Raw genomic sequence first — 72,089 nt, 5'->3', positions numbered from 1 at the left:
AAAGCATGGTGGATGCATTGGTTCCGTATAAGGCTGCTTTTCCTTTCAGACCCAGCCTGAAAAGAGCCACTTTCATTCTCTGCACTGATAACCAAAAGTCACACAGCTTGATCAAAAGTAGAGGTCTGACTCTATCATCTTAATAGTTATACCATTATTACGATACTATGTGTGTCTCTTTTATATATATTTATATATATATATATATATATATATATATATATATATATACACGTGTGTGTGTGTGTTTAATATGTAGTCATACACACACATATGTACATATTACATATTAAATACAGTATTAATACATATTAAATATGGATGTAAAGTACAGTTTTATATAGGTAACATGTCCTTCACAATAACAGCAACCTATTCTTTCTTGAACACTCAATACCATTATTTCCCCTATCTCGGATCACTATAGCTAGAGATGGAGGGATGGCATGATTGATACCATGTCTACTTTATCAGGAGTATCAGCCGATATCGATACACATCTGATCATTTTTCTTGAAATAGCTTATTTTGTTAACTGAAGCAGTTTAAACAATGCATAGCTAAAAAAAAATCTAATGCCACCCCTTAGCTTTTACACAAAACAAAACCACGTTGCATATACAATAAATCTAAAAAAGTATAAATATAATAAACATCCATTGCGATGTTTGTTTATACGTAAACATTTCCAGTTTTTTAAAATCAATCCCAAATCCTATTTTCTACATGTTATAGAATCAGATGATCCTTTCATTCTTTTTTCATCCCCCTGTTTTTTTGCAGTTATCGGCCCAGTATTGATATCGATCTCGGGAATCGGATCTCTAACTCTCTAACTACATTTTTGCCTTGTATTATATTCCTAAAAATATTACCAGATTTATCACAGATGATTTTTGTATTAATGTGTGAATCCATTTAACATTTCACGCTTGAGACATAATTTTCTATGAGTTCCACGTCATAGGCATTCACTCAACACGGTTAAACAAACACATTCACCTCTGTGAAATATCTGGAATGTTCCTTAACAGGAAGTTATGCATTATCTGAATTTCCTGAAGATGGTGAATTCTGTTATCATTCATTGGCATGTAATGTGATAGGGATCTAAATCTATATCTGGATTTTTGGTTTGTGGTTATCGATTTATCAAATGAATTGAATCCAACCCAACCGCATGCCATTAGATTAGATGATGCTAGTTAACCACATTTTGTGTATTTACTAATTAAGCGCTACAAACCCACCCTTGTTGCTTATTGTACAGCAGAATGCAGCCATTTTCTGAAAAGAATCCTTGTAAAAATTCTCATTGTAATTGAGATGGTTTAAGACATGGAGTCATAAGATTTTTAAAAGTCACAAGAGCTAAATGGATCCACAATCTTGGAAGATTACAGCATGAAGGGGGAAAAAAGCATTGCTTAAAAAGTCATCGTTAAAAAACTCACTTGACTTTATTTAAACAGAAAAATGTACTAATAAATGTCCTAGTAAAATCCGTAATCTTATATTATATTATAACTATATTCAGCTGTGATTAATTCAACAGATGCAAGTCCAGCAGTCGTAAAGAGATGACAAGATGATGCTCACTATGTTGATGATGCAGTATTACATATGAATTGATTAAAGAGTCGTAAATTAAGACGCAGTGTGTGGTCTTTCTACAGTGTTCTCAGAGCAGTGTTTGTTCCTCTCCTTCTGCTCCACCGACTTTGTCCCCATTTGAGGCTGATAAATTGGCCTTGGGAGTGAAGATTAATTTTAAGATCAAATGGAGTTTTTGATTGCAAGAGGCTTTAACAGCACATTTTTATCAGAACATTGTACCAATTCTTTGGTAAGCCTTTGAGCATCATTGTCATGTGTCACTGAATTCAATTAAATCAAAATAATCAATTATAAAGAGTGAGATGAAATCAACTTTAAAAATTGATGCAAAAAGTAAAAGGTGTGAAGGTAAAAAAAAAAACACATTATCTACGAACAAGAATATCTACAAAAAGCACGTCTTTCTTTTTTTTCCTTTTCTTTAAATGAGAAGGAAATAATAGAATATAGAAAATCTTGATTTTTTCTCTTTTTTTTTCTTTTTATTTACTTCTGCCTTTTTTAAGACATACCATGAGTGTTTTTCTTGATTATGCTTTAGAAAAAATGTATTTGCCCAACACTGTTACCCAAACACAATCACCACTGGGAGATATCTGGAATGTTCCATCATGGAAGTTGCGTCATCTGTATTTCATGAAGATTACGTGAAGAAGGAAAATAAATTCTTTTATTTATTTATTTATTTTGAGTGACATTGACTGATCAGTTTGAAATGACAATCCTACACAACTATTAAAAAAACTAAAAAATCTCTCTCTCTAAAAATGAATACTCGCATACTATGTCTACAGTATATAAATAATTCTAGTGTCTATGTCTACAGTGCGTGAATATAGTAAAAAGGTATAAATCCTTTATTATTCAACAACATAAAGGTTTTAGCAGATTTCCCCGGATTAGTGAAGTGTTTCACCAGCTACCTAAGTGCTAAGTGTTTTCATTAATGTTACTATATTACGATAGTAATGTTCTCATGTACTGTTTCAACAAGCCTTAAATCTGAATCTATATATTTGTATTATCACAGAGACTGAATTATTGTGTTCATTTAAACAAGAATTGCCTACAGAGTGGCAAAAGAACAAAAAAGACCAAACCCACCATTTAGGATCTCACAAGCAAAACAGTCACTAAGCACCTCCATTACACTTCCATTAAACTACTAAATGGTTCCTGCCACTGGAGTCCTGATAAAAAGTGAAGAGGAGTTCCTTGGACCAAAGTGCAGTCATTGCCCCTGATCTTCTTAAAAGCAATACACTGATACACCTATAGGGCTGGTACATGAGGAAGGAAAAAAAAGTCATTTTTCAATTGGGACATAAAGCGGCGGGGAAATTTTTTTTTTTTTTTTACCCCGAGGGCTCACCCAGGAACAGCACACAGCTTAGCAGCTGTTCCAGCTTGGCTGCATGGGGGAGCCTGAGCATGCAAATGGTTTTATTCTCAATGGGAACATAAGATAGAAAAGATCCCCAGTTTCTCTGTTATTCTGGGTGCCAGCTGCGTGGTTATAGACATAGATGAGGATTTAACAGGAAGTTAAACTGAGGCACTAAAAACAATGTGGAGGATTTCAGCAGAGGAAATGCTGTGTGCTAGTGCTCTAAATACTGACTGGACTCACAGGAAAAAGAGAGATCCTAAAAAAATGGTGAAAATGGTCGAACAAATAAATTCAGAAGAAAAAAAAAAGGTGATAATGACAGAGAATGAAAAGAGAATGTAAAAAGCAGGGTATCTGAAATGTGAGGCAAAATGTGGTAAATATATACATTATTCTTATCATTCCCAGAACCATGTAAGGGGAGTTTCCAAGAATAGATGAGTAAAACACATGGAAAAGTGGAAAAAAGGAAAACATGTGAAAGAGATAGACTGGTGATTATGTTGCATAGAAGAGAGAGCAGATTAGATGATGTGTTTGAGTGTGATACAGAAGTGGAGGCACTCATAGTGTACACACACACACACACACACACACACACGAAACATTTTTCCTGTTCTTTTTTCTTCTTTTGAATTCCCTTCCTCCTCTCCATCCTATTCACCTGCTTATCAGCAAGGATAAGTAATCAAACAGCTGACTCTTCACTGCCTCACTCAGGTCACAAGCAGAAGTGCACTACCTACACCCTCACTGCTAGTGCACTCGGACTTTAATTAGGATGGGGAAGTGGACAAAAGCCCTGATCCTCTGTTAGCCATTGGACATGCAGGTCTGGTGCACTTCGCCTTCCTACAAAGCAAAAAGAGAGCAGAGCCCTCACTGCCTGGTTTATTGTGCTTGGTGTGTATTCACTAAGGAAATATAACCTGAGATTGTATGTATAAAATTAAAAAAGAAGCAGGTAGAAAAAGCGATAAAGCGAGAGGAGCATGTGCGCCTGAATCCACCATGCACAATTGAATGAACATGACAGATTTAAATTTGATGACCACATCGGTAGTCTCTGTCTTTTCTCCCTGACCCCGCTGCCTTCTCCACCATCACTCTTTGACCCCTGAGGTCATGCAATCGAACAAGGTCGTCTGGCTCTCTGAATTTGACCTCTGGCTGAATTTGAACTCTGACCCTGACGCTTGATCAGGTCCTAAAGATACATACAGAGCACACAGACGCACACAACAGAAAAGACTGGGCCTTATGGTGCTTATTTTGATCCATCCGTCACCGGGCTGCAGCAAACGTCACAGATGACAATTGCAGCTGAGACGCTTCCACCTCACACACACATCGATCTATAAACGACAGGATTTCTTTCCGACAGACTCAATAATCAATAAAGGAGGAAATAGAAATACAATAGTATTGTAAATAAATTGCCCTCACGTTTCACTGCTGGCTTTAAAAATCATTTAAGTGCGTGCAAGAGAAGACGGGTGTGAAATAATCAACCTAAGCTTCATGACAAGCATTCGGCTGGATGTTACTTATCACTGCTTTAATTGTAATCTGATTGAATCCATTTTGTGAACATTCACTAAATAATCTGTCAATAATGCTGCAGAGGTCAACAAGAATCTTGTATAGTTCAATTTATGATACAAGACAGATAATCCATTCACTCCAATATATAAGGAACCTAAAGGAGAATATTATGGAGGGCTTGATGATGATGATGATGATGATGATGATGATGATGATTATTATCATTATTACTTTAAAATAATTGAATTTGTTTTTAGATGTTGTATTTAATATTATAGAAAATTACATTACAGTGGCATTTTACATAAACATTGCTTAAATACGAAAATATCAAATCTTTAGAAATAAACTATTTATCAAACACCTAAATGGAAGTACATTTTTAAATATATTTTTCAAGATGTGTAAAGATATCTTTAAGATGTCTAAATATTTAGGTCTGTTGAAATAGGTGGTCTGAGTCTTTGTTCCAAATTACCTTTTGACTCTCCACTACAACCCAAATCACACACTCGTGCACTAAATACCATGCCAAAATAGTACAAGTAGGACTTATGGTAGTGGAACAAGAGGCTAAAGACTATCTGAGATAAAAGTAATAGAAAAGCATACAGTGTGTCAGGGTGCTGCAGAGACCCATATTTTCACACATTTTCAACCCGATGCTCCTCTGTTTCAAGAATAAAAGCAGAATTAAGTTTCTATAAAATACAAATAAAAAATATAAATCCCCCCCCCTCATAAAATCTGCATATTAGTATAGAAAAAAGATAAATATCCTACAGTGCATATAGTGCATAAATTTTTCATTTGCGTTTGCATTTTTGGATTTAACATAGCTGGAAGATTTTACCCATGCACATCTCAAATATTCTGATATTCAGATTGAATTGAACTGAATCAAAAGAAAGAAACAGGTGAAGGCGTTTCCCATATAACACGATAAAACAAGAACCACGGGGCAAATGGGCAAATGGGATCATTTTAGAGGGACTTATTTGCTTAAACAAGATCGCAGTGGGTTGATTTGTTTTTTAGTTGGCAAACGATTACGCATGCGTAAATTACTGTCAAATAAATCCGGGTACAGTGTATTTTACTTGGACATATAAGTGCACTGCGGTAGTTTGCGGTACAGTGCGGTGGCCTGGACAAGCACACACACACACAGAGAGAGAGAGAGAGAGAGAGAGAGAGAGAGAGAGAGAGAGAGAGAGAGAGAGGTGTTAATGAGCGCTTTATGAACATGTAACGTTTGGAAAATAAAAACGCTTCTTATTTCCGGGAAACAGGAAATTTCCTGTGCCGGGAAATTTTCTTAGAAGTCATGCTTGAGTTTGAGTCGGTAATAACAGAAAGGTTTATTCTATGAGAGGAAGAGGCAGCCAAACACACACACACTCACACACACACACACACACACACACATACACACACAGTGAAACGGCAAAAAAACCAAAAAAAAACACAACCCTTACAGAACTTCAGGTCAAATCATATTCCTAATAAAATTATATAAATGACCATTACCATCAAAGCGCAGTTATAACACAAGAGCCCACACAGCAGGGATTTTACAAGTAGAGGAACTATAGCACGACTTCATTATTGTTTTGTAGTCTACTGTAATCCATATTAATATGGGTGTGAATATTTAAATAGTGAGGTGAATAGTGTGTATATCAATATATATAAACTTCTCCTAACATTACTGGCACTGTTGTCAGAAAACAAATATGCAAAATGGCTTAATCATGCTGTGCATAATGTATAAAATGCTTGGTTACACTGATTAGTCTAATGATCGATTAATTTCTCTCACAATATAGAGCCTATACAGTATTCGGGATTTTTTTTTTCTTATACGATGTAAATATCTCCATTTACATTTCTACACTACTGGGTGCAGTGTTCCACGGATGCATGCTTGGTACTTTGCATGAGATATAGGATAGAAACACACTGCACGTGCAAACGCTAATATATATTTGTTAATATATTAGATTAATATAATAACATTACGCATATGAAGTGTTCATTCCTTAAAACGCCTAATTTAGGTTAGAGTTGTTTCTTTAAAAGCATTTCCCTTAAATGTCGTTATGCAACAGTTTGTTTAATATTAATTACACATACATCATACATAACATGCAAAACATACATCAATATTCATCATAAAATAAGTCGTGGGGATTTTCGGATTTATTTACCCGAAAGACAAAGCATTAAATCGATTCATGTTTTTATTATTATTATTATTATTATTATTATTATTATTATTATTACCAGATATAACAGCCTGTTTTAAGATACGCAGATTAACGAGTATTTTGCATAATAAGCAAATCAGTATCAATAAATGTAATATTCAGATATGATGTTTTATAGCACATTTATAGAAGATTGCTTATATATGATTGCACAAAAGGCAAAGCATAGCTATAAAATGTAAAAAAAAAAAAATTGAACAAGCTGTAGTTTATACAAATATTTTTGTAATGCCTTTATTTTCGGTGAGGGGGTCATTTTTATTATTCAGTATTTATTTTATATTGAAATCCTGGCTGAATCTGCCAGGAAATCTTTCCAGGTCCCCTTTCAAGTGTAAAGGTGAGACTCTGGCACTAATCACGTGCTAAATGAATATCTTCATTTCATCTTCATTTCATTCATATCTTCGTATGAATACAACACTATGTACACTGCCATCGTTAGGCAACTAGGTCACTAAGCTTACTGTTGTGACAGTATAAGGAAGCTCTAGTTGGTTTGGGACGCAGCCCGAGACTGAGCGTCACCTGCACTGCGTCTTTAGTCTCCATTAACAAGGGCCCTTTCCTCTTAGGCACGCTTGCTACTGCAATTTCTAATGTAAATAATGCGTTGGTTTTTATTAGACATGTATATTTGGCATTAATAGTTGCAATGCTCAAATTGTTCACATTCAGACTTACGGATTTGTACATGTTTGCGAAATTTTCCCGTAAAATAACTGATTCCACTACAATAATAATAATAATAATAATAATAATAATAATAATAATAATAATAATAATTATTATTATTATTATTATTATTATTATTATTATTATTATTATTATTGTTATTATTATTATTATGGCCTTTTCTCGGTTTTTTTATGAAACTTTCTCTGCACACTTAAGTAACTCACAAACTAACTCGGTCTGTCTCACAGGGATTTTTATCTTCACAGGATCACGGTTTGATATTTCTGCAGGTGTGTGTGTGTGTGTGTGTGTGAAGTATAAATGATTTGGTAAGTAAAATGGGCAGGTGTGAAGCAGCGATGAAACGTGAGGGCACATATAACGAAATCTGAACGCAGTTGGGTCGCGCAAATATTTGCGGACCCTAAAACTCTACAGATTGCCTTAACAATGAGTGAGCAACACACACACACACACACACCTAGTATTCTTGTGAGGAGCTTCCACTGACATATGCTATGATATACCTCAATCTAACCCAAAGCCTTAATCTCATAGGAGATCAGGAAAAGGAAACATTTTCGCTCTTTATAATAATAATTTTTTTCAGTCATAAGGCACATTTTCTTATCTCAAGAGCACTCCATGAAGTCATTAAAGGGAAAAGTCATTTATTCCTGTCCTTGTGAATGACAAACACGTTCCTTTGGAGCTTTTTAGGTCTCCTTAGTAAGCTATTTATAATACAGGTCTAAACAAGTTATATAGGTTCAAACATCTGGTTCACAGACCAGTAACACACCTCAGCTAAACCCAGTAGTCCAGCTGTACGTTAATGAACACTGTGTGTGTCCATCATGTGTCAGTATCGGGCATTTTGTTGTGTGTGTGTGTGTGTGTGTTAGATGTTTAGCTGCAATAATTAGCCAGTAAAAAGAATCAACTGTTTAATTAATGCATGCAATGTTGAAGCTTTTCGTACAGTGTCTTTTTAGTGTCCTGTGTGTCATATTATATCCTGTGGGCTTCACTGAACACTGAGGGGAAAAGAAAAGCCGAGGCTGGAGGAGCTGCATCTCTCCTCGTCTGCCTGCGTTACATCCCTGCTCTCTCTCTCTCTCTCTCTCTCTCTCTCTCCCTCACTCTCTCTCTCTGTTTAAAGCCCACCAAATCTCCTCCTCTTGATTGATTTTTTCCCATAATTAACTCGGTTTGTTGATCGATTTCCCTTCGGCAGAGCCTGCACTCCGGTGTTATTTTAGCGTCGTTATCGCAGATACCGCCGCCAAACACGTATCGACCATATTGATTAAAGAGACACGTACGAGGGACTAAACACGCTCCGGTTCCCACAGAGACAAAAGCGCTAAGGAAGGGGAAGAGGAAAGAAAAGGACAGACGTGGTGTTCTCGGCAATCAACTCACCATCTAAATGAGAACAACAGAAGCCGAACTAATAACCTCGACCAATAAAGCACGCGCGCTGTTTCACCACCAAATACAGACGTCACTTTAAAAGGCTAAAAATTTGTTTTGTGTCAGCATTTGAACATTGTCATGGACAAAAATCATGCGCGTGCTTGACCTCATCAGTACTCTGATGACGAATGCACAAAGCACAGTGTTCGTGTATGTGTTTCCACCGAATGAAAAAGATCAGACTGGGAGAAAGCCCGCCACGCCCTTTCCCTCCCAAAACAATCGCGTTTGACCAATGCATAACCTGATTTAAAAAGAAAGAACGAAAGAAAGAAAATGAAAAGAATCAAAGCCACAACAAAGACAAAGCAACAACAAAGACTTCCAAATCGTTTGGAATCTGGAAAAGGCGCAGAGGCCAAACAGCAGCACAAAACCTCTGCTCACGCGCGCAGCGCAAATTCAGACTATTCAAATGTTCCCGCGATGCGGAATATTCCACAGAGCGCGCGCGTATGCACGCACACACACACACACACACAGTCACTGATTCGCGGTCACATGCAAAGCTACGTGCAAAGGGAGGGGTAGAGAGAGAGAGAGAGAGACACAGAGAGAGAGAGAGAGAGAGAGAGAGAGAGACTCGGGTTGTCCACGGAATTAGTTTCTCGACTAATCAATAAGAAACTAAAGTCCCGGCCTTTAGTTCCTCCACTCTTTTCTCCCTCTCTTGCGCGCTCTCGTTCTCTCTCTGTCTCTCTCTCTCTCGCTCGCTATATCTCTGTCTTTATCCCCCTGCCTAGCAGGACATAAAGTTATTATACACAATCATTTAAGCTACTCTTAATTTAGACAACAAGTTTAAGCAGAGCAAAAAGGGAGAAAGAAATAAGAGCAAATGAAACGTCAACAAAGCAAGAAAAAAGTTGTCTAGTTAAAGATGAAAGCTTTTTAACATTTGTCCCAAATATATTACCAGCTTTTCCATCGACGCACGGCCGCAGTGTCCGCCATATATGTGCAGTCTGGCTGTATACGAGCTAGAGACGGATGGAGAAGGAATGGGGCAGATATGGAGAGATGGGGGCGGAGGGGGCAGAGAGGTGCGTGTCGGGGGCCGGTGTGGGGACAGAATGGGGGACTCGGGTTGAGGAGGCAGAATTTGAATCCGAGGTGAAAGGTGATGGGGGTCAGAGGCAATGGGGAGTGGGTCAGACTTGCACCTCTCATCACTCCCAACACCAAGACCATCACCCCACCTCACACACACACACACGCACATCTGTCCGTGACTGTTGGCGGTTTCCATGGCGACGTGTTCATTGCTCTTCACTGGGCGATAGGAGAATGAGCGCGTGCGAGTGTAAGAGCAAGAGAAAGACAGAAGAAAAAAGACAGGCAAAATTTACGTATGACTTTACAAGGTCAGATGGGGTACAACATGGCTTTTTATGAATCTCAAGCAATTAATAATGCTGCATACACAGAATAGATTCAGCAAAAAACTTGAGGGCAAAATAAGAAAGAAAGGCCTTGGATTTATGCTGACGTTATGGTTTCGGAGTGATTGCAAAAACAACAACAACAAAAAAAACATGTTAACGAGACACATCGTTTAAAATGCACCTTGACACAATGACACTATATCGATTGAGTCTGTGACATGCGATGAAGTCGCACATGTGCAACCTACCTGCGGATTCCCACTCATGCAATTTTTTTAGTATGAACAACTGACCATGTTGCAGGATTGTGTACTTATTAAAGTCAATCGGGATTGTTCAGTGTGTTTGTTATTTATGCAATCGTCACTAAAAATTTGAAACAATCATATCTACTGTATGGTTAACTGTAACGAAATCAATATAAAGTGTGAACAGTAATTGCATTTTAATTGCAGTAAAGCTTCAGAGTATATAATTCTAAAGGCACAATCATTCTTAAATGAACCAAATCGTACGCTTGAGGACACCATCCCCGGTGACAAAAAATGATACAGTACCCTTATTTCTGAGAGTGTACCCGTGGCACACACTATAGTTAATATATAGTGTCTTTGTACTATGTGTCCTGTCTTGCTTCCAGTATTGCAGTGTATATCGTCTAGCATTGCCTCTGCAGTGTCCCGTCTCATACTCTTCTACTGGGTGTGTGTGTGTGTGTGTGTGTGTGTGTGTAAAATGTATGTGGCACCAGAGAGAAATAGAGAGAAAGCTGTACTTTTCTATATGCTTTACTGTTATAATGACAATTAAGTTGAATTGAATTGAGCAGAGAAAAGGCTGAAACAGTGGCTCACCGGGACTGGAGTGAGACTGAGGAGTGAAGTGGGCGTCACAGCAGCATGGCGGTCGGTCGTAGGCTGGACTGACCACCAGCTTCAGCACCACGGACAGCGCAGACACACTCGCTCTCCTATTTAAAAAAAAAGCACTTGAAAAACTGCAGGGAGTCCAGTCAGGGTTACTCTTTCACTCCAGAAAGAAAGCACTACTTTTAACCAAAAGACTCATTTCCACATACATACAGACTGCACTATAGTTGAAAAAAAAAGTGGATGTCCAGCACTATGTTCAATCCTAAATAAATCAGCATGGCTTGTTTTAAAGCCTAGGCTAGGATGATGATGTCTCTACAGACGCTCGCGCTAGACCATAATCCTAGATAATGTTACACGGAAAACGTCAGCAGAAATAAGGTTATTAGTTATGTAGCAGCACCAAAATTAGGCAACTTAATGCTAACTCTACATCTAATTATACTGGAAGGCACATTCATGTCTTAACGTTTGCCTTAGCCAGCTTCAGTTATATTTCCCCTATTATCCAATATGTGACCTTGCATACTTTTTGATTAGCAAGCTAACGCTGCTTATCAAAAAAGCTATCCCAGGGATGATGTAGAATAATTTCAATATGAAATATGTAATAACAAAAATAATATGAAATAATTTAGATATGAACAAAAAAGTTGAAGCTGATTTCTTTTGCTTTAAAAACTTTTCCGCTGAAACAGACGCGGTGGAAGATTCCAGAAAAAAATGGTTTCTACGCAATGGGCTTGGTGTCATTACGTTCCGTTCTGAGTCACGTTCACCTAACAAGCTAAAATACCTAGCAAATGAGGTGTAACAATAACCCAGAGTTTGATCTGATAATACACTCTGAACACTTTTTAACTTTTAGCCCAGCCTATACGCATGGGTTATTTTTTCAGCCACACCTACCCTCTAGGTTACTGTGTTTTGTATAAAACTAATCATTTCCAGGGACCGCCAGTGGAACTAGATAGTGGAATCTTATATATCTTGAAAGCATAGCTGGGTTAAGAAACAGTCCGGCCACCTGTAGTCCTGTGTTCAGAAACCAAACACTGATGAAAGACAACATACACAGATCAGGCATAACATTATGAGCACTGGGAGGTGAAGTGAATAACACTGATTATCTCCTCATCATGGTACCTGTTAGTGGGTGGGATATATTAGGCAGCAATGCCTCGACAGGTCAAGGCTGTTTTGGCAGTAAATGGGGGACCAACACAATATTAGGCAGGCGGTCATAATGTTATGCATGACCATGATGCATCAAGAGCTTTGGTTATGGTTATTAGATTAAAAATCTCATTGAGTAAAATAAAGAAATGACTCGGCATGGGAGTAATACTAAACTGAACTAAGCGAGTAGTCTAGCTTGAGCCGCAGGCGAAAACTACTTTGGTATGAAGGACACTTTTGTGCAGGAATACATAGAGTTGGACACGCATTATATGAATGGCTGTAACAGTGGGGTCCTCAATAAGTGAGTGCACGGAAATAAAGGAAGTGCACAGAAAAGTGTTTGGCACAGGATCTGGGTTTAATTCCAGCCCTGTAAGAAAAAGGAGAACAGCGGCAGGCTATAAAGACTGATCCCACAAGTACACTGAGGGCATCTGCTGGTGGCTGGTCCAGAATCTCACAAAACTCCACTGAGGCATTTGTGAGACCAGAGTTTACCAATAGAATATACTATATATTATACTATAATTTTATTTTTGTTAAGGTTTCCTAATTCAACAAAGTGCTGATCAGTCAACTAAAAATAATAATAATAATAAAAAAACAAAAACACAATGGAAACAAGCGCTTGTGGTAATATTTTATTCAGAATTAAATTTTGAAATTGAAATATAAACGTCTATACATGCGTTCATTAAATTAAAATGTTAAACAAAAACAGAAGGAAAAAGTAGGACACAAAGAAACAAATCTGACACACCAGACAGACAAGAGTATAGACGAATCACTACCTAGGACTACTACTTTTTGTTTCTATTTTCTTCAAATGATACAGACATAAGTATTAACCCATATATTTTAAATTAAAAAAAAATCCTATAAAGGCTCACTGTGATTGCGACTTAAGGTCAAGAGGACAGCAGCTTCTCTGAATCATCTGATCGAGTGAAAGAGCTCTTTTAAGAATCCCTTTCATTAGAAATGGCTCGTCTCTTGTCTCCGAGCATCTGTTCAGATATTTTGGACCTGGGTCTTGGAATGCTGGTGTTTATTACACAGATGTTGCGTTACATCTGGTCCATAAATACCCATAATTACCAAGTAATCTAATACCACCGTTGCGTTTCTTCAGTGTCCTGCTGTAGTGAACACACACACACCAACTTGTAGGAAACAGACTCACTACCAGTGTATAGATATTTTTGTGTTTAAGGTGACAAATAGTGAGCATTTTAGGGGACCTTGGTAGTTTCAGAACAATATTTTTGGTTACAAACCAATTAATTCAGCTCATTTTCCTCCTCTTCTATGTAGAGGCCTAATCAACTCAATTCAAGCAAAACCATGGCAAATTCTTGTCTATTACCCAGCTACTTTTAACATAAAATGCAAAACCAGTTTCAGCTGGGTCTCCTTTATTTCACTATGTGGTGTAACCAAAGACATATTAACGCACAAAATTACCAGCAGTAAAGAAAGCTGCCTTCAGCTTGTGCGTAGTCTGAACCTGCGTGCCACTGATTAGCCTACATACACACGTCTACACAAGGGAACTTTGTCCCTTTTTGGTAAGGTGTCTCTTTCAGACATACTCGAATTCATATCTCTCTTTATTTACTCTCATTCCATACACAGCCCCTCCTGCATCGTCAAGATTAAATTAACTCAAGAGGACTTTTCTTCTCTCTTCTCTTTGGCAGTGTTTCTCATGGCCTGGAAACAAAGGAACAACAAAAAAATAGTGAAAAATTAAAGCGCATAACTATGAATGAATGCACATTAGAAAAGCCTTTCTGTGGAATTATAGCCAAGCATATAGGAGCATGTTTAACAGACAGAACAGACAGGGATGAGAAGAAAAAGAACGGCAAACAATACATGTAGGTGGGACAAGGAGGTACTAAGAGGCTGACAAAAATGGCACTGTGTTGATTAGGAAAATAAAAAAAATAACCAACCACACCTTTAGTAATTAAGAGCAGTCGCAGTATTAATAGTAATTCACTCGTAAAAGAAAATTTTGTATAATTACAGTTAACTGACCAGAAAGGTCAGCTGTACTGATGGCATCTACTGCCTCCTAGTGGCACAAATTAAAATGTTCCTTTAAAATGTGTCGGTGAATGTCATTATCAGGGTTTCACATTTAAAATAAATAAATAAATAAATAAATAAATAAATAAAAAGACTACGCAGAATTAACTAAAAACACTGCTGATAAGGAGGTTCATGCACTAAACCTTAATCTCATTCAGTTAAATGCTCTTACTGTAGAGTGCCTGGAAAAAGAAATTGCAGTTGGAACCACCATCCTTCTCACTAATCAGCACTTAACCAGTGTCTGACTGCGAGAACACTTTCTTACCTGTGCAATTGGTCACTTGCTGTGCTGTTTGTCTGACTGTTAAGTAGTAACTTCCTGCCTTCTTCATAGTCGTCCTGATCAACGCTGACCAGCAGCCTCACTCCTTCTTGCCCAGCGGCTCTCTTCAGAGAGTCTGTGATGAAGACGCCCTTGAGGGCCTCCAGCAGCGCGCCGCTCAGGTAGTCAGCCCAGAACGCGTCTAGGTTCTGCAGCTCAGAGAACTTGATGTCGCAGACAATGGAGCCGAGGTCACGAGCACGCAGCAGAAGGCTGGCACGGCTGAACAGTTCAAACTGGCGTTCCAGAGGTTGTTGCTTGTCCGAGGAGACCCTGGCACGCAGGGCAGATTCGTGCTCTGAGTACTCGGCTCGAACGCGCAGCCGGATATCTGCCATGAGGAAAGGAGGAAAGGAGGAGAATGGAGGAAAAGAAAAGAAAGGAGGGAGGGGAAGGACGATGAACAGAGATGGAAAAGTGGGCCAGGAATGTTGTTGTGAAAACAGAGTTGAAGGATGAAGAAGGCAAGAACAGAGAGGGATAAAAAGGTAGAGAAATAAGCAAGGAATTTTTGTCAACTAGCAAAACAGACTCAGCATATCAATACACAATAACTTGGCTTTTTAGGATGACTCAGATGATCTTTCACAATAAGTTTAACAAAGTGCAAGAGGATAGTATTTCCTGGCAGTGTACTTAATGGCCTTAAGATGAAACTTTTCTGCACAGGAGCATTGTGGCTGCAAGCAGCAGGGAGCTGCTTCTGAGCTCAACATCTTGACAGTAATGACTGAAACCTGAACTGAAATGATTGAAACATTCATCTGGACCACATGTGGCTACAGCTGAATGTTTAGAAATATAACGCATTCCGAAAAAAAAAGAATAAATGATTTCAGTTCTAGGAGCAGACAGTCGAGAAAGAGTTAACACTGTTCAGCCGAGCAAATTCTTTTGAGTGAGCAACGGATCTCGCAGAAGACCGTTCACTGTAGTCACACTTTAGAGATAGCCAGGCGTATTTAATTGAGCAAGCAGGACTCAAAATGGAGGGTTTCGGGTAACGTTCACTGATGGGAGACTTAACCCACAATACCAAATGATTTGCAGCACTTTGGGGAATACAGCATTGGATCTTACAGGCCATCTGCGTTATGTTGAATTTCCGACTGTCCCGTTTTCACACCCATTTTGGAGTCACAATTCATTCTGGGAAATTCAACTCTAAAAAGTCCACCAAGAGAGGGCTTTAATTTCAGGAAATTCAGCGTGAACTAAAACGCAGCTCCCCAGTCCTAAAATTTTCACTTATTTCAAGGTGGACTGTCATTGAGCAGAAGTGGTCTTTTGTTTAGCACTAAAAGGTTTCAGAGGCCAAGTAGTCAGAAGTAACACAGACTAATAAAGGATGGCGCTACCTTGTGGTCATTTCGAGAACAGGAGGAGGAACTGATATCATGCAACAGCACAGGGCACAGAGATGGCAAGATACGATTGAAAGATACATACTGAACCAGCGCTTCGTTGTGATGTCATTTCCTTTCATGTCATTTCATGTCAGAAGAGGAGAGGACCCATCGATCTTCAGAGCATTGCTGCAACAAAAATCCAACCCTTTCCACCCTCAACCCTTTCCGCACTCGTTTTTATTTTTCTTTTTTTTTCTTTTCAATTTTGGTCACTTTAAAGTAAAGGAGTGTCTCAGGAACTCCAAGGACACAGAGTGTAATCATGTGATTTTTCTTTTTAAAAAATTCAGGAAAATGTTAGGAGAAATTCCAAAAAAAATACATCTTTAACTTTGCAATTTATAGTTATTTAAAAAGTTAGGGATTGTCCAACAGCATTTGCTTCAATATGATTCTAATACAGTGAGTTTATGTATGAAGGAATAAGAGTAAGACTTTAATAAGAAGATAACTACAAGGAGGTTGAATTTGATTTGTAAGCATTAATTTAGCAAACTAAACCTCCCTGCATATCACTGTTCACTTATCATTACTGACTGCAACAATCAATTCTATAAGACATCAAATAAGGCATTAGCATATACTGTAATGGAAATTAACCAGTGACAAATCTAACTTAATAATAATAAAAGCACAAGGAAATTTCTTTGTTCTTTACAGACCTTCTTGAAAATAGAATAAAATCTCTGCAGGCTTTTAGAATTGGTATTTAAAAAAACAAAAAAACAAACAAACAAGCAAACAAACAAAACAAAAAAATCCCATCACTCTTATTTAGATTCCCCCCCCATAGATCTTGTTCAAAATATTCCCCACATATATTAATTCAGTGGTGGCTTGCACACAACAAACTGGAAACATAAACTGGTTAAAAGTTTAAAAAAAAAAAATTCTCCAAAAGAGATCCAATGAAAGCATACATTCGCATAGAACTTTCCATTTTTGTTCCATTGTAAAGCACCTCTCATGCTGTCATGCAGCGAGGACATAGTGGTTTTTGCATTGTTTAAAAAATTAAAATAAAGAAATAAATAAAGAAAAAAGAAAATCTCCATTGAGCTGCTACCTCCACTTACACCACTTTGTTTAGGCAGATGACTTAGCACAAAATACATGAACCAACAGTTTTTCCTCTAGTGATGAAATTTATGTGTGTATTTACAGAGAATCAGACAGGAGGTCATAGGAGCAAAATTACATGAATCCATGAAGGTAAAGTTAGGTGTCTAATTTCCAGGTTTTTGTTATTTACAGTATAAATATAAACAGGTCATTTCATTTTCCAGCAAAAACACAAGCTTTGGCACAATTTTACGAAGGAGCTGCTCCATGCGAAGAGCTTCCACACTATATCCATCCCTCTTTTGTGACGAACAACAAACCAAGACGGAGGGAGAGAGAACGAGAGCAGGAGGCTGAGGACCAACCGCTCGCTATTTTATCTCATTCATTAATTTCGCTCTCTCCCTCTCTTAGTATGTGAGGATGGCCAACTTGTTTTGTCCCTGACACTTGAGTCAGTCTGTTTTTGAACTGTGGACACAAAGGAGAGAGAAAGAGACAAGCAAAGTTTGGGATGAACGTTTTTCCAAAGGCTGTTCCTCTGTTGCGGTCAAAGCAGGCAATTTCATAAGCTTCAATTCTATATAGGTAGAAATAAATTGAATTTGTAGTCCCCCCCAATGATATTTACGTCTACATTTTTTCTTTTTTAAATTTGATTTTCAACAAGAGCTCTGTTGGGTCATTTTCCTCAGAACTGCTCACAAAATGAAAAACTGGACATTTCTCTAGGTTGAGCTATCACTCAAGGCAGATTCAGGTTTGATATTGTTATTGACTTCCTCAGTTTTGATCAGGTCAAAATGACACACATTCAGGAGAACGCTGATAGCTGTGAAAGAGCTATATTGTTTTAGAACAATTTTCCCATTATATGGAGTTTCCTTTCCCATTTAGCAGTGATGAAAATGAAAGAAGAAATTTTCTACTCTTGAGTCAGTTCTGTGGCCAACAACTTTCTCCAGAATTCTGTACTAGTTGTTTCCCCCAAAGTCTACTAAAAGTACACAAATAAAAACAGGGCTTTTCAGGAATCATGGTCTGAGGAAGTGGCTTGTTTATAATGGTAACATTCAGCACTTTCACCCCTCCTCTTAACCGAGTGAGGAAGGTAAACTTTTTACCTTAGACATGGACCAGGCCTCATGAAGGAGTGCACGAGAGAGAATGCACACACTTGGCTTGAGTGTGTATGATCGCACAGAGAGGACAGCACACGCCCTTTAGTGTGACGTGCACTCTCTCTTTCTCTATCCATTCTCCTGCTTTTCCTACCCATTCCTGAGTCAACCTGCTGGAATCAAATGTGGGGTCAATAGAGCAAAGAGCACTTTCAGCATGTTTCAGGAGCAAAAGGTCAATGGTCACAGGGCATTCAAGGTAAAGCAGGACTGTAGTATCTTAAATCGTAAGCTTCTTACCAACCAATAGGCTGTAGGCATCATGTAAAGCACAAAAAAACAGTAAAAGATCATTTTTCTTATGTTCCAGATTTCTTTTTTTAACAGAATAAGACAAAAACCTTTGGTTTCATCTCAAGGTATTTTGGCAAATGTTCAATTTATCCTTTTGGGATACTAGACTTTTCTTTTTGTTTTTAATGAGATCAAAGTAATAAAATAAACCTAGGGAACTGAAAATGTCATTCTGTAAAGCTAAGAATAAACAAAAAGGGTTATCATTCCAAAAAAAAAAAAAAAAAAGCAAAGAAAAGAAAAGCAACTGCCAAATGTTCACTGAAAAATGGCTTGCGGCAGACAACATTAACACTACTAGCACACTGACACATTATTTTCATCAGATACAAGGGGCTAAAGTAGTAGGCATGCTCTCTTTTGGGTTTCCGATGTTTAGAAGCTATTGCAGTAAGGAGGGGAAGGTGAATGAGCGCAATATTATAATCTCATTCATCAAGCTGCACACATACTGACAGCGCATCAGTGAGCTTCGCCAAGCTCAGATATAGAGGAGTAGAGTGTTATACTCTAGAAAGCCTTAAAGAGTTTGCTTTCATTCAGAGCAAGTGCATTTCATATAGCATCCCGGCATTATGTTATGTTGAGAGAGCTAGGGGGAGCGTGACAGAGAGAATGAATAAAGAGAAAAAGATAATGTGATCATGCAGAATGAAGATGTCTGGGAATGTGAAGCAAGACTCAAACAAAGACTGGAAGTGACATCTACTAGTTAGACAAATATTTCACGTGGGAAAGATGGAGATCATTCAGATATGAATTGGAGTAGAAGGCAATAATTAGTTAAAGGTCCACTAAGTAATACATTCTCACAATGAAGAGACCACTGTTTTTTTGCCTCACCAACAAAAAACTACCCCACAGCTTTATTAATCTACTCTGACAGATAATTGCTATTTGTTCACAGGGACAAGAACAGAGGCATATCTCAGTTCTAAACAATTTTACCCCAAACCCTGTGACTGTGTTTTGCTTTTCTTTAAATTTTTGCATATTGACCAGCATTAAGTCCGCCACTTCTGGGTGACAATTTATTATAACCACGGCATTTCACCCTAAAACAAATAATTAAGGGCAAAATTAAATCTATTATTTTGTTTCTTGCTCATACAGGACGTTGAAGGATATGCCTTATTTTGGGCAGATTTTAAAATCTGGTGGACTGACCCCCCCACCCCCACCCCAAAACATGGCCTTAGAAGTAATTAATGGGGGTAAAATTTATATTGTTAAATTAAGACACATTTTTGGTGAAATCTCCGCAGAGGAATATTCATCATCCTTGCTTACATTACATTTGGCTAATGCACCTTGTGATGCAGTTGCTGAAGATGACTGAATAAATAATAAATACTTAATAAATTAAGAAAGAAATGGTCTAATTAGTCTAAACTGTATTTTAAGCCCCTGATATTTGGGATTTTAAGACAAGTGCTCAGACACCTGAACAGTGCATGGCGGAAATTACAATATCTGAATGGATGTCTCCCTGTGTAAATACTGGCAGTTGAACTTAATCTATATTCACTGCATATGCGCCACATTCACAGTCTGTGCAAAACCAACCACTTTATTTAATTTCCTAGGAGCACAAATGTGCTTAATGGTTGATCTGTTACTTGACTCCATGATCCTTGATTTTCTGCCTGCACTGTTGAGTTCACAAGCCACTTCATTTGATCCAATATCATATGACCTTATTACTTTTCTAAGCATGTAGTAACATCTGTATAGTATATATAGAATTCTTATGATTCAAAACACAGAGCCCAAACCCTTCCTGGACATATTAACACTCAATCCCAGTATGAGAAGTTCAGTACAATTGCTCTGTTATTGCCATGTGTAATCCCCTGAAATGGTCAGTTTCTAGTGGTCTAGTTCAAAGTACTGAGTGAAACAGTGATGAGGCATGTGGTGATAATCAGAAACATAAAAACAAGAAAATTTTTTCATATAAAATAATTTTAGAAATAGTACATTAAAGCTCTCCAGCTGAAATGATTAGATTTATTGTTTCCATCTCTTAACATATCAGTAATGGGTTTTTTTATTTTTATTTTTATTTTATAATTGTATTTTCATTTTCCCAAGTTCCCTATGCCTCTCATGTTTTATTTACAATGCTTAGAAATACTGATTTTTTTTTTTTTTTTGCCAACTTAGTGGACCTTTATCACAGCACAGCCCATATTTCCTTTTATTTCCCAGTTACTAATGCAGTAGTTTGTTTACCTGGTGTGGCAGAGCAGCATTAAACATAGCAGCAATCTGATTCTGATTGTGAGGCACTTTTTCTTGCCCACTCCTTTACCCATTTATCACCCTTTCAAGCTGTTCGAACAGAAAATATGAATCACCAACCATTCTGACACATTCACATATATTGGAGCAAACAACACTAATACACTTTGGTAAACACCGTTTAGGGTGATGTGGTGTGTTTTTAATGATATATCTCAAGCATTTAGGGCAGGGGTGTCAGACACATTGTAGACTATATTGTATTTAGTCCATTGTCAAAATAAATCTGTTTAGTTACTATTAGTTATTTGTCAGCATTTAATAAAAAAAAAGTACATTCTGATTGCACAACAGATACAGTGGAGCCCAGTAATCTGAGAGCACTAGTGAAAAATGCTTCCGTTTTGCATCATTTTCTATTTTATACAACAACTTCCATTATAATTGGTTCATCTCCTTTTAGGTGTAATAACAGCATGTATAACAGTATCTTTTGTACAAAGCTGTTAACATGGTCAATATCACACATTTGCTTACATTTAAATAAGGACCTGGAAATATTGCAGAATTAGGAGTATTAAATATTTATTTTCATTTACTTTCTTTGTTTTAAATAATACTACGTTGCAGAGCCAAAATTTATTATTTTAAATAACGATAACAAAACAAAGTCGCAGACTACTTGACTCCACTGTACATTTGCTACAAAACAGATGAACAGAGTGTGGTTTATTACACAGTAATTAAAGGTCTTGCATGAGTTTTCAAGCACTTTGTGGTTTCAACTGAGATTACATATGTAGCTACTTGAATTTATTTTAAGGCGAAATGATTGAAATGTAAGGTATCTCACTTGATGTTTAAAATATGGATGGCACTGGAAGTGGCCATTTTTAGTTGGATCACATATTAAGAAGTCAGCTTTAACGATACTTGGACAGGAAGGCTAACTATTCAGTGTAGGTATCCTGCTTGTAAACACTCACAAAAACTCACAAAGTCTCCTGGGTAATTTGCCAAGCTGAGCCACAACCATACACCGATCAGGCACAACATTATGACCATCTGCCTGATATTGTGTTGGTCCTCCTTTTGCTGCCAAAACAGCCCTGACCCCGCACTGTGTATTCTGACACCTTTCTATCAGAACCAGCATTAACTTATTCAGGAATTTGAACAACAGTGGATCGGATCACACGGGCCAGCCTTTGCTCCCCACGTGCATCAATGAGCCTTGGACGCCCATGACCCTGTCTCCAGTTCACCACTGTTCCTTCCTTGGACCACTTTTAATAGATACTGACCACTGAAGACCGGGAACACCCCACAAGAGCTACAGTTTTGGAGATGCTCTGATCCAGCTGTCTAGCCATTACAATGTGGTCCTTGTCAAACTCGCTCAAATCCTTACGCTTGTCCATTTTTCCTGCTTCTAACACATCAACTTTGAGGACAAAATGTTCACTTGCTGCCTAATATATCCCACCCACTAACAGGTGCCATGATGAGGAGATAATCAGTGTTATACACTTCACCTGTCACTGTTCATAATGTTATGCCTGATCGGTGTACAGTGGCATTGTTGTTAGTGTTTAATGTTTTACATTAAATTCTTAATACACCAGAAGATGAGTAATGCAGCTAAGATGTACATGTGTAGCTCTAGCCATATTCCTTCTAGCGTTACTTTTTTTTATTCTTTATTAATATACGTTGTATATACATTGTTGCAGCAATATACACCCAGTCTCTCATGTTGTAACAATTTTAATAAATAGTTTCCCAACTTTTTTGGTTTGTTCACAGTTCACATCACTTACACAGCGGGTTGATATTAATAGATGGACAATGTGTTAATCTGTACACTGGCAAAGTCAACAGACTCAATGCAGCATGTCTGTGATTTAGACACTGAATCATCCTGCATCAGAACGGCACAAAATGGCCGCCCCCATCTCCGACAGCATGGTGCGCCTCTTAAAGATGTAGGGTATCAGGAGACAAAGAGCTTGCTTGTTAAGTGTATTTTGTGCAAAACACTGTACTTTCACTACAATTAGATTAACAAAGAATCATTAAAAAGAAAAAAGCAAATCATCTACAATGTAATCACTTAAACACATTTAGGTAAAGAAATTTGTGTCTGTGTGAGGGCAGTTTGATCCAAAGCAATTAGTTTAACAGTGAATGAATATACAAGATATTTTAAAAATCTGAATTGTGATTGACAAGCACATGGACTGCGTATGGTACATCTGCTAAGAGACTGGTCATCTGTGTATATATATATATATATATATATTAAAACCTGCCATAGAAGTGAAGGAGCACTTTCATTTTTGCTAAATGTTTGAGAGATAAGAAGCTGATGACGGTTTGCACTAAAGAAGAGTGCTCTTTCACAAGGAAGTCTGAGAGGGGAATAGGGACAGTTGTAACTGATTAGTTTTTCTTTTGTTTTGTTTTTATTACACATACAGAACAGAAATGGGAAATGATGAAAGGCTGTTTAAATCTGAACTGTGAAGAGTGCCAAAGAGATGAGTAACGGCACAAACAGAAAGGTTTAAAGGAATGTTTAAAAGAAAGCCGAAAAAAAGAGAGAGCGACAAAGAGAGAGCGAGAGATATGAAGGAAAAGTGATCTTACCACAGGTCATTTTGTTAGATGCTGGTTGAGGTAAGATTTCTGACGTATCCCTGCTTTTTCTTGTCCGGCCTCGCCCTCTTCCCCTTCTCCTTCGTGCTGGTGCAGATGTTGTGACAGCTGAGCCAACACCTAATTACCAGATACACACATACCTCATAACCATTTCACATATACCTCACAGGTGTGGACATATCACAAGTCCAGGCAACCAGGACAAGCAGACCCTTGGAGAATTTCACCATCCTGAAGTGGCAGGTTTGTGAAATTGTGATCAAAATAAAAATCATCTCAACTCACCTGCCCTCCACGGAGACGCTTGTGTGTTTGCCAGGTCCGAGTGTGAACTTCTGTGTGCATGTTCTCTCCTTTCCAGATAGCTTACAGGCTGTCTCTCTGGTGACACTGACAGGAGGAATGCAAGAATATAAGCATTTTTCTGTACAAAACAAGTGTAAACAACAAGTGACAAATTATATCCCTTGCTAATACTGCAAAAACTCCACCCTGACACACATTAAATGTGTTTACACTGCAATATTTGTTATATGCTCAGTGACTCTTGTGCTTAGAGTTTTTGTGATTCCTGTCATAAGCTTGACATTGTACACTGATCCGGCATAACATTATGACCATGTGCCTAATATTGTGGTGGTCCCCTTTTTGCTGCTAAAACAGCCCTGACCCGTCGAAGCATGGACTCCACTAGTTCCCTGAAGGTGTGCTGTGGTATCTGGCACCAAGATGTTAGCAGCAGATCCTTTAAGTCCTGTAAGTTGCGAGGTGGGGTCTCCATGGGCACCACCTTGCAACTTACAGAAGTTACAGGATAATTACAGGATACTTTTGATAAATACTGACCACTGCAGACTGGGAACACCCCACAAGAGCTGCAGTTTTGGAGATACTCTGATCCAGCTGTCTAGCCATCACAATTTGGCCCTTGTCAATCTCGCTCAAATCCTTACGCTTGTCCATTTTTCCTGCTTCTAACACATCAACTTTGAGGACAAAATGTTCACTTGCTGCCTAATATATCCCACCCACTAACAGGTGCCATGATGAGGAGATAATCAGTGTTACTCACTTCACCTCTCACTGCTCATAATGTTATGCCTGATCAGTGTATGCTGTGCTGATGTCACAGTTAGCCAACTTCAGTGGTGTTTAGAAGAAATCATTTCCGTGACCTCAAACAGATGGGATAATGGACGGGATTTGAAATTAGCTCTTAAAACAAAAGACTGATTGTTTCTCTCCTCACTTACCTGTCATAAAGCGGTGACAGTTAATGTTGGATGCAGTGCTGGTATATGAGTTACAAGATGACGGCGGGATTAGTATTAGCTTGGAACGCTCTGTGTTTGAACAGACTAGTGTAGTGTCAAAGTAGTAACAAACAGCACTGTGGGTAATGTAGGAAACCATTTGTCAATACGTTTCAGAATGATAAAACTGAAAACATAATAAATCTTATGTAGCAGTGAAGACAACATATTTTTAATGAATATTGATATGCAAAAAGTTTGGTGTGGATTATTTCTTTTTATACTTTTCCTAATCTCGTGTGTGTGTGGGTGTGTGTTTGGTGGGGGCGGGGTGTCATTAAAAGCAAAACTGCTTTAAATTTACAGTTGGTCCATTGCTCACCTGTTCTTCTTTTCTTGCTGGAGACAAATGGTAAGAGGTCGTGCCGTGTAAGAATTCGAAGTAACTGCAACAGAGGTTCCAGATTTGCTTCACTCAAGAAGCCACGTCTCTCAAGTTCCAGCAACAGCGCAACACCGCTCTTCGGCTTACTACGGGGAGCAAAGGGATTTGGCTCTCCCTTAGGGCGAATCCTGCGCCAAGCCTCCAAAAGGCGTGGGCAAGGGGAATTTGCAGGTGAATCAGAGTCCGGCGAAACGTCTTCAGTCCAGCTTTCTGGATCGAGAGGATGCCTGGTAGGATAGGCTTCATGCAGAAGGAATGACAGGACTTCAACGTCAGTCTCTGTCAGCTGGGAACCCACAATTTCAAAGACCTCATGAAGTGACAGCATGTCATAATAGCTCAAGCAGTCAGTCTCCTCCCAGTACAGAGAGTACCTCGAGCAGGATGCCATGGTTAACTGCTGTCAAGTCTTCCACCAAACGGCTCTGCAACAGAAAAGTGTCACAAATATAGGTGCTGGTTATTAAAAAAATGTTTTGTTGAGTTTGTTCAAATAAACCCCGAATTATTATGATAGAAACTGGAGAGGTGAAAAAACACGCCCTAAATATTACATCATGGCATCACGTCTGCATAACGTCTTGTTTGTGTGAAGAGTGATTTAATTATCTTGTTATATAGTTCTATGGGATTACAAAAAAAGGAGTCAAATTTGTATTTCAGAATAATATACTGACAAGACACAGAAAATGTTCGTCGCTTTTGTGTGGTTTGCTAATCTCCGCAGTCGCTAGCAAAACCAGTCACCCTGACTTTAACTAGCTAACACTACTGTCCTTCTGCCTCAGAGCCGTAACAACACACCACAAAGACGCGCTATGGCTGACCACTGTAATGTTTACACTCTGCTTGGTTAACTGGACAGCTGGTTAAATTTATGAACATGAATGCCAGTCGCTTTGCTAGGCTAGTTTACCTGACAGGAAGAAAAAGAAATGGTCAGTTGCTATGCTAGTTTATCTGACTAGCTGAAAAACAGCTGATATTCCAGGTATGACGTCAAGCTGCTGTATCGACTCAGCTTTCAAAACAAAGCTGTTCTTTTGTTTGTTTGTTGTTGTTTTTTTTTACTTTTACATACCCAACCACCTCAATCTACAACTCGTATTCGAAATATTTAGCCATAACTCACCAATTACTTGGGACAGAGTAAGAAGATGACCACAGTCAAATTTCTCGAAACATCTCTTTACAGCAGTGGGTAGTGGCCGTGCTGAAGAACAACACAGGCTGACCAATCATGTGAAGGGAATAACAAAAATACCAACCAATCACGCGTTACGCTCCCAGCGTGACGTCCAGCAAAAGCCGCCATGTTGGTAAGGGAAAGTAATTCATGATATATACTGTCATATCTTTTTGCTGATTTAAAACAAAATAGATGCAGGTCACGTCAGATGGTATCTTTAGGACCAGATAACGTGCAAAGGACATTTTGTAGAACCAAAAAATGTCCACAGTGTGCCTTTATGTAACACCACAAGAGGGCGAATGAGGGCAAGGCACAGAAACCTCACTGTACAGGAAGAGAAGAAACTGAAGCCGTTCCACATCAGCACATCCGCCTGTATCGACACAGCGAAAACATCGCAGATATACACAGTAAGAGGCTGACTTTGTAACAAATATCATTATTGTTATATATGATCGTCGTGTTATTTACTGTTTGTTGAGCAATCGATTGCTTATTTTGTGATTTTACTCTGTAGTTATACAGCAGCTTCCTTTGTTGTTAAACACTACACAGTAACTGATCATACATTACTAGGTAAACTTTCCTTCTATAACATAGCACTGTTTTACTTTTTATTTTAAGTAAAAAACTAAAAACTGGTAAAGCTGTTGGGCTGATGTGTGCATATATATACATATATATATATATATATATATATATATATATATATATATATATATATATATATATATGCACACATTAACCAGCAGATTTTGGAGGTCTGTAACACAAACTGAATCTCACACACCTTTCTAATCCCTGTAGACACACTAAATGTGTTATGGACCTAATGACGTTTTGCACATTATTTATGGAATTATATTATATACCTTTTATATAACTATTTGGCCAACAGCCCTAAACTGTTCTTAAAAATAGAATAAAAGTCCCACATCCGTTCAGACAGGCCACAGATTGTTTGTTTGGTTAAAAATGTTGACTTCAACGTCATACATGGCATAGGTCAATCTCTGTACACGCCCTTTTTGTGTGCATTTCTGTGTTCAGGTGTGTAGAAATGGAGGCAAAGGCAGGTGACCCTTTCAGCAGTGAGGCGGAGGAGCTTCCTGCGGCACGGATAATCAGTAGGTGAGTAGTTATATTTTTTTATTTTTGAGGAATTAAACATGATCGAACACGCTGTTCTAGGAAAACAGTCAGCCACCCAGTGTTGATTAGTTTCTAATAACAATACGTCCTGAGATGTTTTATTCATTTGTGAACAATTACAAATGGTAATCATTTTTAAAAAGATGCTTTTTATTGATGCAGCTACATACAAGTCCCTTGTTCACATGTTCTCTAAGTCCCTGTATTAGTTTTTACTGTACAGACAATGACATATTATTGTATTAGAACAAATAAACATTAATGTAAGCCTTACAGCTGGTAATCTTTAAAATAATTGATACTACTTTTAGAGTATGGCTCTGTTGCTGCACAAAACACTAGCCATGTTATCATAATGTATTTTTACACCTGGTTTATGGATCCTGTTATATTTACTATGAGCAGGAATTAGCCAGGATTATCCTCTCCCCCTTATCCTCTTTCCCTCTAACCCTCTATCCTTGTGTTCTCAGACTCTTTCCTAAAGGGATTTCTGGGAATGTAGCGAAGGAGTGGCTTGACCGTAGACGGAAGTCTATCAGGCCCTGGGCCAGCTTTGTGGACCAGCGCAAGTTTTCCAAACCGAAGAACTTCGGTGACCTGTGCCAGCGTGTTGTGCGCAACATGGACACCTACCACAGCAACTACACGTTCATCTTCCTGGGGCTCATCCTTTACTGCATGTAAGAAATCTCTGCAGATGAGATGAGAAGTGCTTCCTATTTAAAATTTTTTTGTTTTCTTTAAGATTTCATAAACCTAGATTTAGCAGATTCAGCTGAAGTCAGTGAAGGATTTGTCTCATCCTGAGATGCTATGCCCATGTGCTGCTGATCACTTTTGTACACTTTTCTGGGCTCAAGATTCAGGAACCTTTGATTTAAACAGAGGCTTCCTTTTGTGTTTCACACAGTATCAGCTCCCCCATGCTGTTGATTGCTTTGGCTGTATTTGCTGGCGCCTTTTATATCATCCACCTGAAGTCACTGGAGTCCAAGCTGGTTGTTTTTGGTGAGTGTGTGAGAGAGAGTGAGGGTGTAAGTGAGTGAGTGAGGGTGTGAGTGAGTGAGGGTGTGAGAGCAAATAAGGGGTGTGAGAGTGAGTTCATGTGAGGGTGTGAGTGAGTGTGTGTGAGAGTAAGTCTGTGAGTGTGTGTTCCCTTCTTCGGTGTATTGACTGACTAGTAAATGTCTGTAGTAAATGACAGGCTGTTGTAAGGTATCCGTTTGTCTCATTGTCTGCTCTCCTGTCTGTCAGGTCGGGAGTTGACCCATGGTCATCAGATGGGCCTGGCTGGAGCAGTGTCTTTACCCGTCTTCTGGCTTGCAGGAGCTGGAGCAGCTGTGTTCTGGGTACTGGGTGAGTATCTTTTCTCACTCCCTGCTATGTGACATTTAGGTATTGAAATGTAACACATTGTATTGATGATTTCAGTACAAGAAAAGTGTAATTCAAGTGTCTCCTGATTTGTTGTTTTGTATTCTGTACTCACTCAGGAGCGACGATGGCTGTGATTGGCTCTCACGCTGCTTTCCGTGAATTGGAGCAATCAGACATGGAGGAGCTCCTGATGGAGCCGGTCTAAATCTTCGGCTCTTCGGCTCTTGAGCTCTGCACACGTTATTTATCTGGATGTCTTGCTTGCACATTGTTACTGCTTTCTAATAGGTTGTGGCGAATGAACTAAATATTTAATCAATCTATGGATCGACTGTTATTGGGGAATTGATGCATTTTCTTCTGTTTCGGTTGCGGATCCGATTTCAGAGAAACGATGACCAGACGTGTTTTTAAAAGCAGCCTGACGTCGAGTTGCTGAGAGATTAAGCACAGTAGAACACTTACAGCTTCGTGGGTACACAGCGGATACTCGGCTCCATCTGTTACATGTGGAAGGACTGCATGTGAATCATGCTTCAAAAACAAAAATAGAAATCATGGCAGAAATCAAAGCTGTAGCACATCACATGGGGGGGGGGGGGGACAACATTTTTTAATCAATCTTTATCTTCTTTAAATGGCTTCTTCTTCTAAACTCTGCTTTATGAAGGAATTGAATGGAAATAAAATAAGGAGTGTTTTTGTAAAAAAAAAAAATATGCAGGAAGTTTTTGTGTACGAGGGAGAAAAGCAGTCCAGTGTGCCTGTCTACATTATCATTAAGGTGTTGTTTACTGATGTTATAGAGTATGTACGAAATGCGGTATCGAAGAGCTTCACAAAACGCACGTTGCCCAAAAGTGCTTTTTTTGCAATTCTTTGCGGTCTTTCTATTGCCTTTTTTTTAATCACACAATATTTTTCAAGTATTTTTAATTTCTTGTCTAAACTCGTCTTTTATCCTCATGTTGTATTTCCATCAAAAGGAAAGTGCAATAAAGTCCTGCTCCTGTAACGTATTGCATGCTGTGTTTGATGTCACTGCTTATAATTTGCCAGGATGTGTTGAAGGAGAATAAAAGCCTTTGTAATCTTCTAGGCCTTTCTATCAATAAGCGTTGAGTTACAAGCCTTCTGCATCCTGGGTGCTCATTTTTCTTTCTTACTCCCTTTTTTCTTTCTCTCCTGCCTGACCTCATTGACCTCTCTGCCCTTTTCCCCCTGCCTGCTGACAATCCAATTTTTTTAGGTTGCCATAGTGATGACCTTGGAGAATAGGCTCCCTCTCTGGCTTTAAATTATACTGCGGCAAAAGGAGCCGGCGATCGATACTCCATTACAGTGGTGCAGTAAGCCAGGGGAGGGAGGGGAACACACTGCAGTGCGCTCACACCGACCAGCTACAGGACTCTGTCTGTGTGTGTGTGTGTGTGTGTGTGTGTACTGATGCCGACTTTTGCAAGTCACGACATAGTGCTGATCTAGAAGTTTCTAGACCAAACCGCAGACATCAGCATATTAACAGAGAAACCCAACAAGTGACTGGCTTAAAAATAGTTTTTGGCTTATTACATACATTAGAGCTACAAATACACAAAACACACACAAGTATTCTCTGTCACTAAGAGTTTCATTTATGTAGACTGCAAATTCTACTCCTGCTTTTATTTGACCATTTAATAAATGATAAATCGTGATTTGTGCTCAGTGACCCATTAACACTCCGAGCTCATGAGGGAAATAAAGACACAGATTGTTCTCAGTTGTATTAAATGTTCTAGATGTTTTATTGGTGTCAGTTTCATTGCTTTCAAACACATTTTCTCTACAATTTGTTATATTTAATGTTCGTCTCTTTCTTTAGTCTCACCCCCCACACCTTTCTGAGATGGACGCAGCCTTTAAGCGGACTGCTACAGCGCACTGTCCCCAAGCATTCACACACCCATACACACAACCTCGCTCTCTCTCTCTCTCTCTCTCTCTCCCTCTATCACACACACACACACACATACAGACACACAGCACAAGACCCGGGGCGCTCCACACACCACACCACACATGCGTTTCCTAAAAACCAACAAATAAAGGCCCCAAACACAGCAGGTTCTCTGGAAATGACCTGGACCTGGACAAATTCCTAAACTACATGAAAGAAAACTGTTGTGTGACAAGGTTAATCTAGATATAATGCATTCAGTAGACTCAGGTATGACGTGATAGATAGATAGATACAGCCACTGTGTTCAGGGGGTGAAGGACAAGCCGAACCTGGTGTGTTTGGAAACATAATGGCAGTAGAACCAGAAACATACCAAAAACATTAAAAGTGCAAACTGATTCTGTACTTAATACCTGATAACGGGCGTGTCCCTGTATCGTTTGCATCAAGTTATAGACCATTACTACAGTCACACATGCAAGAGAACCATTCTTTCTTTAGTGTTTTTGGATTGGTTGTGTTTTATTTAATTGGATCGTAAGTAATATTGTATATATGGTTTGTTTCTAAAACACACAATCTGAAGTTGGAGTTTGAAACAGGATTAGCAGAGAACACAAAGACAGAGAAAACGAGAGAGCGCTTGTGAAAAAGATATGAAAAACCCATGTTTACGACAATTTCATGCAAAAAGAGCCAACATGGTTCTCTCCATCTTCAATTAATAGTAATAATAATAATAATAATAATAATAATAATAATAATAATAAAAACAGTCAGTGTATGACCCCGCCTTCCTCTCAAGGTAACATCACGGCAAACTACAGTGAGAAACCAAACAAGGACAGAAGAAGAAAAACGAAGGTGTGGACGTATCTTCTCCCAGACAACAGGAGTCAGCGGGAGTAGTTGACCAGAGTGTACCGGTGTCAGCAGGTGGCGTCCCGCCGCAAGTCATGTGACCCACATACCCGTGTGCAATTGGAGGACAGGCGAAAGATGGTGAGGGAGGGTTAGGTAGAGTACAGAGGAGCAGAAAGGCATGGAGAAGGAGGCAGAAGAGGAAGCAGGTGAATGTGAGGAAGAAGCAGAGGGTTGGGCCCTTTGTTAGCAGAGCATACGCACTCACACACACACACACACACACGCTCACACACGCTCCTGGTTAGCACTGAAAGCTCCTCTCAGATCTACATAACGATTATGCAGCTGCCATTGGTAAATATATAACGGACTTTATGTGCACACCCGTGAAAAGTCATGCAAAGAGTAATATTAGGGGTGATGGGAGCAGCGCAGGGACTTGGACGGTCAAGAGTTTTGGAAGGTGCTTTTGTAGTTTTCTCTTTAGGGCAGGCATGGTGTTGGCTTTTAAGCTGCTGTCTCTTTGAATGGGGTGGTGGTGGTGAGGACAGGGTGGGGGATGGTTGTGCGCCTTGAACAAGGTTAGAAGGATAAGGAGTTGAAGAAAAATGGAAGATGTAGGGGTGTGAGTAAAGAAGGAATTCATCAATCAATAGTATGTCTCTTTTTCCACCCAACCTGCAGGAGAGAGAGAGAGAGAGAAAGAGAGAGAGAGAGATGTAAGGAAACAAAATGGTTAGTGATTATTTTCTTTGCTTCTAGATATAGATATAAAATACTTTTTTGTACATTTGTGATAGTAATAATGTAGTTATAATAATGTAATTACTGATTACTGATAATTATGCTTAATGTTATAAATTTAAAAGAAAAATAATAAAAACCTCTGACGTCAATAAGACAATGTACTGCTCCCAAATACGTTATTATCGCACCTTAAAAATATTTAATCAGCATTATCATGCTTTTTTTTTTTATTTGATTCTTTGTCTGTAGTCTTTTCTAGGCTAGTCGTTTATATATATCACATGTTATGCTATGATTAAATGACAAAGTGAAACCTTTTAAATACTGGTAATATTAATTTTTTTAATGATTATATTAAGTACATTTTTATTAATTATAAATCACCTGTTAGCATTCTAGTTTAAATACATTGTTGTGTCTATTAGCATACCTCCAGGGTTTCGGCGCAGGAGAAGCTTTCGGATCTCATCATACACAAAGATTAGGAAACTGTACGGGAATGCACAGAACCACCAGGAAGGTCTAGGGGGAAAAAATGACAAGAGAGTTTAGGATTAATTACATTGTGATCTGATTATGTATATCTCTACACCCTATAAATTGAAATGTAGATTAAATTGTGTATTCTTTATAGTTCTCTGTTTATATCCATGTGTATTGTGTGTGACTCACTTTAGTGGATACATCCTGAGTGCTACGTCCATGCCTGGGCAATAAGACAGGAATGCCGCTAGAGCTGTCTCCTCAAACAGGCCGAAGATCAGAATCTTATTCCTGTAAAAAAAAAAAAAAAATAGATATAAAGTTATACTCCGGATACAAGAGTCATGCAGGCATACAGGCACATTATGACGAAATGCAAGTGGTCAAAGACACACAGTGTGTAAACTCACTTCATGCCCTGTTGGAACACTGAGTTACGCCTGGTCTTGCAGATGATTAGATCAGCCCACTGCACAACCACAATACTGACAAAGAAAGCTGTATGGCAAGTGAACTCCACAATCTTTCTTTGCTCATAGGTCTGCCAATAACAAGCACAAAGAGATTCATTAGCTTCAATTCAAACAACTGTCACAACACACACACTCTAACACATAGAGAGAAATACAAATAGGTGTAGACTTACCCACTGCTGTCCATAGCTGTCCTCTAGGTCGTTGACGCTGCGGTCATCCCAGGAGAGCCTGATGCCCACCAGATGAGAGGGAAGGAAACCGTTTTCAGCCAGAATTACAAAGTAGCTAAAGAAACCTCCCAAGGCTTGGATCATACCTGGCACACATTACACACACACAACATGTGTTTATACATTTGTGATGATACAAAACAGAGTGTGTGTATCTCTTTGGAGTGTTTGAGTTAAACTAACCGATCTGTCCATAAGCAATGCTAATGAGACGCTCGTTGACCAGTTTGTCCCTCAGTGGGTTCCTGGGCTGCCTCTTCATGATGTCACTCTCAGCTGCCTCATAGGCCAGAGAGATAGCTGGAACCTAAACGGAGAAAACAGTGTAAATGCTTGAGAAATTATCCTACATGTACTCATGAACATGTGTGTGTGTGTGTTTGTGCTGGGGAGAGCCAACTCACCATGTCTGTGCCCAAGTCAATGCAGAGAATCGTGATGGTACCCAGGGGCAATGGGATGTTGACGATAATGAACAAAAGGAAGGGGGTGATCTCTGGGATGTTGCTGGTCAGAGTGTAAGCAATGGATTTCTTCAAGTTGTCGAAAATCAGGCGACCTGCAGTGAGGGTAAAATATATAAATATACAGTAGATAAATAGATATAGCTGGATCGTTCACTGACTCAGTACAAGAATGTTTTAGTGCTCATCATGAAGGGCTTTGTTTTTATTCCTCTCCTTCACTCACCCTCTTCTACTCCAGTAACAATGGAGGCAAAATTGTCATCCAGCAGGATCATGTCAGCAGCCTGCTTGGACACATCGGAGCCAGCAATCCCCATGGCAACACCGATATCGGCCTTTTTCAGAGCAGGAGAGTCATTTACACCATCACCGGTTACAGCTACTATAGCACCCTGAGAGACAGGAAGAAAATGAGAGAAGGAGAGAATAAGGATATGCGATTGAAAAAGACTTGAGTTTACAAAGTGATTAGGATGCCAACGTCTGTGAACAAGGGCTAGAGACATTGTACCATGTGACCTCACCTGAAACATGAAACATGATTTAGGATATTTAAATGTAAATGTGGCCATAATTCATAAGTCACTCAGTCATGATAAAGTGACAGTAATGTTATGAATGTGCAATTTAAAGAATAAATAGACATAATGTTCTATACAAAAGTGGTCTTGTACGTCTTGTAAGCATGATGCATTATGATGCGTGTATGTGTGTGTGTGTGTGTGTGTGTCCACACCTGTCGCTGGCAGCCTTCCACAATAATGAGCTTTTGCTGGGGAGAGGTCCTGGCAAAGACGATTTCAGTATGGTTGCGCAGAATATCATCTATTTGGTCTTGAGACATGTCCTTTAGTTCTGACCCATGGATTACACAAGCTTTTGCATCCCTAAAACACACAGAATATATATCTGTATACACCATAAGGACGATGTACATTTTAAGGTAACAGTAAATGGTTTTATGAATGGACTGTGTAGGTGTAAGAGTGTGTTTTGAGAGTGTGATGTATGTATTTGTTACCTGGGATTGACCTGGCTAACTGGGATATTGAGACGAGCAGCAATGTCCTCCACAGTCTCGTTGCCCTCTGAGATGATACCCACTCCCTTGGCAATGGCTTTGGCTGTGATAGGGTGGTCTCCAGTCACCATGATGACTTTGATACCAGCTGAACGGCACTTGCCCACTGCGTCAGGCACAGCGGCACGGGGAGGGTCAATCATGGACATCAAGCCCACAAAGCATAGGTTGTCTGTTTGGAAGTTAACATCGTCTGTGTCGAAGGCAAAGCCTTTAGGATACTGATCCTCTGGCATTAACAGGTGGCAGAATCCTGTGATGGGGAACAGTAGTGGTAATGGTTAAATGCACACTAATATTTAAAGTCTCAAATCTTTCAGTCTATGTTCTTCTCTCCAAAGTTCTCTTTATGTCTTTTATTCACTCTCTCACCCAGCACTCTCTCTCCCAGTCCTCCCAGCTCCAGATAGGCGTTCTGGAAAGCCTCTTTCATCTCTTCATCCATGGGTTGCTCCTTGCCCTGTAGCATGATGGTAGAACAGCGGTCCAGGATGCGCTCTGGAGCTCCCTTCATCACCAGCAGATAGCGGTTATCATTGGGATCCTCAGTCTCATGGATGGACAGCTAAAGTACAAAGACAAATAATAAATGAACGCATTGTCATGTTTTGTTTGCCCAGAATAATAAAATGTATAATAAAATGTAAAAGGGAAACAAACAAGTATCTGAATTCCTGAGGTCTGTGGAGCTATCAGGAAACTATAGCCTAGTTACAACATATATTTAATTTATTTTGAAGCTCTGTAGTTAACAATACTGGCAATGCTATAGTATATCTGTTTGTTATTAACTGTTCCTTATTAACTATGCCACTAATATATTATTCACTAATATATTATTAAGCTATTTATAATTGCCCTGAGTGCTTGTAGCTGCTGATTTGACTTTTTAGGTTATCCTTTTTTATTGTTGCTGTTTTCTCAATACTGACCTGATATTTGTTGGTGGAGTTGAACGGGATCTCGGCTACTTTCTTGTTCTTTTCTCGCATCTGTCTGACAGACCCACAGGAGAGTTCGATGCACTTTAGCAGGGCAGACTCAGAGGCATCACCGGCTACGTCCCTCTTCAGGATCGGCAGAGAGTCTTGGCCCGCTTTAAACACTGCCCTGTTACACAGAGACGCGACACGAGCCAGAGCCACCCATGTCACGGAGGTCTTATCGAAGGATGCACCTGCAGAGGAAATGTCAGTGTTCTGATTAGGTGCACAGCATCTAGTATAAAATGATTTATGAAGACCTTTAGAAAACCTGCAAGTTTGGTCTACCTCGTAAAGCAGTTAAGAGAGCGTTTTTTTTATTTGTATTTCTGTTTCTCCTTATCATACTAAAGATCTCTTAAGGTAACCCCCTTAACAGCTGTCTCAGTGGAGGCTGAGTGATTACTATCTACAGGCAAATGACATTTGTAATAGACATTAAAAAATGAAAAGTAAAACTCAGTAATGTAGAAATCACTGCATTTGACATTTAAGATGACATTTGCTCATAAAAAAAACAGGTGTTCATTTTTTCTCATATAGTTTTAAAATGCCAAGAGAACACAAGAGAACATCATGACCTCACTAATACAGCTAGATCAATTTGAGTATTTACATACAAAAAAAAAAAATGCAATTTTACAATGTTTTAATGATATTTGTTATTAGATTATTCACCCCTCAGGAAGCTAAACTGCACAATCTCAGTGATTATGTGGTGGAGGTTACTAACCGGACTGGTCCTCAGTGGTGTCAGCCTCGTGGATCTGGTTGTCAAACCACATGTGGGCCACAGTCATGCGGTTCTGCGTCAGGGTTCCGGTCTTATCTGAGCAAATGGTGGATGTGGAGCCCAGAGTTTCTACAGCTTCCAGATTTTTCACCAAGCAATTCTTCCTTGCCATGCGCTTCGCCGTCAGGGTCAGACACACCTGTCAGACAAAAGTGGAATAGAATTGGTTTTGACTGGGTGATTTTATGTGAATGTCTCTAGTATGGGTACGTGTGACTAGGTCTATTTTATTTGAATGCTCACAGTGACAGTAGCCAGCAGTCCTTCAGGCACATTGGCCACAATGATACCAATGAGGAAGATGACAGCCTCCAGCCAGGAGTAGCCTAGGATGATGGACAGGATGAAGAAGCTGACTCCCAGGAAGACGGCCACGCCTGTGATGATGTGAATGAAGTGTTCAATCTCTTTGGCAATGGGGGTCTTTCCTGTTTCCAGCCCTGAGGTCAGAGTGGCGATGCGGCCCATCACTGTACGATCACCGGTGCATACGACAATCCCACGGGCAGTGCCTGAGAAAAACAGAGACTGTTTTTTCCCACTGTTTATAAAGTTCATAACATAACCAGGAATGCACTCTTACAGAGTAATTTATTTTTGGCTGTACTTCTGCTTTAAAAAAAGTTATTCCTGCATTTTTCAACTATACAGTCTGTGCTGTAACTACATACAAAGCTAATTATCAGAAAATGACAGAAATGTCATAGTTAAGAAGTTCACTCATCTTCACTCATGAGTAATTACATAGGCAAACCAAGAGAGTGGCTTATTGAAAGAGACTCTGTACCTTCTACGCAGTTAGTGGAGAAGAAGGCGATGTTGCGGGTTTCCAAAGGATTGTCGTGGGTGCAGTCGGGCGATCGAGTCTGTGGCTCTGATTCTCCAGTGAGTGAGGAGTTATCCACCTGCACAAATGAGATGCCTCAACTTCAGACAGTTCTCTCATTTTCTTATTGCACTGATGACTGCTTGTAGAACTGTGTGAGAATTGCAGTATGGACACACATCTGTATGTGATATGATAATGTGCACAAAATCTATGCCTGTGTACCTTGCAGCCATGGGAGGATATTATTCTGAGGTCAGCAGGAATTCTGTCACCCCCTTTCACCTCTACAAGATCACCAGCTACGACCTCCTCGGCATTAATCTGCATCTTCTCTCCTTCACGGATCACCAACGCTTGCTGTGTGCAGAGAGAATGTTACTCAGGACGGTTCTGTGTCTATCACCATGCATAAGTGTGCACTATCCATCCGACAGTAAGCGTATGTGAAGCTACCCTGTGTATGCAGAGCACAATGTGAGTGTACCTGGGGCACCATGTTCTTGAAAGACTCCATAATCTTAGAGCTCTTTGCCTCCTGGAAGTAGGAGAAGCAGCCGGTGATGATGACAACAGCCGACAGCACAATACCTAGATACAACTGAGGGAGAGAGGAAGCAGAGTTATTGACACTGAGGTGTTGGGTTCATATGTTTATAATGCAGTTATACATGAGTCCGCCTGATCTATGTCTTGTAAAATTGATAGTTATGTTTGTGTTTTGCGTACGTTGTCCCCAGCTGGATCGTCCTCGGTGGCAGCCTGGATGGCGTAGGCCAAGAAGCAGAGGATTGCGCCAATCCACAGCAGGATGGAGAAGCCTCCAAAGAGTTGCCTGCAAAACTTCACCCACTCGGGCGTGGTTGGGGGAGGTGTGAGAGCATTAGGACCGTCCCGTAACAGAAACTCAGCTGCCTTGGCATTAGTCAGACCCTGTTGCAGAGAGAGCGTATATGCATGATACTCAATATAACACTATTCACAGAAATTCATGAAATAAAATATTAATATGGGAACTAATCATATATTAGTGACATATTAATTAATCACGCTTAATTATAACATTGACAGCACCGTTATTGTCATGTATAATGTCTATAGTGTATATTTTTATATCACGTCCACGTTACCTGAAATGGACAGCATTAGTATTTACTTAGGTTATGATGCATATGTGTGCAGCAGTAAATTGGATTACACTGACACCTAGTGGACATTTTGGCACATGGCAGATGTTTGAACAGAGTGGAAAAGAGATGCTCACCTGAACTATGTCTGTCTGGAATTTCCGGCATACTTCTTCCACTGACATCTTGTGTTCTGTCTATAATAGAAAGTCACAAGTGACATTTAAAAAAGGGGGGAAAGTATCATACTATCCACTTATGGTGTATGATACACGTGTGTGTGTGTGTGAAAAATCCTTCAGAATCTTACCAGAGGCACTTCCTTCTTCAGATCATCCAGATCTTTCGTCCCTTTTTTCTTCTTGTCTGGAGAGCCCTTATCATCTTTGTCCTGCGTGGTGGCCACGCGGTAGCTGTCTGATCGCCCATACTGAAACACACATAACGTATGAGACACTTACACCTGTGGAAAAACTGCTGTTCTGTTAAATCATTTGTTGGGCCTAAACAGATGCTAACATTATTAACTGCATCCTGCATCACTGACACGACATCCGCTTTGTTTTTCTCCGCATAACCAAGACCTTTGATGATTCAATATCTTTTTCAAAGAGTCTATATTTAGACTTGCTGCTTTGTGACAGTCTCTGATCTTAACCAGATAAAACCACACACACACACACACCCACACACACACATACACAAAGGTTAGAGAAGTTGACTGAAACGTCTGTATACATCAAAAGTATGCTAATTCAAGTACGGTTGCTTTGAACTTCATCAGGATGAGAGTTTAAAGATTAAAGAATGAGCACTATTGCTCTATGTGTGTGGGTTGGGGTGGCTGGGGCCCAAAAGTGTTGTTCTTTCAGTTGCTCCCTGTTTAGCGTCGCCACAGCAGATCATCTGGTCCATGAATATGATTTGGCACAGGTTTTTACGTCGGATGCCCTTCCTGATGCAACCCTCCCATTGTATTCTGGCTTGGGACGAGCATTAAGAGTTAATCCCTCAGTGGCTGGGTTAGTTCTCTGCCCGGGAATCAAACCCTGTGGCAAAAAGAGTGCAGGATCCAGCCACTGGACTACCCAGGGATTTATTATAACCTGAATCATTATTAAAATATTTAAAATAGTTCTCCTTTTCACTTATTAGCATGATCCCTTTCTCTAAAAGCCACACTCATAAAAAATGTTTGTGTTATTGTAGAAATCAAGTATTTCTGCCCCTATTTTATTTGTTGCTCTGTTAGATCTGGCACCCAAGGAATCAGTCAAGAACCTTCGTGTTTAATTTACAACAGAAACGTCAGCAAAGCTTTGTGTCTTAGGCGTGAAATATGGAGCAGCTTATAAAATAGTTACACCACAGTGTGTCCAGAAGGTGTTAACAAATTTTTCAGTAGTTCTAGCCGTAATTCAAATGACACTTTTATATTAATGCACTCATTATTATTATTATTATTATTATTATTATTATTATTATTATTATTATTATTATTATTATTATTATTATTATTTCTATAGTAACACCTCAGGCACAGAGACTTCACAGCTGCCAAGGTGAAGCTTTCTGTATGGAGACATTTATGGAATATTAACAGAAGGATGTAAAACTCATTAAAACCATAGAAACTTCAGGACATGTCTAATTAGGAATAAGCGGGTATAGACAATGGATGGATGGATGGATGGATGGATGGATGGAAATATGTTTGTCAAATATACTTTTCATTTTTAATGTGAATGTAACAAGATGCATTTTTTGTCTTATTAACTCTTAGTTTAAGTTAAATCTGTTAACCAAAAAGGTAAAATATGTGATCAAATAATAATCCCTTTTATTGTGAACTAGTTTGGGCTTTCAGACACTAACCTGGGTTCAGCACACACACACACACACTTCCTGATCAATATCAGAAGAGCCATTATGACATCGTCCAGAACATGAGCAGCTATTTTAATGTACTGCTGATACCCAAAAGTGAACTGTCTTCCTGGAAAGCCCTCAGACGACAATGCGATTGTCTATAGATTTTCCTTTCGAGTTTTAATGCGGCAGTTAACTTGTTAAGTGGTTGTGGGATGACTGTGAATTGTGTTTGGTTAGATATTTCTATTTTAAAAAGTCAAAAAAGCACTTAATTGATCGACCAGTTCAAATGATTAAGTAGAGAAACTACACAGTGTTCTTAACACTGTTGCCCCCTACTGGCTGATGAAGGACTAGCACACATTTACAGAATGAATTTACGATTAGCAGAGTAACTTAGAGAACCATCAATCTCATAAACAATTCATGTGCTCACATCAAACCACATAATACATTCTGCCTTCACGTGTATTTTTGTTTTATTATCCGATTATCCGAGGATTCATGAGCCTGTGCACTGCATAAATGCTCTGAAATACTGAGTTATGTGTGTATGCTATAGATCATGGTGGGTATTTTTCAGACATGATGATGTATGTTCACCTTCACAGACACAAGGTCTCACCAAATTCAACACTTAAGGGAGATTTTGGAGTGACATGTTAGACAGTGCCATCACCATTATCACCAAAACACTAGCTGAGAGAGCTATCATTTATCAATCTTGTACGTTTTCAAAACACACTGTTCACCTTCCTGGCTTTTAAGAGAATTTAAACAATCAAGGTGTTTTCACTTGTATTTCATCGACAGCATTGTCTGCCCACATGAAAGCCCCTCGCCTGGCCTATGGCTCTTAATTTCCCTATTGGACTGACCAAGGACACACCTGCTTACGCCCACACATCCGGCATGCACACATCCACACTAAGCTGCCTACCAGGTGACATTCAATTAATAGAGAATGAGAAGGTGAGAAAGAGAGATGGACAGATAGGCAGAGACAGAGAAAGAAAAAGGAGACAGATGGAAAGAGAGAGGAACGTGGGGGAGGAGACACTGACAGACTGAGAGAGATATCTGATGAGACCAAGATCACTCTACTGTATAAAGAGGAGGAAGGAGGAGAGAAAGAAGGAGAGAGGGAAAGCGAGAGAGAGATAAGAGGGAGGATTTTGTCGTTTTCCTTCCAGTGTGGTAATTAGATATTGACCTGCTGCTCTGTCAGCGTGTGAGCTTGTTGCCAATGGCGATGGCATTTATCGCCTGATGGCTCTTACCAGCACACCACCTGGTCATATCTAACTGGACACACACACACACACACTGCCCATCTGTGCGAGTCCAATCTATTAATCTAATGTATTAGATCCGCTCACACTGCAAGCCTGATTTTTTTTTCGATCTATATTTGTGGCCCCCAGCAGGTGACAGCATGAGGAGACACTGTCTCCTGGGGCGTGTCTGAAATTTGAATCTCTGGATTTGAAATCCTGTGGTTCGATTACAAGACAAACAAAGAATATAAAGGAGTCCAAACTAGTTTGACGTTACAGCAAGAGGATGACTGCTTTTATTCTCTGCTGAAAAGGCTTAAGCCAATATTACTTTTTAAAAGTAAAATCAAACTGTTCTGTCATTGCCATTTCTTTAATAGTAAGAAATGCGTGTGTGTATATATATATAAAAGAAAACATACACTGGCCACTTTATTAGGAACACCTGCATTGCTGTACACCAATGCATTTATCCAATCAGCCAATCAGGTGGCACAACATCGTACAAGTCAAGAGCTTCAGGTAAAGTCAGTGACTCTGACCGTGGCATGGTTGTTGTTGCCAGTCAACAGACTGGTTTGAGTGTTTCAGACACTTCTGATCTCCTGGGATTTTCACATTTCACCCTACAGTCTCTAGAGATTTTTTTTTCCACAGAATGGTGTGATGAACAATGAACAACCAGTGGTGAGACTGCAGGAAATGATGAGAGAGGACAGGGGAGAATGAGAGAAGGCCACATCAGGTTCCACTCCTGTCAGGAAAAAACTGGAATGTGAGGATATACTGTGCACAGACTCACCCGAAGTGGACAGCTGAATAATTGCAAAATATCAATCTTTCAAATCTAGTCTCACTGCTATACATGCTCTAACATATGATGGGCATTATGAGATGCTTTTCTGCTCACCACGGTTGCACAGAAACTCTATGTGAGTTATGGTATCCTTTCTGTCAGCTTGAACCAGTCTCCTTTGACCTTTTTCAGCAACATCGCCTTTACGCTTGCAGAACTGCTGCTCACTGGAGGGTTTTTGTTATTCACATGGTTCAGTGTAAACTCTAGAGGCTACTGTGAGTTAAACTCCCTGGAGATCAGAAATGTCTGAAATGCTGAAAACAGCCAGTCTGGCACCAACATCCATGCCATGGGTAAGGTCACTGAGATCCCATTTTCCCCCCATTCTTATGTTTGATGTGAACACTAACTGACATTCCTGACATGTATGTACATGATTTTATGAACTGCGTTGCTGCCGCTTGTCTGGGTAAAAGAGAATAAGGATAAGTGGCCTATGAGTGTATATTCTTCTTCTTCTTCCTTTTCTTCTTCTTCTTCTTAGTAGAACAGTTGTAGTAGTAGTAGTAGAAATAGTAGAGGAAGTTAATAATAATTATGAATATATAGCTTACATATAAATCTCTACAGAAATTATTTTACGGTTAAATGTTACCTGCCATAAACCTCTAAAAGTAGGGGTTCAAAAAATACTAAAACGTTTTGTAAGAGGCCTTTTATTTTAATTTAAGGTAGAGCTTTCTCCCTTACACACATGCACACACACTCACACACACAAATGAAAACAGAAGAGGAGAATAGTGACTCTTTCTTTCTGTCATTAAGATTGAATCAGTATCATATGATATCAGACAGCAGTGGGTAGATATCAGGATCGGCTCAGGTAAACTGGCCATGATGTCAGGTAAACTGGCCATGACGCACTAGGGGTCACAGAGAAGTGGCCGATCAAATATCTTTTGAGCCAATGAGAGCGGTCAATACTCTTTGTATATTTCTTCAGTATGTGTTTATGACCAGATTCTTGCTAACCACACCGGATTTCTGTGATGATTTCTGTGTCTGTTTGTTACCTACCCAACTGTAACAGAAGTGGTCTTTGAGAGAACCAGAGACCTCGGGCTGGAATTACATCCTGGTATATTTCTACTGACTGACACACACACCTTTACACTGGTGGACTGTTTCCTGAACTCTGATAACTAATTATTGATGAACCCTCAGTTAGTCCAGAGAGAGTGTGTGTATATAAGAAATAAAGTCATATAAGAGACTGAAGGAGAAAAAGTAATATTGTATGCTTGGCACTAGCAATGTATTTGGCACTTGGATGTATTTTGCTAGATACTATGTATCTAGCAAAATACATCCAATGTATTGATGATGCACTAAAACTGGGGAACTGTATCATCTTTGGACATGAGTCATGGTGGAGTCGGCTGAAACGCATTGCGACAGAGAGAGAGAGGGAGAGAGAAAGAGAGAGAGAGAGAGAGAGAGAGAGAGAGAGAGAGAGAACTTCCTCCTGAACAAAGATACAGAAATACATATAGATAATGTTTAGTCATCATGCAAAAGGAAAGCTGGTGAAGGACAATCTCTGACCTTCCTGCTATAAACCACGATGGGGCTGATTTTACTCACAGCTTAGTGTTCATTTCTGTCACTATTTTAAAGTTGGAGGGATGCCATCCTTCATCATGCACAATAAATAAATGAAGGCATGTGGATCTTGCTCTGGACTCACTACTACGCTTTGATCACATGACCATCAGTTTATTTGTTTATTTGCATGAGTAATTACAATATATCCCATATTCCTGTCTGCATGTCAGCCCCGTGACCCAAAGCAAATCTGGTCTATCACGTGGACGTACCATGTGTGACTGAAATCTATTGAGCAATAATCAAAGCATGTAGCAATTCATACAAAATTCAAAGGTAACTGAGCTGATATATTAGACTTCTACCTATTAGTCAAATGTAAAACATCATAAATAGTAAATTAGATATATGAGGAAAAACTTACTTGCCATTGAACCATTGTCCTCCTGACAGAGATGATGACTTCCTGTGAATCGTGTTACTTAAGCATTGTTTTGTAATTGTTTTTAAAGGTTTTGGCTGGGCTGACATGGAATTACAAGCTCTATTTATAAATACTATATTGATTTACTGATTAATGTATTTATATCTGCTTTCATAATGCACATTTATATTTTATAAAGTTTTGTATGTGTATTTATAAAGACGTATTCATTTTAGTAAGCAAAATGTATAGCTAATAAATGTTAATCCCAACAATTTTTAAAAAGTGTACCAATTTCAAGGTCAATTTCTTCACATTATGCCTTATAAAAGTTTAATTTTAATTCTTATACTTGTATGGTTTAAATATTGTGTCATATTAAAGGCTAATAATAATAATAATAATAATAATAATAATAATAATAATAATAATATATTTAAAATGGAGAAATTGAATATTGTGTTATATTAAAGTCTAATAATAATAATAATAATAATAATAATAATAATAATAATAATAATAATAGTAATAATAATAATAATAATAATAATATATTTAAAATGGAGAAATTATCTATGATGGTTTTAATACTAAAAAAATATCAACCCTTGCTCGAAATTAGTGCTCTGTCCCCTTACATCAGCTACTAAAAAAAATGAACATTATAGCAAATATTCATAATTCTGAATTTGTGCAAATTCATATGAACATTTAGGTTTTGAGTTATTTCGCTATCTAATGCTAAGCTTGAGCTTTTTTTTCTACAGCTCCAGGACATGTCATATCTAATTATTTTCTATGCGAAGCTAAGATGCTGAAGGCACAGCCCAACACCACACCTGATTAGCTGCTCACAGAGCATGAAGCAGCATGTTTGCACATTTGACTTGCAGTGGAAGCAGCCCCTTTTAACCTTTTATGCTTACCTAAAAAGATTTTCTATAGTGTGCTTTGGTTAGACAGGATTTGGTTAGACAAAACCTGCCCTTTCATGACCTTATTATTATAAAGTTCTAGGTGGGATAAAAATGAATAGGAGAATGGACCTTATATAACACTAAGGTCACGATTTTCCATCAGAGTCTACTGGGAGCTTTAGCTGTAAATGAGCGCTAGCTCAGAAACAACAGTGACACTGCCTCTGGAGAGCAAAAGCGTGTGTGTGAGTGTGTACACATAAGTGCATAGGGGTATTGTGTGCACTTATTATTATTACAGCAGACATGCCGACACTGCTCCAGATGATGTGGTATTTATACACTGTGTGAGCAAAAGGAAAGCAGAGAAAACCTGTCGATAACATCAGAATCATTTGTCCATGATTCTCATGAAAAAATGTCTACCCTTTTTTTACTCTGAATGCATATACATATGTGTATGTGTGTGTTTTTGAATGCTAGAACGCCCTTGGGGCCATATGCTGTGGACTCTACTGTAGGCTATGATAGGTCTCTGCGTATACAGATTGCATAATCCGATTAGGAAAGATGAGGATTAGCTCCCACTTCACTCCCTAATCGCTCGCTTCGCATTATACTCTGACTGTGTTCTGACACCCGAACCGAGTGACCCCAGGCAAGCTCTTAGCAGATGCACACTAATACACAATACACACAAAATACAAACAGAATCAAATCAAACCTGGTCTGACAAAAACACACACACACACAGCATCATGTGTCCTGTGTAATTAAACAAAATACAAGACTAAAGGCTAAAATCCTTCTTAATGAATTACCGCCTCTGCCCCCCCAATCCCTTCAGCTCAACCATCCATCTGTCCATACGTCCATCCATCCACTCATCCTCAGACTAGCAGCTTTGCTAGAATTTAGGCCGTTTGTGTTTACACTCGCACATGTGAATCTATATGTTGACACAGAATGTTGTTATAAAATAGGGATATGTTTATATAGGTTCCAATGTAAAAGGGACTGCCTGAGATCTCCCCTGCGTCAACCCCTTGCGTCACTGACCCACACACGCTCACAATAACACATATCACTTTCTCTCTGGTTTCTCAGTTTTCTTCAGTACCAGAACCTGAGTCATAGATCTGAATCAAATTGATTTTGTTGTATGCCAATCATACTCCACATGACCATCCCCACAGACCTGCCATGAAGCAAAAGAGCAGAAGAACAAACAGATAAATGTTTCAAGTTCTTCTATGAAAATATTTTTTATGTTTGGTTGCAGTTCACCTCACAGTACAAGAGCGTAGCATGAATAAATCATGCTGTGCAGAGCAGGGAACCGGAGCTGGGCCCTCGGATAACCTCCTGTAGACACCGGTAATCTCACCGCGCTGCTAACCTTCGGGGGAGCTTTCAACGCTGGAGGAACTCTAGGAGGGGGGTAATCCTACCTTGGGAAACTAAACACATCCCCACACCAGCACATCTTAAACACACACATAGACACAATTCCTGATAATAAAACCCAGACGATCTGGTCAGCTGACTTAATAACCTCCACTACCACCACAGGCTCGCCTTAATCCTGTGAATCTAGGACTCACTTTTCTTTTATCTATAATGAATGCAGTGTTCAAGGTTGAGAGCTGGGATAATTACGAATCTGGATTTGGCAGGCAGACTGCTAGAGATTCAGACACTAAATGCAGACTGCTGGAGACTCACATACTAAATGGCAGAAGTAGATGCCAAATGAATAAAAGATGTTATGTTAATTAACTGAATGATTAATGGTCAGTTGTTTTACAGACAGGTTTATTACTGTAACATAAAAAAGAATGGGAAACACTGAGTGGGTTGGCAAGTCCTACTCTCTAAACCAAGCACTGTGATTGGTTGCTTCTGTCACTGTGACATAAAACATACTGTCAACATGCTTCTTCTCAACAGACTCAACCTTTGGAAAACAAGGGCATCTTGAGGGCCATCTTAATTATCACATGGATTTCCAAAACTCTGCAGATTTTAACCACACAACATAATGACCTTACAATGACTGAGTCAGTAATAAAGAATGAGTTCATCTCTCTGGCAAGTCCAGAACGTACTGTCCCACTTCAACAAACCCCAGTCGTCCTCAGTCGCATCTCACTCTTCATTAGCATCCCTGCGGAAAGCCAGTCACCCAGAGACCTGAGTACATACCAACTGTGAAACATGAGCTCAGCTCAGGTGGAAAACTACAATATGATCCTTTCCTTTCTCTCTTCTGCCCCCCCTCCCCCATGTACCTCCTCCCTCTATGTCCAGTCCATACTTTCTTCCGGTCCTTATCTCTAGCTGCACCTGTACCCTTTGTCTCCTCACACACTTACTCACACACACACACTTGTCTAATTATTCTCGTTAGGACTTTCCAATGAAATAATTATTAATGCCACTAATGAATATCATGCCTACGCCTAAACCTAACACCAAACTTTACCATAAACCAAAATCACACATTTTGGCTCATTTTTTATGTATTGGGGGAGGGGTGTGTGTGTCTGAAAAAAGATCAATTATCCTGACAAGGTCAAAACTCTCAGACATTCAGATATTCATATATTTGTAGAAAAAGACACACGCACACACCGGATGTCCGTCCTGTGTCTGAAGGTTAACTGTAACAGTATATATACAGTAACTCTAGCCCTCCTCTTGCTCCCTCATGTTTCATCTCATTAATCTCTCAGCATTCCCCACAATATGCCTTTTATTAATTATATACATGACTCAGGTCCTCACATCCTACACAGCCATATAGGCGCTTTTAGACTGTATACATGTCTCCTTCCCCCTTACGTAAGTGCACTTCATAGTCTATAAATATCGAGTGCACTATATGTCCATGCTAAAGCCGTGTAGGATTCAGACAAGGTATTTCCATGTCTTGGTACAATCTGTCCAACGGTCAAGCACAGGGAGTTTCCACTGACTTGGGCACGCCCCCTCCCCCCTCGACGCAGACCGCGAGGCAGCACTGCGTCACCGAGCTCACACCGCACACACTTCCACACGGAAAGAGAGAGAGAGAGAGACAGAGAGAGAGAGAGAGAGAGAGAGAGAGACCGATCGACAAACCGGCGGTGAAGCACGGAGACACTTATATGTGTGTGCTCCTGCATCTGCTGCCTTTCTACAAAGCATGACTCGGCAGATACTTGTATGCGTAATCACTTTTCCTCGTGTCCTTGGAACATTGCTGATACCGTGCTTTTGCCGCAGTGGCATTAGACACCCTGGGTAGACGTTTAGATTCAAAGAATCTCATAAGTGCATCAATATATAGATAAGGTTTTACTGCGCTATGTGCGCAAGGTCCTGGGACATCGTTTTTATGCGTCATGATACCAGGTTCCATGCCACAGAACCCAGTGTAAAATAATAACAGGTTAATAGCATAATAATTATTATTACTGTTATTATTATTATTATTATTATTATTATTATTATTATTATTATAGCACTACTTCGGCATAGTGTTTGTGTGAGAGGACCGAATGCCCTTGCGAAAGCCTCTTCACTCCAGGTTATAATAGCTATATGACTGAAAGACGATGATGTAGCAAAACTAGAATTCTCTCATTCGCTTCCTGACAGAAAGCGGTGTGTTCGCTCGGAGACGCCGTTCCAGCTGATGCCTGTGTTCAAATGAGGTCGCGTGCCTGATTGGCTACTGGCCGCTTGCGCTGTTTGACGCAGTGGCACACTGATGTCCGCTCTTTAAACACCCGAATTATTATCATCCGCAGGGAGAAATGTAGCTTCAATCTGCCCAGCGAGGACGTAGCACTTAAGATGCCTTGAACGCTCTTATGTCACACATTAGCCTTGGGGGAAAAAGCCGGCAGCGCAGTGATACCCGGTATAACCGCATTATGACGCGCGAGCGCATCACCGAGCGCGCACTTGTTAAGTGTTTATCCAAATCTCAAGTATACAGAAAACCTTTCTCTGCACAGGTTATTTGTTATATTGAGTTATAGTGCAAATGAGTTTTTTTTAAGTTTGCAACTTTTTTAACGAGACAGCAATGTGTAGGAGTAAAGGCGATCAGATCAGAGGACATCCGGTCTTATCACCTGCACATATGAAACAGAAAGAGGAAAGGGGATGCGGAAATCTACAGCCACCATCACAAGGACACTGCAGGTGATAAAGTACAAGAGTTGTAGTAAAGATGATGAATTAAGGAAAAGTGACACTGACTGGAATGAGAGCTCGTGCGCAAGCAGCTGCGTTACGCGTCGCTGCTGCTCAGCTGATTAAACCGATTAGACTGAGGAAAAAGATAAGATTATAACCAAGAACATATACAAACCATGAAGAAGTACAGGGTACCGGGTCCGAGTTACTAACCGGGATAGGGGTAGTAAAATGCACACATATCTACATGGATGCGACTTTTTCATTCCAGAGACATTGAGCTTTATGTCCAGCTGATGTTGTCTGTATTTATCTAGTCTTAGTCTGAGACTGTGAGGGTACAAAATCCGCATTACAGTCAATGTCATTCAGTTCCAGCTCAGCAGTGACACTGCAGTTCGTCTCGGTCGGAACACAAAGTTCTGCGTCTCTCTATCTAACACACAGTACATGTATAATAGGCTAAATAATATATAAGCTTGTGTTAAATATATCTTTATTATAAAAGTAGGGTGAAGCTGAAAATTCTGGTTCTTACCCCCATGGCTGCGCAGTCAGTCGGCTCTCTTCAGCAGGTACAGTAAGGAGATGTCAGCCCTTTAGGATGTATGAAAGGGGAAATTTGACTTTTGTTCTTTTATAAAAGAGGACAAAGAAATGCGAAGTCAACAAAGTGCTCTATATTGTTTAATTCTCGATGCGCTAATTTCTAAGGAAGGCTGCCTCACCGCGGCTTAGTTTTCAAAGTTTGGACAGGTTGTGAAATAAAGTCGTTCCGTGGAACATAAAGCTGACGTGTCGGATAACCTTCAACAGGACTAAAAGCGAATTCAAGAAACTACTAAATGAAATAAAATATCAGAGAGCAGGGCAGTGCCGGTTCTTGAGGATGCCGGTCTCGCGCACTGCTCTTGAGTTGAGGCAAAGCCGGCAAAAACTAAGAAGCCGCACTGTCCCGGTTCTCCGAGGGGGTTTTGGGGGCTTTTGTGTCCTTCCGCTGCAGCCGCATCACATCCCTCTGAACCCTGCGCAATTCCGCCACATAAAGCTGCGCCGGTGGATGCGAGCGATGCGCAGCGGTTTGAGCGACCTCATCAAGCTCATTAATAAACCAGCTGCACTGACCAATCCGATTCTCCCGCGACGATAAATGTATAATGGACGTATAGCCTGTCCAATCAACGTGAAGAAGTCGGATTCAACGGACTAATCAGAAAGCGGTCTATGCCCCGCCTTCGTTACTGCAGAATTCCGAGGAATGACAGCAGGACTCTAGTCTTCTCCACAGAAGTGACCGGATTTTGTAAGATAAAACGTATTTTTTTACATGACACAGTGTTTGTAAAAAACGTATCCTACTGGATTTTCTGACTTGAACTGAATATGAAGTGTAAAAATGTCAATATAACACAATAAAGCCTGCTTGTTTGCAGATGCAGGTGCCGGAGCTCCACTGCAGTAGGCCTTTGTGACTACAAATCTTAACTCATGGCAGGATTCCTTCACATTTAAAAAACCACAAACACTTTAATAGCAACACATTTTCATTTTTATATATATCCGTCTATCTGCATGCCGTCAGATACCTTTTATAATGATTTATTAATGGCTACATTCATGCAGGATTTATAGTGGCACTTATAGGTAGGCTGTGCTACATCCTTCATTCACACTTCATACAACTTTTCTATCTATCTATCTATCTATCTATCTATCTATCTATCTATCTATCTATCTATCTATCTATCTATCTATGTCTACTCTCAGGCTCATGCTTAAAACAAATACCAAATTCTGACTTCAGGGTCTCTGCTATAATAATGCACAGTGGTTGATGTGTGCCCTGACATTGACAATATGTAAATGAATTCTTACCTGCTTACACACTTTCTCGTTATTGTTGTGTTGAGCATTCAGCTAATTTGCAATGGAAAGCAGGACATAAAGGAGAGCCTCTGAGTCTAAGCTTTACTCTGTATAGGATGAGGTAACTTCACTTCTCTAAGATGAAGTGTAGTATCTGTTCCTATCAGTTTAATATCTGCTAGGAGGACTTTATATTAAACCGATCTGAAGAGCTGGAAGAAGGGCAACCTTGGTTAATAACATGACAGTTGCTGCAGTAGAGTCTCCTCACTGATCTCTCATGCAGACTGTGTAGTGTGGGCACTGCACTTCAACAGAGGACATGAAAGAGGGTTAGCCATATTTCAAGTACTTCTGCAGTCCCTAATATTCCATTCAAACATGTGTCCTTTAGATAGTCCTCAACATTTAGTAGACCTGAAATTCCCATTTGGTTTAAATGATTGTTATTATCCTATTCCATATTGCTTATGCTTTCCATAAAGTTTTTCTTGTTTTTTGAATAAACAAAATGGTGTCCCCATGTAAATATCCTTGAGCCACCCAGCCCCCCTCTCTCTCTCTCTCTCTCTCTCTCTCCGCAAACAGGATAGTGAGAAAATTATCCCTGATTCTTGGTCTTTGGTCTCCAAGGCAACAACAGTCAGGTGACCTTGCCTTGCTTCACAATCAATTTGCTGATTCACAGAAAAGCAAAGGTAGACAAAGAAAGATGGAGAGGAGGACATATGTAGAACTGGGACAGCTATTACAAAATGTCTCATCTTCCGGCCTGTGTGAGCAGATAACCACATCTTTAAGCCATATATAAAATTTCACCAAGAATGCTGTGTGTGCAAGTGTTTTTGTGTGTGTGTGTGTGTGTGTGTGTCCTAATCTGCTTTCATATGTGAAATGTCAGACTTGCAAGCACTCTGAGACTGAGAACAGAAAATTGGGTGTATTTTAATATCAGGACAAGGACCATGGGAATGAAAGAGTGGGGAAAAAAGATTAAAAGAAGACAGACAGGATGAGAGTTTTGGTAGAAGGGCAGGAATGAGTCAGATGATAGCAGATAGAAAAGATGGTTGGAAATGTCGAGTCGGTGGATGGAAAAGAGAGAACAATAGAAGAAACGCAGCGAGTGAGTGTTAAAGGACAAAAGGACATTAGTTTAATTGAACTGAATAAATAAAAGCCAAAGTAATGCAGTAATCAAATCAGATCAATTAAGTACACTACACCACGTCATTCTCAGTCTTATCTGATTAAGCATCGGCACTCATCCATCTGTTCCCTGTCATAATACCCCCCTCCTGAGCAGCGCCACTCAGCAGGCCCTCCCCTTCTGACCCGAGGCTGAACAATTAATAGTGATAGTATTAATGCATATTTACTGTTACACATCTACTTGTTGATACTGTTTTCAGTCTGTCTGTACAATTTCAACATTTCCAACTAGTATTGTTGGCCATTTTTATTATGTTCCATTCCTTGACCCCACTGCTGCATCACTCATGTTACTGAGATCTCTTCAGTGTCTTGAAATCTACGACCAGGGAACTACACTGACCTAATAGTTTCTCAAGAGCCCTTGGTTGCTGGTAAAAAGGACATTATCAACAGTTACATTATTTTCTGTCCAGTATCACCCAGATAAGGATGGGTTCCCTTCTGAGCCTGGTTCCTCTCAAGGTTTCTTCCTCATATCATCTTCCTCATAGTTTTTCCTTGCCACCGTCACCTCAGGCTTGCTCATTAGGGATAAAATAGGGTAATAAAATAGTAACTTTAAATTTTATTTATTTTTATTTTTCTCTATGTTTCTATATTCCTGTAAAAGCTGCTTTGAGACAATGTACTTTGTTAAAACCGCTAAACAAATAAATTGAATTGGAAATTGAATTGAATTGAACTTTACTGCTGACTGTTGAATTGTACCAAACCCAGTTACCAAAAAAAACAATACTGAATCTTGTGGCCCAACAGAAAATTGTTCCTCCATCATCAGGAGACTTTTGAGAGTTTGAATCCTGATGATTCCACAGCCAGCATTAGCTGGGAGAGACACAGCCTCCTGGTGGGAGGAATAGTATAACTCTTTCCTGTCAATCACACCAACACTAGGCAATCATGGGCCTCTGTGTTCTATAGCTCGTTATACTGAAAAGGGTGGATAAGGCTTTCCTCCCTGCGTGGTGCATGAACAGCAGTTTGAAATCACATGGTTCACCGGAATCACATTGGAAAGAAATATGGTGAAAAATATTTCTCAAATCTTAAAACTTTTACTTAAAAGAGCGCAGTGATCACATGGTAGGGTATGATTTATAGGAATTCGCCAACAGCCTGCAACAGGAACAAGGATGTGAACTACCTGTTGCAGAAATCACAGAGGGGGAATGTTGTTTGGAAATGCTGTTTGGACATCACACACTTCACAAGATGTCAGATTCTCTCACACACATAATTAAACCAAGCTGCGAACTCCATGCTACGTGCAAAGAAAAATCAAGAGGTTTCATGACAGAAATAAACCACAGGATCAGGCTACAATATTTTGGCCACAGTCTCCATCTTACGATCGATAAATGTCACATTAAATCACATTAATTTATACTAAACATACTGGCTGAAAGAAAACACTAACCATGACTCAAACAGATCTTATCTAGAAGAAATTCCGATTTTAATATTAATTATATTCATGTATTAGTAGTAACACCTTACGTGGAATATGGATTATATAATATGATGATTTAATTGAGCAATGTTAAGGAATGAGTATTATCATTCCTAATTCACCAATTTTACCAATGTAACTAAGTTTTAATCGTTCAGCCCTAACACACACACGCACACACATACATCTAACCTAAAGTGGGTCAAAAGAATCTTTCTCTGCACCATTCTCTCAGTCTTTCTCAGAAGGTCTGAATGCTGCAGTGTTTGCACAAAAGCCTCAACCAGCATCACGCAGGCTCAAGCCGTCTCCTTCACCTGAATGACCTTTAGCTCCTGAATTCCACTGCAAAACTACTGCAGTAAACAGACAGCTTGTTAAACAGTATACATAAGTAATGGGTCATGTATAGGAAATGGATTTTACTTGCTGAAGAATGATCAATTATTAAATTATTTTAAACAAGGCACTTCCTGAAGGATTGCCATATTCGTGTTAGTGCGACTGCTGACTCTGCATTCATTGTCTCTGTGTGTGTGTGTGTGTGTGTGTGTGTTAGGGGGGAGTGTTCACAGAGACATGTGTTCAGCAGGATGCTGTCTCTTTAACAGTCAGCTAGCCAACCAGGAGGCAGACAGTGAGACTGGTGTGTCCTTGGAAATGACCTTGCAGGGCTACTAGTCAGGTGTGAAAGAACAGAAGAGAGAAGGAAATCTCTCACTATTTCCATTTACCACAATTCACACTTCACAGACGTCCTCCTGACCACGTTTAGAAATAATGAGAACAACCAAGTGAAAGGATAAAGAGAGCAGACAGGAAAAGCTGCCTATGATATGAAGGAGGGAACATGGTGTTCAGAGGATAAAAATGTCTTCCTGATACATCATTCCCTTCAGATTGAATTGACCCACCGCTACTGGATAACACCGCAGAAGGAATTGCCCAGGGGATAAGGATAGAGAAGATTATAGGCAGGAGGACAGTCATGACAGGTAAAAGGGTAAAGAGGAAGGAGCATGTGTTAGCATGTGTTGCAGATCTCATATTCTTACCATTATAGGTGCAATAATATCTCTATGGGCTAAATAAGGCAGTATGCTTGCCACCCCATGATTAACACAAACATTTTTTAAATGGTTGGTCACTAGGAACATCAGTGCAATTCAAAGGTTATGTGTTTGTGAACTAGGACTTTATGCTGTGTACAAGGCAAAGCTGCAACTTAACGGTGTAAAAGACACTAAAAACTTCACAACCTTTCAATCTGTCAACTTGAATTTGTTCATTTTTCTTAATTTGTTTTCTCAGTTGTCCGCTCCTTCCCCTTTTACAGACCGACGTCAAGTCAACATGATCATGCACACTCTGAACAATATCGTAGCCCCATCTCTAATTAAATTAGCTCTTAGTAGTAATAGCTTTAGCTTAGTTAATATCCGGACACAGTGATTGGTTAAAGCTATAGCACTGACCAAAATAATCACTGTTTTAATCATCAACATTAGAGTCATCACTGATATCAGCCGGCTAATGTCGCATACATGTAGTTCATACATGTAGTATGAGGAAAAGGTCACCATGACCAAGACTTTGTTCTCTGATGCTCTGTCTTTTGTGCTCAGATGTGTAAAAATATGGCGTAAAAGCTTTCAGTGGAGTCTGTACGCGGGAGCCTCATAGTATCGATTTGCTAAAACTGAAAGAGCTAACAGCAAACTGAACCGAGGTCTTATTAACCTGGGTGTATTAATATTTGTGATTAAATATGCCTGGGGAGAGACAGAGAGAGATAGTGTGAGAGCATTGCAAACGGAAAAAAAACCGGAAACAGCTTGGTAAGTGACCCAGTTATGCTCCTGTGAAACACACAAACACACACACAAAACACACATGTGCATGTCTATATGGGCCCAGTTGCATAATCAGCCACAATCTCTCATTGGTTAGGATAAAATAAATGCTGTGAAGATGATCAGAGGAAAAGATGTTTTGATGAGTGCACAGATATGATGCATGATCTTGATTGAAACCTGATTTCATGGGGAAAAATTAGCAGGAAGGGCAACTGAGGGCAATTCCTTTGGGTTTTATTGGAATGAAATTACAAGAAAACTGACCTCAGAATCCATATTCATTTACTCATATTCAGAAAGCACAGCTTACAAGATTTGTGGTCCATACAGAGTACATCCTGGGAACACTGGGAGAAGGGATATGCTATATGGAGGTATATAACATGTCTACTGATATTGATATTTTCCTGTATTGTTTATATCGCCAATGTCACAAAGCCACTTTAAAAGCATTTCTCTCTCTCTCTCTCTCTCTCTCTCTCTCTCTCTCTCTCTCGCTCTCTCTCTCATATTAGTTAGATTATGTGGAACATCCGCATGTCTGCTCTGTTACTATAGAAACAATAACCTATTAAAACGACCACATTAATATTAATTAGCATTGACGTTACAGCTGGAACCACTGTCTGAGCCGTGTGGTTATACAATAATAATGAACACCTACCGATTAATCCGATCTGAGACTCCAGCAGTGCTGCCATAAATCTTTTTAAGCACAAATCACAAAGTGGAAGAGCAAAGTATCATGTTTGTTGTAGTTAGTAGGTAATTGGCTTTAATACAACACATTAAACATTATTCCAGATCATTTATTTAGAAATAGATTTTGAGTGATAAAGGCTTAACCTTTCTAAGTTTTTACAAGGTTATTTAACATTGCAAAAAGCTGGTTTATTCCTAATGAGTGTAAGTAGCTGTTACAGATGGTATTCACTTATATCATCATTTTTATAACACACACACACACACACACACACAGAGCGTGAGAGTTAGCATCTGTTGTTGTAAAGCTACACCTGCTAGAGGAGGGCCATGTACTCTGCATTAAAGCCACATAAGCACATGAACACTTCATTATTTGACAGATTGTGTGAGAGAGAATAGAGGCAAGGTAAGCATGATAAAAAAAAATCAGACTGCAGTTTCAGCATTATATATCATATTCACCTAACCTCTCTCTCTCTCTCTCTCTCTCTCTCTCTCTCTGTCTGTCTGTCAGAGGTCACTTCCGCATTGCGCTATTGATATGAACATTACTGATTACATGATTGCTCAAGCAAATGACACAACTACAAGGACAAGATTATTAAATAAACAAAAAACCTCCCCAATCACATATCCTCCAACAGACACACACACACACACTATATATATATATTGTATATGTACACATTTATACTGAAGATAGCACATCCTGATGAAAGAGATTCTATTTATAGACCTGTGACGTCTGTGTTCCTCCTCCACATCTGCCAGGCATGCTATTTACATTTGTCTCTAGGGAACACATATACGTACACACACACACACATACACACATGCGCACACACACACACACACACACACACACACACATACACAGAGTTCACACTTCATCCTATATTCATAGGGAGAATGATCACACACAAAGACAATCTCAGCCAGTAACATTCTTGTGAGAGCCTTTGACATACACACTGCACTCTGTGGTGGGTCATTCATTAAAACACACACACACAAACACACACACACATGCATGAAGACACAAACACACACACATATGCACATACATGTACTCATATACACACTCAACAAGCATGCAGACACAAACACACACACATGCACACATACACACCAACACACACACTCATGTACACATTCATGTACACATTCAAGCACGCAAACACAAACACACACACACACACACACACGTTCATGCACACACATAAAAATACAGACAAAAACACACACATATGCACATACACATACTCGTACACACTCACAAGCATGTAGACACAAACACACACACACACACAAACACACATACACACATATGCACATATACATATACACACACTCATTTACACACACAAGCAAGCGCACACACACACACGCACGCACAAAATTGTGCTGGATGAGGTTGAGCAATCTTGGGCCCATGGGATACAGAATTAGTCACTGCTGCTTTCACACTCACACACACACACACACACACTTATTGATGTTTTAATCAATCAAGAAGCCAGGTGACGGGCCTGAAGCTTGTGAGCGATAGAGAGAAAGCAGTCGTGACTATGAGCTCTGATTAAACGTATTATTTTTAAGTATGAATAAGGTTGTAACATAATGCCATTATCTGTATTTCTATCTATATCTGTATAATGTTCCAAACATTGCTATTTGTATTTTTATTTATAACCTGACATGAGTGTGGATTTGTTTTTTATTATATATAAATATATATTGTGACTTTTTTTCCAGCATTTTATGCAGCATCTGGAGTTTGTATAAATTTGGAATTTCTTTGTGTGGACCTACTGCATCCTGGTCAGGGTTGCGGCAGATCTACAGCATGTATACTCACCATATATATATCACACAGCACCATGCACACACACACACACACACACACACTAATTAAAAGCTGATTTCATGGTTTTAAACGGTACAGAAATGAAAGCCGACCTGTTCTCCTATCCTGAAAATCCAGATGCCTTGCACATATCTCTCGGCTTAATTTTCTCTCTCTCTCTCTCTCTCTCTCTCTCTCTCTCTCTCTCATATATATATATATATATATATATATATATATATATATATATACTACTCACAAATAGTTAATGCTGTTCACGAGTCGACTTATTTTCTGCTGAGGCATGGCATTCCACTCTCCCTCAGGTCATTGAGGTTCTGGGGTGCAGGGTTACGAGCCTCTACACGGCGACTCAGATAATCCCATAAGTTTTCTATGGGATTCAGGTCTGGAGAAAGTACAGGCCACTCCATTTGAGGTACCCCAGCCTCCAGCTGCCGTTCCCTAATGATGCGACCTCGATGAGCTGGAGCATTGTCGTCCATGAAGATGAAATTAGGCCTGTGTTGTTCATGCAGGGGCACAATGACTGGATTAATGATGTTACTCAGGTAGTATTGGCTTGTCACCGTACCCTTCACAAGATGTAGCGCAGTGCTGTATTGAGTAGACACACCTGCCTAGACTGTAACACCACCACAACAGTGGCTGATGCATAGCGCTCTCCTTGACATCTCCAACATCGTTGGCGGCCATCATTTCTGCTCAACGTGAATCGACTTTCATCAGAGAACAGCACTGAGGCCCAGAACCACAATGCAAAAAAAGAGAAAAATCCACCCTTTAACTGAAGTACAATTATTCAGTGGAAAAAAATTAAGAAACATTAAGAAAATTTTTTTTTTTACATGAAATCATGTGTGCCACAATTATTGGCACCCCTGATATTAATACTTCGTACAACCCCCTTTGGCCAACAAGACAGCACTTAATCTCCTCCTATAACATTTCACAAGATTGGAGAATACAGAGAGAGGGATCTTTGACCATTCCTCTTTGCAAAATTGTTCTAGATCATCCAGAGTCCTGGGTCCTCTCTTATGCACACTCCTCTTCAGCTCACCCCATAGGTTTTCAATTGGGTTGAGGTCTGGGGACTGAGATGGCCATGGGAGGAGCTTGATTTTGTGTCTGCTGAACCATTTTTGTGTAGATTTTGCCACATGTTTTGGGTCATTATCCTGCTGAAAGACCCAGTGATGACCCATCTTCAGCTTTCTGACAGAGGCCATCAGGTTTTGGTTTAAAATGTCCTGGTATTTCATGTCCATGATGCCATGCACTCTAACAAGGTTCCCAGGGCCTTTGGAAGAGAAACAGGCCCACAGAATCACAGATCCTCCATACTTCACAGTGGGCATGAGATGCTTTTCTGCATACTCATCTTTTGCTTTACGCCAGACCCCCTTAGAGTGTTTGTTGCCAAAAAGCTCTATCTTAGTCTCATTTGACCAAAGCACACGGTCCCAGTTGAAGTCCCAATACTGCTTAGCAGACTCCAGATGTTTACGTTTGTGATTGTAGGTGAGAAAAGCCTTTTTAATTGCATGCCTCCCAAATAGCTTGTTGGCATTTAGATAGCATCTGATGGTTGTTATGGAGACTTTGTGACCCCAAGATGCCACTCTTTGATGCAGTGAGCTTTGGAGATGTTTTTTTACTTCTCTTACCATCCTCCTCACTGTGTGTGGTGGCAAGATAAACTTGGGTCCTCGTCCAGCCTTGTTTGTCACTGTTCCAGTTGTTTTAAACTTCTTAATGATTCCTCTGACTGAAGATATGGGCGTTTAGGTGAGTGGCTATTTTCTTGTAGCCATTGCCTGAACTATGAAGGTCGACACACATCTGCCTTACTTGAATGGGGTGTTCTCTAGTCTTTCCCATGTTGAAGAGTGGATAAGAGAAATAGGCCTCTGTGTCACGTCATATTTATACCCCAGAGAAACAGGAAATCATGAATTATTAATTAAAAATTTCTGGATAATCTGATCAAGTTTAAAAACTACAGTAAAAATGACAAAAATGCTTCAATTACATTTACTTTTATAGGAATTGTTAGGGGTGCCAATAATTGTGGAACAGGTGATTTTATGAAAAAAAAAAAAATTAGTCATGGATTTCTTTTTATTTTTTTAAATTCACTTGAGTTAAAGGTTAGATTTTTCTACAATTTTCAGTGTGAGATTATGCTTCTGCAATAAAAAAATGAATTTTATTATATTAGAAGCCTAAGAACACATCTTAACCAGGGGTGCCAATAATTGTGGAGGTATATATATAACATAAAAGGATTAAAAGGGTTGAAATAAACCATGAGGTGATTTTATCTGGATATAACCCATAAGGTTAGTATAAACGAGAAGAGTAACAGGATTGTAATGTCCCATGATATAGAAACTACTGCTGAGATAGCATTTCAGAGAGAAACTAAGCTGCTCCTAACACATCCTGAGCTCGTGTCTAGATTTAAAGAGAGCAAACTTCAGCAGAAAAACACAATACGCAAGCTAATAGAAGAGATGAAAGAGTTTAAAGCTGAAAGTAGGACTAAGATAGTTTTCACGCTGGGAAAGTTTGCTGTGTTCTGAATCTCAAATGGGATTATTCCCAGGGCTCTCTCTGTGTTGGTCTATTTTCTGACTCCCGATTCGATCGAACCCTTGCATCATCACAAACACAATCCGATTCACTATAAAGATTTTTAATGATTATTTTGGTGCTATTATGCACAGCAGAGTGAACCACATTTGCATCCATTTACATCAACAGAGCATGTTTTACACGTCATCTCTTATTTTTAAGCACTGCTGACCAAGCTTTTTCACTTTCAAATGACATTGTTGGTTCTGTCGAGCCCAGATTTCAGTTTTGTGCTGAACAATGCAAAAAAGTCATGTTTCACTTCTCCTGTATTTTTATTCCTCCCCATGTTGGAATACGGCTCCTCATCTTTCCCTGCCACTCATGCTACATGTGTGTTGTCGAAGCTAACTATGTTATCAGCTAAAACACACACACAGGTTACTTTGCTACCTGAAAAAGTGCAGGCCTGAGAACAAGCTGCCTTCACGTTCACAGGAATCGTGGCACAGTTCCAGTGCAACCGAACTCACGAAACCTCCTACAGGGAGGCTCGGGTTCTGCACCGCACTGCGCTTTCACATTACCAGTTTTTAGAACAAGAACTGAAAGAACAGTACCAAGGTTTTAGATAGTTTAAGAAAAATCTGTTACAACAGAAACATATCTAATCTATAACTTCTAACAGCAGCAAAAGCAGTCTAATTAAAGCAGAGGCAGAACAATCCCACAACCAATCAACAAACTCTCAGTCTGCTGGGCTCAGAGAATAGCCAGAAAACCAACACCACTTCCCAAAGAGCTCAGCTACAGCTCACTAGCCCCACAGTCATCTGTTCAACATCACAGCAACCAGACTCAGAGGCAAACATCAACACCACCACAGCCCTCCTTACTAAATCCAGAGGTAAACACCTGCACCATAAAAAAAAGGTCCAGATCTACACAGTGACAAAATTCTGGTCACTGAGAGAAAAAAGAGAACTACTCTCTCTCTCTCTCTCTCTCTCTCTCTCTCTCTCTCTCTTACTGTCACTCTCTGTTCTCTCTCTCTCTCTCTCTCTCTTTGTTTTTTTCTCTCTCTCTGTCTCTCTCTCTCTCTCTCTCTCTCTCTCTCTCTCTTACTGTCACTCTCTGTTCTCTCTCTCTCTCTCTCTCTGTTTTTTTCTCTCTCTCTGTCTCTCTCTCTCTCTCTCTTACTGTCACTCTCTGTTCTCTCTCTCTCTCTCTTTGTTTTTTTCTCTCTCTCTGTCTCTCTCTCTCTCTCTCTCTCTCTCTCTCTCTCTCTTACTGTCACTCTCTGTTCTCTCTCTCTTTGTTTTTTTCTCTCTCTCTGTCTCTCTCTGTCTCTCTCTCTGTCTCTCTCTCTCACATTCTCCAGGAAATTCTTCCTGCTTTCGTTTAAACACATAAATCTAAAATAAGGAAGAGACTCAGGCAGGTTCATTATCTGATATAACAAAATCCTGATTTATCCGTAAAAAATGTATTCAATCTTTAAAGAGGAACTATTAACCAGAATCATGACCTGTGCACACACACACACACACACACACACACACACACACCTCCTATAATAAGCTCTTTCCTAATATCCACACAAGACAAGTCTTTCCAGGCTCAGGGCAATTTGTGGCTGTGTGTGGGTGTTAATGCCAGGCTCAGGATGTGACTATATAGATATCCATGGAAACAATCCTATATTTAAGGTCTTTCCTTACCAGATCCACACAGTAACAAGACAAATCAACCAGACTCTACTGCTGCTAATAAGAACCGTAAGGGAAGAGTCGTCTGGGTCTGAACAGGGTGTACAGTAAACTCATTTTACAGAGTCTGAAGAATTCCAACCTAATGAAGCAGATGCTAAACTGACAGTAAAACAAATGAATGAAAGGCATTAGAAACTGGCAATAACTGCTAAAATGAAAACATCAAGAAATATACTGTATCTTCGAAGGAGAAAACGGTTTGATGAGGAATATAAAAATACATACAGTGGAACCATGACATACAAATTTAATTCATTCTTGAGTAAGGTGAAAATCTGTATTGTGAAACAAATTCTACATAAAAACATAATGTAAATATTATCAATACAAACTGTGGCTGCTTACAAAGAACTGACCCAAGCCAAGCATTCCATGTCAAGGGTCTTCACAGGAAGTCATGCCATCAAGCTTGGGTCAAAAATAGAACAGAACCCTCACTCCACCAATCTGTCAACAAAAAAACACCTGAAAAATCACCTAGCTTTTAAATGCTGAAGGCAACATTGGTATCGTGTGTTGATTCTTTCAGCTCCTGCCAACTGAAAAAAACCCCAAAATCCTTTTTTGGTTGGCTTTGCTCGGCTTTCCATTGAAACAAACATTTTTTAAACTGCTCCCAGACATACGCACAACTAAGCTGGTGTTCGATTCGGTTCGGTTTGTTTGTACGCTGAAAAAGCTTAAATAGGATAAAAAGAAAAGAAAAAAACAAGAACATATCAGTACAAAATGTACAAACATGGAAAAACTAGATTGAACATTTTAAATTAAAAATCTAAAAATGAAAACATATTTTTTTAAAATTAGATCTTTTTAAATTGGCTATCAAAGAAACCAAAAAAAGACAAATCAGATATGCTGAAAAATGTCAAAACTGAAAAATCCTACTTTCCCGAAAGCATCAGCAAAGAAATGCTGAAGAGCAGCTCCCTGATCTGCAGAGGGCCTTATTTAAAAAATAAATAAATAAATAAAATAAAAATGAATCTAGTTCTCCAAGGTGGCAGCTTTCCTGCAGCCTGGAACAGGAGCTTCAGGCCTTTCTCACTGAACACAATGTCCTAAGAGTAAGGTTGGCTTTTTAGCAGATCACTGCACTATTGATCACACCGACCACGTATCTGTGCACTGTTCCAACTCTATAATCACATTTTCAGTTGATGCTATGTTGAGATGTTGATGAGACAGCCTACAGGGAAGAGGTTCAGTACCTGCTAGCATGGTGAGTAAATAACAACTTTGTCCTTAACACCCAGAAAACCAAAGAAATGATTGTGGACTACGGCATGTCACTGAGGAGCCACAAACACACTGCTGTCTGAGTAGGAGCATGTCTCTCTAGTTTCAAGGTTCTGGGGGGTCCACATCTTCTCTGACCTTCCCTGGAACCTCGACACGGCATCAAATAGACACGACAGCACCTGTACTTTCTGAGGAGACTCAAGAAAGCTCACCTTGCTCCTCAGATCACTGTGAAGTTCTATCAGTGTTAAATCCTTACAAAGTGCATCACAGTATAGTACAACAGCTACACAGTGTGTCACCAGAAGACATTACTACAAGTAATGAAAACTGTCCAATCCGTCACCAGCCCAATATTACGAACATTTATCAAAATAATTGCTGGTGTGGAATGAAAGGTATCATCAAGGACACTTCCCATTCCCAACATGGACTCTTTGTACGTCTCCCATCAGGGAAACACTACAGAAGTGAGCACAAAAACATGTACATCATGTATAGCTTTTACCCTTTTTAATAATGCTGAACTCAACTGCATCTTACTACTACACTGCATTACTATTATCTGCAATACTTGCAGTTATCGTTCATTTCTGAATGTATTTATATCAAACTATTTGCACATTATCTGCCTTACTGTAATTGCTTTACATATCAACTTTATCATATTGCATGCATGTGCTTTTACATCTACCTGTATACTGTTTATCTCAACCGTGCGATGTATTGCACTGTAATTCTTATTTATTTCTTTTAATTTAATTCCCATTTGCATTACTAGTATGCATTATGCTCTTTACCATTACCTGTACACTGTTATCTTAACTTACTGCACCATAACCTTATTATTTTTATTCAACTTTTAACTGCACTTCGTTGCCTCTGTACTCATTCTCTAACAATGTCAATAATATTGAACCAAACCTAATCTACATACCCTGATAAATCAGCACAGTCACCAAAACTGCAATATATTTGCATATTTAATGGACTTTAAAACACTTTAGAATTTTTTTTTATACCAGTAAAGAAAGTAAAGTATATGACATTATTAAATCTGCATGCAAAAAGGACTGAAGAATGCTTCACTCAAGGGTGCAGGGAATAATAAGTGTGTTAGTGGTGTTACCTGAATAATCTGCCGTCCCTGATCTCACCATAAACAATCCATTTTATTTGCCCTGTGCAGAAGCCTTGGGCATGACATGAAAAATAAACCTTGAGAGGAACTAGAATCAAAAAAAGGAACCCATTCTTTCTGGGTGAAACAGCTGTATGTTATACAAATACACAGTGCTAAGCATGTTAAATTTTGTATGTAATGCTATTTTCCTTGCTAATTGGCCCTAGTGACATAAATTAGTAATAATAACTCAAGCAAAGCTGGCCCCGTGACATAAATTAGGAATAATAGATCAAGCAAAAACACAAGCTAGGGAATTATGTCTAGGAATATATCTTAGCCAGGCAGTACTGTGGCAGTACCACTAGTGGAGCAGCCAGGACTTGGATGTCTGGATCAGATTCCAGTTTAATTTAGTATTACACACATCAGATCCTCATAGCTTTCCCTTCTCTGGGACTGCTTCACTGATCAACTTGCTCAATAAATTATTAAGAGTCTCTAAATAAAGTAGAACATGGCATGTGAGAGCCATATTACATTCAGGCAATGGCACATTAAACAATTTAATTAGGAAAAGTACAACAACACAGTGTCTCAGTCAATATACATGCTTCTTATTGTTTTATTTCACCTATTAGTGTGTGTGTGTGTGTGTGTGTGTGTGTCCTAACATTTTGGATATAAAACATAACAGCAGTTCAATCCCAAAGCTGTTTTATCTCAGACTCTGTGCTGTTAGTGTCTCTCTCACACGCAAAGTAATTATAAAGATTTCAAACTTTACTTTTTCTCATTTACAGTAAGTTATAGTCTTACTCTAAAATGGCTTAAATAATTTTTTTCCTCATATACAGTATCTGCAAAAGATACTAGGTTCCTGAACCTAGGTTTTCTACGCTCCTCATGTGCATCAATGAGCCTTGGCCGTCCATGACCCTGTCACCGGTTCACCACTGTTCCTTCCTTGGACCACTTTAAATAGATACTGACCACTGCAGACTGGGAACACCCCACAAGATGGTTAGATCCAGTCATCTAACCATCACACTTCCTCAAATCCTTACGCTTGCCCATTTTTCCTGCTAACACATCAACTTTGAGGACAAAATATTCACTTCAAAATATTCATTCAATATATCCCACCCACAAACAGGTGGTGATGAGAAAATAATCAGTGTTATTCACTTGACCTCTCAGTGCTCATAATGTTATGCCAGATTGGTGTATAATACAAGACATTCATTCCATTGCCCATAGACCTCAGAAACAGAAACCTCAACGATCTGAGGAAAGGGAACAGAAAATGTCTGCAACTTTGAAGGTTTCAAAGTACAAAATACATTATCAAATAGAAGAACTACTGAGACTTTTCCTATAGCCAGAAGCCAGCCACACTGCCAAAAATATACAAGCAAACAGTGTAGAAGGACTATGGACAAGAAGATAAACCTGAAGCTCCATCAGAACTCAAGTGGTAATGGGTGAGATAAAAGAACTTTCCAGAAGGATAACTGTCTCTGCAGCACTGCACCAATCAGACTTTCAGCCTGTAAACTGGTCAGATGGCAGCCATTCTTTCAATTCAAGATTCTGTGTCGAATACCCATCAGCCACTGCTTCTCGCCTAACCACAACACTCATGTCACATGACTGTTTGCACCTGATTCATTTTGTTCAATATTTTGGATGTATTATATATAAGTTTTACTGTAAGGTATAATGTGAGGAAAAACTGAAGGGGTGTGAATACTTTCTAAAAGCATTTTAGGTTTAAATACCACTGCCAGAAATTCAGATCCATGATGAGCAAACCAGAGACAACAGTGACAAGCAAAATCTTCCTGAGATGACATAAAGAAGAAACCTTAAGAGAAAACTGACTCACAATAGAGAATTTATGAGCTTCTGGGAGACACCAGCTACAGCTATTGTGCTGACGTCATGCTGTAGAGAGGTTTTTCATCAGTAGAGACAGGAAGTCTTGTTGAAACTTGAAGCGCTCGCAAGTTTCACTGTGCACAATGCATGAGTGGCTTTAGTACAAGTTTGTGAATGTCCTTAAGTGACGAGGCATATCTCAGACTTGAAACTGATTGAACATCTCTAGAGAGACCTAAAATAACAGCACAGTGATGTTCCACATCCAACCTGACAGAGGTTCTGCAGAGAGGTGTGTCAAGCTTGATTCATCATATCCATGAACACTGTAGTCACTGCCAAGGTGCTGCAACAAAGCACTGAAGGGTCTGAATTCCTTTATAAATTTTTAAATATGGTATTTCAGGTGTGTGTGTGTGTGTGTGGGGGGGGTATTCTGTTTCTATAACAGCAATCGCATGTGTTGTCAGAGGGAGGAGGAGGATTTGAGTTTCTTTTTACGAAAATAAAGACAGTTTAAGAAAGGTTGTTGAACAGTAAGCAATTATATTCACTATCATTAAACAACTATATAATAAATAAAAACAACAACAAACCCATCATTAAAACAGAAAATCTTACCCAAACTTACAAAGAGTAAAAAACCTTCCCAAAATTGTTCTTTATCATTTGAATGCAATTCTATTACATAATAATTCTTTGTATTATTTACACATTCACTATATCAGCAAAAGTATGTAGACACCTGAGCAATTACACTCATGTGAGCTTGTTGAACCCCGCAGTCCAGATTTAGTCCCTTATTGCTGTTATAATAAGCTCCACTCTTCTGGGAAGGCTTCTCGCTACATTTTGGAGCGCAACTGTGGTGATCATTCAGTCCAGTGGTGGACTGGGACAATAATTCAGGCCAGGAATTTGCCACCTTTGCTGCTGCCATCACCGCCACCCTATTCATGTAATCCACCAGACTGCTAATCTTGTACGCTAACCCTATTAGTTGATAGAAAAATAGTTGACAGGTAGACTACCAGATCATGTCATGGACTGCTGGACAGTTTCCTGCCTGAATACCAGAGGGTGGTCTGACACTGTTTGTTTATACCTGTGCCATGTGTCTTTGTTTATTTTTTGTGTTCTTGTGTGTTTGCCCCGCCCAATCCTTAGCCCGTTCTCGCCTCTGCAGACCTGTCCCTCATGTTTCACTAATTACCTTCCCTATTTATATGGGTTTTGTTGTGTTTGTTTTTTGCTGAGTCCTCGTCATTATTGTGTGCCTCTTCTGTTCTCTGGATTTTATTTTGTGTTGAGTTTTTCCCCCGAGTGTTTCCGTGTACGTTTCTGTTTGTTTTTTAAAGAAATAAAGTATATTGTCCCGACTGGCTGCTATCCCTGCACTTTGGGTCTGATCTTGCCTTGTGGAGGCCACCGCACCTGACAGATCAAAAACTCACTAGGAATACATCACCTATACTACCACTCCACAGACAAATATAAAATTGGCTTACACTTTTAAAAAAGGGATAATAAGTGATACACATTCACATATATATATATATATATATATATATATATATATATATATATATATATATATATATATATATATATATATGTGTGTGTGTGTTTTATGTATTTCCATAAATGATCAAGTACAGTATATCAAAAGTATCACAAACACTCAGTGGCTTAAGAACAGACCAGTAAGAGTAAACAGTAATTTATTAGCATGAGTACAGCAATAAATAAATAAATAAATAAATAAATTTTAAATAAATAAATAATAATAATAATTAAATAATAAATAATATTTAATTATAATAAATATTATAATTATTTATATATAATAAATAATAATTTTCTGGTCAAATTTAGCACTAAAAAAAAGTATCCTCATCTCTAAAACAGTGTGCTAGTTTGTCATTTGGCGTGTTACAGCATGCTCATTTAAAACTTCTATCGTTATATATTTTTAAAAATATATTTTGTGTACACCATTAGCATTAGCTTGCACAAAGTGGACTTATTAGGTGATAGTTAGCCATGCTGTAGATGTGCGTGTGTCGGTAATTAATTTTTATTTATTCAAAAAAACCTTGACCCTCTAACACTCTATTCTACTTCTATGCTATCTACTTGATTTCTTTTATTTATTATATAAAACCCTTGACCCACTAACACTAGTACTCTCTATTCTATCTACTTTTTATTCTTTTTAAAACCTGCTACATGTGCTGCATTAGACTAAATGAGACTTGTCACAGCACAGCACTTACATATTGTTGCTCATTTGTTGGTTTGATTTTATCTATTGTTATACGTTGCTTTGGATGAAAGTGTCTGTCTGTTAAATGATGTAAATGTCATGTAAACGTAATAGTGACTGACCTGCTCCCCATATTCAAGTGCACACTCTTAAGTAACTCTCGCGGTACCTAGATGTTCTTTACAAGCTTGGTCTGTGCAGAGCCACTTCAAGTCGAACACACCTGCCTCTGGAAATAGCCAGTTAGGCAGTGCATCACTGACGTTGGTTCATTTGGTGATGTCATTTTCACGCCGCAATTTCCTGAATTCCGTCAATTCATTCCAGACCAGAACCAGAACAGCCATCAGGCCACCGGGAAATGTCCCGGTGCTCCCGATGGCCAGTCCACCCCTGATTCAGCCACAAGAATATTAGTGAAGTCAGGCAGTGAGGTCAGGCAAGGACATCTGGTGTGCAGTCAGTGTTCCAGTTCATCACAAAGGCGTTGTCATTGGGGTTGAGGTCCAGGGTTCTGTGCAGGACATTCGAGTACACCAACACCAGCCAAAGCAAATCATGTCTTCACGGAGCTCACAGGGGCACTGTCATGCTGGAACATGTTTGGGACTCTTAGTTCCAGTGAAAGGAAACTGATAACACTGCAGCATACAGAGATATTTGATATAATTGTGTGATTCCAAGGTTTCAGACAGAACCACATATTAGTGTGAAGGTCATTTAGTGCATGTTCTAGATGGAATGTATTTGTATGGAAGCAAAGCATTCTCCATCACTGCCATTGCTTTGTATGTGAATGATGCAGTAAATGGTCATATCACTGGAACTTGACCATGCTACATCAAACGCATTAGAACAAAAAGCAGCATAGTTAAAGCAGGCCAACCTCATTCTGAAACCCCCTGAGAGGCAAACTCTGCAGAGATGAATGTATATTCCCAACATGAGAAAGACTTGTCTTGTTTTTTGCATGCCTGAAAATCTCTGAAATCTGGAATAGTCCGATTTAAAGCCTTCAGCTTAGTACAGCTTAGTACATGACCATGCTCAAGATTCTGAAAATATATCAGAGTATTTAACAGACAGGTTTTATTGACTACTATGGTTCAAGTAAGCAAAGCCCAGCAAGGCTGTGTGGGATGAAAACAACAGTGACACTTAAAACACACTCAAATATGTCTGAAGCTTCTGTGAGTAGCTGTGTGAACTCTTAGTGTTCTGGGAAACGGGATGCTGTCCCAGATTAGAGTGGTGGTGTGATACAACCTAATGTATAATGAGAGAATGAGGGCTGTGCTTAGGGTTCTATATTTCACTTTTACTAAAGTGTGAGTGCTGTCAGGAGCATCAGCTATCAGTTTTAAACAGATTGTGTGAATCTGTCTAACAGAGAGAGGCACAAATGTGTGAGACATTTTACAGAGTCCTCTGATTACTCAAGTATGTACTACGCATTCTCAGCTCTCCTTATATGACCTAACGCACACACACACACCACACTCTCTCTCTCTCTCTCTTTCTCTGCCCTTCCTCCCTCCTTTCCTGTCTCATTCTGTACTCCTTTTTTGTTCTCCATATCAAAGAGATGCTCTGTGATACACACCATCACTGACCATGCTCTCTGAGTGCCTTCTGCTGACGCCCTCTGCTTATGGATCGTCCTGTTCCTCTCAACAATGCAAGCAAGGGTCAAAGGTGACAGAGAAATGAGAGATGAGTTTATATAAGGGAGAATAAATAACCAACAGAAGGACTGGGTACTGGTCCACTAATCCCTGTGGGCAATCTGCTTAATCGCTGACTTACCACATCTCTCTCTCTCTCTCTCACACACACACACACACACACACACACAGTGTAATGTGATTGGGACAACATCATCTTCACAGCTAACTCTCATGGGTCATCCCAATATGGTGCCTTTTTGGCCACGTGAAAATTGAGTTTAAATTAAATTACCTTAATATTGAGTCAGATTGATTAAATGCTTAACTAACTGGAAACCCTACTAGTCAATGTCTGGTCAAAATGATCATTATGTTTTCCTGAATG

General features: G+C 39.3%; 3 protein-coding genes and 1 long non-coding RNA gene across 5 annotated transcripts; 1 reads left to right on the top strand and 3 right to left on the bottom strand.

The window, feature by feature from the left end:
• Window positions 1–13,046: 13,046 nt before the first annotated feature.
• On the bottom strand, window positions 13,047–26,648 carry dedd1 (death effector domain-containing 1). The gene is made up of 6 exons (XM_058390411.1): window positions 26,522–26,648; window positions 25,327–25,814; window positions 23,977–24,081; window positions 23,680–23,808; window positions 14,784–15,171; window positions 13,047–14,131 (listed from the first exon to the last, which is right to left on the bottom strand). The coding sequence occupies exons 2-6, from the start codon at window positions 25,778–25,780 to the stop codon at window positions 14,125–14,127; spliced, it is 1,083 nt and encodes a 360-aa protein (XP_058246394.1). The 5' UTR covers window positions 25,781–25,814; window positions 26,522–26,648; the 3' UTR covers window positions 13,047–14,124.
• LOC131353414 (uncharacterized) lies at window positions 17,244–23,613 on the bottom strand. Its single transcript, XR_009204621.1, has 2 exons — window positions 18,436–23,613; window positions 17,244–17,782 (listed from the first exon to the last, which is right to left on the bottom strand). It is a non-coding gene; the product is annotated as an uncharacterized LOC131353414 (long non-coding RNA).
• A 189-nt stretch (window positions 26,649–26,837) lies between the features above and the next one.
• Window positions 26,838–30,209, top strand: rabac1 (Rab acceptor 1 (prenylated)). Its single transcript, XM_058390423.1, has 6 exons — window positions 26,838–26,991; window positions 27,632–27,712; window positions 28,207–28,416; window positions 28,647–28,744; window positions 28,991–29,092; window positions 29,230–30,209. Exons 2-6 carry the CDS (start codon window positions 27,642–27,644, stop codon window positions 29,316–29,318), a joined length of 570 nt encoding a protein of 189 aa, XP_058246406.1. The 5' UTR covers window positions 26,838–26,991; window positions 27,632–27,641; the 3' UTR covers window positions 29,319–30,209.
• Window positions 30,210–30,876: 667 nt separating this feature from the next.
• On the bottom strand, window positions 30,877–51,184 carry atp1a3b (ATPase Na+/K+ transporting subunit alpha 3b). 2 transcript variants are annotated; one of them, XM_058390390.1, is made up of 22 exons: window positions 50,943–51,184; window positions 50,753–50,848; window positions 39,443–39,562; window positions 39,270–39,329; window positions 38,735–38,938; window positions 38,493–38,606; window positions 38,231–38,365; window positions 37,967–38,084; window positions 37,423–37,691; window positions 37,120–37,318; window positions 36,336–36,580; window positions 35,776–35,968; window positions 35,344–35,656; window positions 35,059–35,209; window positions 34,546–34,714; window positions 34,260–34,414; window positions 34,039–34,162; window positions 33,796–33,941; window positions 33,560–33,690; window positions 33,339–33,440; window positions 33,097–33,188; window positions 30,877–32,597 (listed from the first exon to the last, which is right to left on the bottom strand). In XM_058390390.1, the coding sequence occupies exons 2-22, from the start codon at window positions 50,756–50,758 to the stop codon at window positions 32,569–32,571; spliced, it is 3,075 nt and encodes a 1,024-aa protein (XP_058246373.1). In that variant the 5' UTR covers window positions 50,759–50,848; window positions 50,943–51,184; the 3' UTR covers window positions 30,877–32,568. The 2 variants fall into 2 exon arrangements, with proteins under 2 accessions (XP_058246373.1, XP_058246381.1); XM_058390398.1 differs by having other exon boundaries at window positions 50,753–50,811.
• Window positions 51,185–72,089: the final 20,905 nt, after the last annotated feature.

This window comes from Hemibagrus wyckioides, linkage group LG01 (assembly GCF_019097595.1).
Source record: "Hemibagrus wyckioides isolate EC202008001 linkage group LG01, SWU_Hwy_1.0, whole genome shotgun sequence".
In the NCBI taxonomy this organism is placed as follows: domain Eukaryota; kingdom Metazoa; phylum Chordata; class Actinopteri; order Siluriformes; family Bagridae; genus Hemibagrus; species Hemibagrus wyckioides.
Note: the sequence above shows the minus strand (reverse complement) of the source record. Positions and strands in the feature narration are given on the sequence as shown.

Bases quoted from the DNA above. Each gene is read 5' to 3' on its own strand.
- dedd1 (XM_058390411.1), bottom strand. From the start codon at position 25,780: ATGGCATCCTGCTCGAGGTACTCTCTGTACTGGGAGGAGACTGACTGC. The intron at 24,082-25,326 runs GTGAGCAATGGA...TCCTCCTGTCAG, and splicing joins CAGCAAGAAAAGAAGAACAG to TGTCACCAGAGAGACAGCCT. The intron at 23,809-23,976 runs GTGAGTTGAGAT...TCTGGTAATTAG, and splicing joins AGCGTCTCCGTGGAGGGCAG to GTGTTGGCTCAGCTGTCACA.
- rabac1 (XM_058390423.1), top strand. From the start codon at position 27,642: ATGGAGGCAAAGGCAGGTGACCCTTTCAGCAGTGAGGCGGAGGAGCTT. The intron at 28,417-28,646 runs GTAAGAAATCTC...TGTTTCACACAG, and splicing joins GGGCTCATCCTTTACTGCAT to TATCAGCTCCCCCATGCTGT. The intron at 28,745-28,990 runs GTGAGTGTGTGA...CCTGTCTGTCAG, and splicing joins GTCCAAGCTGGTTGTTTTTG to GTCGGGAGTTGACCCATGGT.
- atp1a3b (XM_058390390.1), bottom strand. The intron at 33,942-34,038 runs GTTAGTTTAACT...AATGTGTGCCAG, and splicing joins CATTGCTTATGGACAGATCG to GTATGATCCAAGCCTTGGGA. The intron at 33,691-33,795 runs GTAAGTCTACAC...TGTTATTGGCAG, and splicing joins ACAGCTATGGACAGCAGTGG to ACCTATGAGCAAAGAAAGAT.